The sequence below is a fragment of the Acipenser ruthenus genome, chromosome 11, assembly GCF_902713425.1.
Source record: "Acipenser ruthenus chromosome 11, fAciRut3.2 maternal haplotype, whole genome shotgun sequence".
Classification (NCBI taxonomy): domain Eukaryota; kingdom Metazoa; phylum Chordata; class Actinopteri; order Acipenseriformes; family Acipenseridae; genus Acipenser; species Acipenser ruthenus.
In genome coordinates this window covers 25,401,609-25,464,698 of record NC_081199.1, presented here as the reverse complement: position 1 = coordinate 25,464,698, position 63,090 = coordinate 25,401,609, and the positions used below count along the sequence as shown (strand labels likewise).

The 63,090-nt window shown below is 39.1% G+C and overlaps 1 protein-coding gene across 6 annotated transcripts; it reads left to right on the top strand.

The window, feature by feature from the left end:
- The first annotated feature begins 2,786 nt into the window (after nt 1-2,786).
- On the top strand, nt 2,787-20,688 carry LOC117427164 (autophagy-related protein 9A-like). 6 transcript variants are annotated; one of them, XM_034045574.3, is made up of 18 exons: nt 2,787-3,078; nt 3,449-3,527; nt 4,367-4,443; nt 4,616-4,766; nt 4,970-5,013; nt 5,931-5,995; nt 6,665-6,826; nt 7,012-7,153; nt 7,788-8,536; nt 9,933-10,086; nt 11,474-11,653; nt 14,514-14,753; nt 15,440-15,681; nt 17,459-17,576; nt 17,723-17,936; nt 18,518-18,657; nt 18,931-18,960; nt 19,112-20,688. In XM_034045574.3, the coding sequence occupies exons 4-17, from the start codon at nt 4,664-4,666 to the stop codon at nt 18,943-18,945; spliced, it is 2,568 nt and encodes an 855-aa protein (XP_033901465.1). In that variant the 5' UTR covers nt 2,787-3,078; nt 3,449-3,527; nt 4,367-4,443; nt 4,616-4,663; the 3' UTR covers nt 18,946-18,960; nt 19,112-20,688. The 6 variants fall into 6 exon arrangements, with proteins under 6 accessions (XP_033901465.1, XP_033901466.1, XP_058889483.1 ...); XM_034045575.3 differs by lacking the exon at nt 4,367-4,443 and adding an exon at nt 4,266-4,335; XM_034045572.3 differs by lacking the exon at nt 4,367-4,443 and having other exon boundaries at nt 2,790-3,078.
- The last annotated feature ends 42,402 nt before the right edge of the window (nt 20,689-63,090 follow it).

Genomic DNA, 63,090 nt, shown 5'->3' with positions numbered 1-63,090 from the left:
GCCATGGTGTTCAAAATAAGCAGGCAGCCAGTGCATTTCATCGGTTACTTTGATGGGTTTGCGCCTCACATTTTTTTCACAATGTATTTTCGTTATCATGTATTACTATTATCATTTAGATAAGATTTACAGTGATATAAAAAGCTAAAATATAGAGAATAATATGTCATATTGTGTTCCACTACATTTGTTTGTTAGTGTTTTTGTTCCAATAATAAAAAAAGACATACAGCTCTAGTCTGTTAACTCAGCAACTTAATCATAGATTGTTTTAAAAGCTGGTTGACATTAATTCAAATGTATGTATATGTGTGTGCTAAATTGACACGTGTTAAATGGATAGTGTTAGTAGTATATTTTTAAAGATTTTTTTTTTTTAAAAGCATATTGAATATATTTTCCTAATTCTTTCTTTTTTTAAGTTAGCAATTATTGGTATTACATGAACAAATGCAATACTGCAATACATTAACTTCCAAGAGAAATAGAAAATTGTTTAAAAAAACAAACAAAAAAACAACGATATATTATAGACTATTGATAAATAATATTCAAAATGTATTTTATTTTCTCAATTTCATAAAAGACAATTAGTGTCATGTCGTCTAGTAATATTACAACGATATCAGCACACGTTTACACTTCAATTTTCATATTTATGTATTTCAATTTAGGGGCAAATTTATCTATGTCGTTCTCTGTAGTATAGTATGCTAGTCACTTTTCACTGAACAGCAACAACAACAACAATATAAACGTCATAAATAACTCACCTGCATTGAGAGTCTGGGCTTGGACCAACACATCCTTTTTGGACTTCCGATATTTAATGAACCGATTCACTTTTCTTACAGATTGTACACGCTGCTGGAAGCGTTGGAGGAGGGTCCGACTCCGAAGTGCAGACCTCTGGACTGCAGTTTTTTTCTTGGAGATGGTGATGTTGATGCATGTTGTTTTTCATCCGCAAGTAAGCTCTCTGCTCGTTTGGGACACCTTTTCTCGCTTAATTCTAGCTGTCTCTTGGCAAACCGACGATAACACCGTGTAACAAATTATTATTTTTTTTTTTGGTTCCTGGGTAGTAAGTGTTATTTCCTAATTGCTTATGCCTCAAAAGTATAGAAAATGGCTATTATTCCCCACAAACTTTGCTTTTGTGACCAGGACAGTGATATTTTGAAATTTACCTATTTTCCAGAACATTCCAGATAGATTCAGTGCTGAGTAAACTTGGAGTAACTTCTAGAACTTTCCAGTAATATAAATAGTAGTATAAATACAGGGGCCTTAAGCCCACCAGTTCAGTTTAGTTCCAGCTGCCTAAGTGGATACATATCTGCATTTTTCTGAGATGGCATCAAGGTCATAGGAGACTTCAAAATGGTGGCATTCCTGATGGGTCTCCAAGGCGGTTTTACCAAGTTTCCCTGCTATCTTTGCCTTTGGGACAGCAGGGACACCAAGGCGCACTACCACAGGCGGGACTGGCCATAGCGGACCGAGTTGTCTGTGGGGAGGAACAACGTCAAGTGGGAGCCACTGGTGGACCCCCGGAAGGTGCTGATGCCACCACTGCACATCAAATTGGGCCTTATGAAACAATTTGTCAGAGCTCTAGATAAGGAGTCGGCAGCCTTCAAGTACCTTCAAAGCTTCTTCCCTAAGCTGTCTGAGGCAAAGGTCAAAGCCGGTGTCTTTGTCGGACCACAGATAAAGAAGATCCTGGAGTGCAATGAATTCCCCAAGAAGCTCACTAGTAAGGTGAAAGCGGCTTGGAACAGCTTTGTCGCAGTGGTTCGGGGCTTCCTGGGCAATCACAAGGCCGAAAACTATGTGGAGCTGGTTGAGACTCTGGTGAAGAACTACGGCACAATGGGCTGTAGGATGTCCCTCAAAGTCCATATCCTTGATGCTCATCTTGATAAATTCAAGGAGAACATGGGACCGTACTCGGAGGAGCAAGGCGAGCGCTTCCACCAGGATATACTGGACTTTGAACGCCGCTACCAAGGACAGTATAACGAAAACATGATGGGAGACTACATTTGGGGGCTGATTCGTGAAAGTGATTTACAGTATAATCATAAATCTCGAAAAACTACTCACTTCTAAATCTTTTGTAGTCATTTTTGTATTACTTTAGTATAAATACATGTTAATTTGGATTCATATGTTGTTTTTTTCTGACTTTATGTGAACGAAAAGACACAAATTCGCCTGTTTTCTCACTGGAAATAGGTAAATTTCAAAATATCACTGTCCTGGTCACAAAAGCAAAGTTTGTGGGGAATAATAGCCATTTTCTATACTTTTGAGGCATAAGCAATTAGGAAATAACACTTACTACCCAGGAACAAAAATTGTGTTACATAGTGTAACATGTAAGATGAATATCCTATGTCTGCGGGAATGTCAGTGAAGTCCATGGACTCGAACTGTATATTCACCATCTAATCTAAGCCATTTTTTAAAACAGTTTTGATAAGTTTCCCACCGGGTGGCTGTAAAATACTGTAATCCTTCTTTTGAAACAGATCTGTGATGCATACAGCACTGCAGATTTTTTTTTTATTTCTTTTTGACGATTTTGGTTCCGACATGGTGAATGTTGTGATCAATGACCGAGAACATGACACTTTTTGTTTACAGAATACTGCTCGCTGATTGGTCTACATGCACGTCTTACGCAATCAGACCTAATTTGCATACAGAAATCCCATCTACATTGCGCGAGTCGAGTCCTGAAGTTTTATCACGATAAAAAAAATACTGGCAGAATATACGAGTAGAACTTTTTATATAAACATGAACATTTTTAGACCCTCCCTCTATGGAGTCTGATTGGCAATCTTGAGCAACAATCCCCAAGAATCGCACTCTGATTGGTATTTCGGGCTGCCTGTCAGAACAGTGGCTGTCAGGGTCCTGAGGTATTATGAAATGAAACCAAAACTGACTGTCTGATTTGAAGAATAAAACAAACAAAAAATATAAACCAAAAGGATATTTTGTCTCGGTGGAATTACCAGACATACCAGTTCTCGTAAATACCCATGAAGTAAGGGGTTTGAAAACGTGAGTATTATCAAAAGGGCTTTTTTAAAATCACAATGTAATTCGTATTTGTTGATGCGTATTTTTTGTTGAAAACAGTGTAGTGTACAACGAAGTACATACTCCTCGATGGACTGTTGTATTGTATTATTTTTTTAATTAAAGATAGACAATGACAGGTTATGCTTAATATATTATAAGAACTGCGTTTAAAACCGATAATTGGATATAAAGCAACCAATAATACACTTTTACTAACTGAAAAATATGAACAATATTTAGATACTAGCATACTACTATAAGGTTATTATATTATTTATATACGCGATTAACGTGTACAATAATACGGTACAATCGTGTATTTTGGATACTTTTGTTTTCCTTCTTCCAGAAACGTTTGGAAATAGAAAGGACACGGGCTGGGCGACAGACGAGTACTGTACTGGGTGTGCAAGTTGACAGGAATGGAGGTGAGACGAGTCAAACCTGCCAAATTATCTATCGTTATATTACTGTAAGACTCGTCAGTGTGTGAACATGAAAAAAAAAAAAAAAAAAAAAAACACTCGTTTTCTTAGTTATGCTCTATAAATATGAGGGCCTTGGTGAGACCTTATGTCGAATTTGGCAGTCTGTATGGTATTGTATTTCCTTGTCCTTGGTAACAGGTGTTGTTTACGTGCTTCGCTAGCATTATAAAATATACAAATTCAATCCACAATTTAAAACAGACCACGAAATGTGCTTCGCATTTTATTCTACAACGTGTTTATCAAACGCATGTTCTTTACTACAGTTATTACTGTGGGTGGTTTACATATTCAGCCAATCGGAAGCTTGGGACTGAGTAACCGGGGCTTTACAATGTTTACCTTATTGGGTTATATGAAATTGTCGATTAGTACTGCAGCACTAGTGTTTGTGTTTGGTAGCAATCGAAATCTGAAAAATAGTTATTTTGTTCTCATCATCAGTTTTTCAAGAAAGAGTTAGCAGTGGTATTTTTCTTAGCCATAGCTGTCATTTTTGCTTTACATCAAATAATGGACATGTAGTTATATTCCTGTTTATTGGAAAAAACATGTTGGGCACAGTTCTGATAATTCACATTGTTGTCCCTGTAAATTGCATCACCTGGTAAATTTCATAAAGGTCCTTAGATTGTTTTTTTTTTTTTTCTGGGGATTCTTCACCTAATTACACTTTAGCGCCCCTGCTGGTCAGGTGCTGGACAAGGCCACCCTGGGACTAGCTAATGTGGACCACCTGTCTTACAAGGTTCAGTATCTTGGCAACATTTGTTTCTTAGGTTCGGCGCGGGTGAAAGGAGTCAATTGTCTTGACAGTAGGAACAAAGGTGAACTGATTGGAAAGTGGGTTGCATCAGTGAGTCAACATTTGAATTGGCCATTTCATATTGAGTAGAAAAAAGGTGGGGAAAATAACTGATAAAATAGATCAAAAGTTGGTTAGGAATATTTTTCTTGGATAAGCATTTTCTACTGCTGCAGAACATGTACATTGTCCCCTATGCCTGATTATGTCTTTCCTATCACAGGTACCTGAAGAGTCTTTTCTGACACCTGATGCAGAAGGATAGAGTAAAATGGCCCACTTTGACACTGAGTACCAGCGGCTGGAGGCATCTGACAATGACTCTCCACCAGGGGGAGATGACATGCTGGTCCATGTCCCGGAAGGTGCCAAGTGTAAGAAGTGTCTTTTAGTGTTACTGTAGGGCCATTCTATGAAACAGAATGTTACACTGGACTAGTCCTCAGTATCAAACGAATAGCAAGCCCAATGGTTTTTCATGATTAAACCCATCACCACAAAACATTTCAAAGAGATATTGTATTGCTGTTGCAGGGTTCTTGCTAATACTCTGTTTAAATTGTTTCTTTCCATACAGCTCAATGGCATCACATAGAAAACCTGGACCTCTTCTTCCAAAGAATATCCTTTTGGTCTTCCTGTTGCAGTGAGAAATGGGTGATGTGGTGATTGAAAAAATGTGCTAAGCTACTACGATGATCACATATTTCCATCACAACCATCTAAATAATGGGATATTTTATTATTCTCACCCTAAAACTCCTAAAGTTGCTTGATCATATATATTTTTTTAATGTTGTGTTGTGATCTTAAATGTTGTGTTGTGATTTTAAATTTGTGATGTGCACCTTTGCTGTTGATTGCCATTTTGTGAGGTAAAATATTTTCTGAGAAGTAATGTTTTTCTTTGTCTTAGGTTCTTAGTTAGCAAGGATTAGTGCTGAAGGGACATAATCAGGGAGCACTTTCAATATGAAGGTCAATTACTAATGTCAGCCTTTGAGGGGAACTCCAGTGTGGTTTCTTCTCATTTTTTTCTGATATGTGTATAGAGAGTCAGTTTCTTGTTCAGTAGTTTCATTCATACAGTACTACTGATTTACATACTTTCGAAACCACTCTTGAGAAATGACCCAGTAACTCACACTGGGTGAATTTTTGAAGGTGTTTTTTTAACTGCTCAAGGGTCAAGGAAAACAGTTTTTTTTTTATGGGGTTCAGATAATGAGGCATATGTAAGGAAATTCAGTCAGGGATTGGTCATTGCCCTTTTATATCTTGGCTGCCGAATACTGAGCATTATTTGTTGAGAGGCGACAGAATTTTAGGGCAGAGTAGATGTTTTTAAGTGCAGCCGATTGTCCACCAGAGGTTTAGTCCTTCTGGAATGTAGACACTGGAGTGGTGCCTCAATCCATGCAGTAAAACTGCCAAAAAACTAAAATGGCGTTTGGAAAAGGAAAATAGCACATAACTGGTAGATACTGTGAATGTGCAGAATGTTTTGTTCCTATTTTTCGTTAACTGTTATCGCCTACGTCTATAACCTGCACCAGAAAAATGGCTTCACCTGCATGCTTCTGGGGGAGATCTTTGAGCTTGTGTGAGTATCCATTTATTGAATTGTTTTATCTGTACTGAGTCAAGTATTTTTAGTAACACTTTTTTTTTCTCTCCAAGCTAAAGTCATGCATTGAAAGAGTCTCCGAAGTAAACTGCTGCCCCGAAGGCTGACCTAGGATCTGTTTAGAGAATGTGCAGAAAATGAAAAGTCGGAGGGAATACTATATGTGATTGTTAACCACCACTGTGCAATAACTAAAAGTGTGTTTGCCAAGGCAGATCACACCAATGTACGCTAACAGACGTATTAAATAACAGATTTGTTAATAGCCAGTGGGTCTTTTGGGGTGTTTTGGGAAATGATTTGTATAAAAATCTGTAACTGTGCCTGTTTTGTCCCTGACCATTATGAAGCTAATAGTGTTCAGGAGTGACACGGCTGGTTTCACATACCATGATCAGCACTAATCTTAGACTACTTAAGGTTGTCCAAAATTAGTTCTTATTGGGGGGGGTGTAAAACCAACTGAAAAAAACCTCAAACTAATGTGGTACACTGGGAGACACTGATTTATATTCTAAATACATAAAGGTAAGAAATACTTGTGGAAATACATGTATCATGTAACCAAATGTACCCCTTAATTTGTATGCTTTGTTTAAAGCTTAATTTTATTTACAAAAGCACATTTTCTTTTTATCTTTGTAGGCAATTGGTGTTTGTGGTAGCCTTTACTGTGTTCCTGGCGAACTGCGTTGACTATGACATTCTTTTTGCCAACAAGTTGGTGAACCACACCCAGCGTGGACACGAAACAATGAAAGTGACTCTTCCAGATGCATTCCTTCCGGCTGACGTCTGCAGTGCCAGGTAGTTTTCAGCTGTGATGTTTAATCTGTGCTTGTTTAAGGAATGCATGAGATGTGTGATGTTTGAAATTCGACAATCCATTACAATTGTCTAAATGAAACCGTAGTGCTTTAGTGTTTCAAGGCAATACAACAAATATATTGAGAGCTTTATTTGACTTCAGCCTGTTTTCATGTTTGTTCCAGAATCCGTGACAATGTCTTTGTCATTTTCATCATGATAATAGCTGGAGTGTTCTGGTTGCATCGCTTTATCAAATTCATCTATAACATTTGCTGCTATTGGGAGATCCGCTCCTTTTACATTAATGCACTGAGGATACCCATGGTAAGTGATGTGCACAAGTTTGTTCTAGTTTGGACTTTGACTGGATCTGAGATTATTCAGATTTAATGCTAATGCATTGGTTAAAATATGGAGATTCACAACTAAAAAGAACAATGTAAAAAGCAGGAGTGCTCAAAACAGAAATTCCTTAACTCCTCATGCCTTTCATCTTTGGGGGGTTAGAATCTACAACATTGACATGTATTTTATAGAAGCCCAGGACTTGATTGCAGGGGTGTTCAGGTAGAGGTGTGAGCACAGAGCTGTGAGGGGAAGTTGTAATGGTGCCTGCTGGCATCACACTGACTGAAACCACTGACATTGCCATCTCCTAAATTCACACTTTTCCCAAAAGCTAAATAACAATAATTTAAAATCATGTTATTTGAATAAATCATATTTAAGTCGTTAAATGTAACTTGACTTTTTTGTAACAGAGATTTTGATCTTAAATTGCGGGGGGGGGAAAAAAAAAACCTTACAATGTTCTGTACACCATTTTCTCTTTACATCTTTGTTAAACGGGGGCCATCAAACTTTAGAGCAACCCTGTAAAATTAAAATAAAATAAAATAAAAATGTTAATAAAATTAACATTGTAATGAAAGGTTGTTCTGTATGGTTCATGGTGCAGGCTGACCTGCCCTACTTCACATGGCAAGAGGTGCAGACGAGGATCATCGAGATCCAGAAGGAGCACCAGATGTGCATCCACAAGAAGGAGCTGAGCGAGCTGGACATCTACCACCGCATCCTGCGCTTCAAGAATTACATGGTGGCCATGGTCAACAAGTCCCTGCTGCCCATCCGCTACCACCACCCCCTGCTGGGTAATGCAGTCTTTTACACCCGGGGGCTCAAGTACAACTTTGAGCTCATCTTCTTCTGGGGGCCGGGCTCCCTCTTCGAGAACGAGTGGAGCTTGAAGCCCGAGTACAAGCGGGGCGGCAACCGGCTGGAGCTGGCGGGCAGGCTCAGCACTCGCATTCTGTGGATCGGGGTGGCCAACCTGCTGCTGTGCCCCATCATCCTGATCTGGCAGATCCTCTATGCCTTCTTCAGCTACACCGAGGTGATCAAGCGGGAGCCCGGCAGCCTGGGCGCGCGCTGCTGGTCGCTGTACGGCCGCTGCTACCTGCGCCACTTCAACGAGCTGGACCACGAGCTCATGTCACGCCTCAGCAAGGGCTACAAGGCCTCCTCCAAGTACATGAACTGCTTCATGTCCCCGCTGCTGACCGTGGTGGCCAAGAACGTGGCCTTCTTCGCGGGATCCATCCTGGCGGTGCTTATCTCCCTGACCATATATGATGAGGACGTGCTGGCTGTGGAGCATGTGCTGACCACTATCACCCTACTGGGGGTCTGCGTCACCGTCTGCAGGTGAGGCAGGGGGCAGTCGAGCAGGTCGCCACTGATTACCAAGGGAAATAGCCAGGGGCGGTTCTGCCATAAGGCTTGGGGGCGCTTAAACCATCCCACTTTTTTTTTTTTAAGCCCAAACTGATCTCATACACTATGTGTATGTCTATGGCTGTTTTTTTCCAGTAAGGATACTGTTTGTTTAATTATTCTAGGGTAGTGTAACTCCTTAGTGCTAAAAGACATACTGAAATTGTACCTTAAGTTTTTGGCAATATTAGTGGCCATTTACTGCAGAAATGTTCTGAAAACTGATTAAGAATGGATGCGATGTATAACAGTTTTGCCCAAAGCTTATGAGTATGTTTTATTGTTCTACATAGCCTACACCCAATTGCTTTTTAAATTAAGCTTTATCACTCAACACTCAAAATTAGGCATCAGGCAGATTATTATTTTTTTTTGTTAACTGGAAAGTTGAACAAAAGTTAATATGCAATTTTTCACAGTGAAAAATGTTATACAAATTTTAAACACAACAAATGTATTTTGTTCATTTAATTTTAGTTTAATAAGGTAATATAATGCATTTAATGTAATGCTGTCTTTTTTATTTCTTATTTGTACCCTGTGTGGCATAACTTGATTTAAAGTTATTTCTCATATAAAATACTCACAATAACACAGCACAATATACAGGATCAGCGACATTAGCAATGTATGTATTTATATTATTGCTCAGTCATGATAATGACTTCAGAGATCACAACTGCTACAGAAGCAAAAGTGAGGATGCTCTTGGTTGTCAGAGCTTTTAGCCCCAAAATGTTCTCCTTGGCTCCACTCCCCAGAGGCTAAGCCTCTGGGGAGTGGCTAATTTTAATCAAATAATCATCTTATTGTAAGATTTTATTAAATTTAATTTTAAAAAAATCTAAAGATTTTTTTTTTTTTTTAAATTTAAGTCAACTAATTAACAAAACTGAAAATGAACATTTAAAATACGTTTTTTAAAGGTTTGTAAGGTTTTGAATCCATGAAACACTTTTCAGTTTCAGCTGTTACTGCTAAAACACTTGTCATAAATTATTGTTAAGACTTGTATGAAACTAAATCAAGTAGACAAGTGTCAGCGCTCAAGTTAAATAATCTTGTTTTAAATAATTATTTGTTAGAATAACATTGTTATATTCAGTTATTAAAATAAGAAGTGGTGCTTGGTAAATACATCAGTGTGGATTTTCTTCCTTTCAAAAAATATAAATGAAAGACTATGGAGTAAACGCTTTGACAATATGGTTTTTCTTTTCCATCTCTGGACTAGCACTGGAACATTTGGCAAATGTGTGTGTTTTAAATAGGCATTTGGACAATAATTTTGCTGCTGAAGCCTATTCTATCTGTTTGTCCATTGCAGGTCTTTTATCCCAGACAAGCATATGGTGTTTTGCCCAGAGCAACTGCTGAAGGTGATCCTGGCCCATATCCACTACATGCCAGACCACTGGCAGGGGAACGCTCACCGCTACGAGACTCGGGACGAGTTCTCACAGCTCTTCCAGTACAAAGCAGTGAGTGAAGCCCTAAAACTGTACATGCTTACCTAAGCTTTCCCTTTAGATGCATGGAGCACCAAAAACTATACAGACAGTAAGAATCATTTGTATTTACAATTTATATAAAATAACTGAATAATCAATTATATTGAATAATATTAGCTGTGTAAATAATTGGGTATTTAGCTTTGCATTAAACAAAAAAATCTGAATACTTTTTGGTGCCACTGACATCATACATTTGTGACCTTACAAAAAGATCAGTAGATTTGTGAATGTTCAAATCTTGTTTGGCTTGCCTATGAATGCCAGTTTTTCGTTGTTTTACCAGATTTAAACTTTGAGAAAATGGGACTAAAATGTCAGTATTTATTTAAACACTTTTAATTACTTACTGATGTCTAAAGGTATAGACCACCAAACTAATTTCACATGTGACCTGAGCTAGATTTGAACCTAGGCTTCCTGGGATTAACCCTTTGCAGTCCATTTATTAAGTGTGTGTCAGGCGCGTCAGGTCCAATTTATTTTCACACGCGCAGTTAATTTTAGACGCGCTGTTTAAAAGTATTTTTTTTCCACAGTCAAACGGGTTTAAAAGGCCCTGCATATCAACAAAACACTCACTAGGCATCTCCAGCCCCGCCCCACCCTTTCGTTCGCTATAGCTTTCACACATGCTAAGAAATAAATAATAATAATAATAATAATAATAGTCGTACATACTGATCAATCATCTTCTGATCACTCGTTTTATCACCAAACGCCTCAATAATGCGATCCAAGTCATTATTTTATTACTATAACATCTCAAAAAAGCTCTGCAAATGTCCGTGATATTCTCTTGAGCGCTGATGCAGTATCAGCCAGCTTGTTTCCTTATGGCCACCGTTATCTGATGCCAGAGGTTAAGTATGACTATTCATGAGATTCGCCCTTTTTTTTTTCGGCTTGTCTCGGCTCCTGTCGCTCCCACTCGGCCATTGAATGGTTTCCTCGGCTTTTTCGAGTAATAGGAATGTTAGATTTCTTTAATTTCTTAAACATTTAAACTGAAGTATGAAACCCATATCAATGTTTAAACTTTGACATTGGGATTTTTTGTAACCAACCAAAAAAGTCAACATGAGAAGCCCTGCATTAGATCACATCTTTTTTATGATATACTACCACATTACTGTGTGCAAGATTACATGTGTGCAACATTTATGTCTTTCTGGAAATGATTATTAAATAAATAAACTTGCATCGTACACCTCCTACTGTATAAACACTACAGCTGACCTCTGTAGTTGACATGCACATTTTTGAGAATGGTTAAAGGTTAAGGGAAAATTCTTAGCATCTCTGCCATGTTCAGCCTGTAAACTGGTGTTGTCTGTGTCTGTTTGTTTGCCGGCAGGTGTTCATCCTGGAGGAGCTGCTGAGCCCAGTGATCACTCCCTTCATCCTCATCTTCTGTCTGCGCCACAAAGCCCTGGAGATCATTGACTTCTTCCGCAATTTTACTGTGGAAGTGGTGGGTGCTGGGGACACCTGCTCCTTCGCACAGATGGACGTCCGGCAGCATGGCCACCCCGCGGTGAGGAGACAGCACGCTAACTACACACGGGTGCATTGTGTACATTCACCTGATCAACTATACTCCTTTTAAAGTGTTTCGCCGGATCTAAATACTACAGTCATTGAAACGAGCTTAAGGGACTTTCACACATGGTTTGATTTTCATAGGCCAGGATGCACACTTTATATTAGTTATCTGAAATGTGGTAGTATTAAGATATGACACTGTTTAGATGAAGTGACTACACCCCAAAATGAGATTAGTCTGTCATTTATAACTATAATTTACAAACACACAGCAAGCAGTGGCCTGTCTGATTGTGGTCTTGCGTAAAATTGGCAAATTTCCACCTGGCCTGTCTTCTAACTACTAGCTTCTAGCTTCAGAAGTCTCAAAACACCTTATAGGGAATAAGTAGCAAACTTAATAAGTTCAATGATTTATTTTAGTATTTAGTTTAACGTTTAATATTATTATTATTATTATTATTTATTTCTTAGCAGACGCCCTTATCCAGGGCGACTTACAATCGCAAGCAAATACAAAATACATTCAAGTGTTACAATACAAGTACTACAATAAGAGCAAGAAATACAATAATTTTTTGTTCAAGTGTGACAAACCACAATTCAATAATACAGCAGATAATAGTGATAGTTACATCAGGATATGATTAAATAGTGATAGTTACATCAGGATGTGATTAAATACAAAGTACTACAGGTTAAACACTTGGCAGATTACAGTATTCTGAAGTACAGGATTAAATGCAGTAAAATAGGGGGCAGATAAGAGCAAAATAAAGCACATTTGAATGAAGGGTGATAGTGTCCCAGGATACAAACAGAGGAGTTCTACAGGTGCTCTTTGAAGAGGTGAGTCTTAAGGAGGCGCCGGAATGTGGTCAGGGACTGGGCAGTCCTGACATCTGTAGGAAGGTCATTTGCTCCGCAGTGGTGGAGAAGGAGCGGGCTCTGGAGGCAGGGGAGCGTAGCGGAGGTAGAGCCAGTCTTCTAGTGCAGGCGGAGCGGAGAGGTCGAGTGGGGGTGTAGGGAGAGATGAGGGTCTGGAGGTAGCTGGGTGCAGTCTGGTCAAGGCATCTGTAGGCAAGTACAAGAGTCTTGAACTGGATGCGAGCGGTGATCGGGAGCCAGTGGAGCGAGCGGAGTAGTGGAGTAGCGTGGGCGAAGCAAGGCAGAGAGAACACCAGGCGGGCAGCAGAGTTCTGGATGAGCTGGAGCGGACGGGTGGCGGACGCAGGGAGGCCAGCCAGGAGGGAGTTGCAGTAGTCTAGGCGGGAGAGTACCAGGGCCTGGACCAGGAGCTGGGTAGCATAGTTGGTGAGGAAGGGTCGGATTCTTCGGATGTTGCTCAGGAAGAATCGGCAAGTGCGTGCCAGAGTGGAGATGTGCTGGGAATAAGAGAGGCAGGGGTCCAGGGTGACTCCAAGGTTCTTAGCAGAGGAAGAGGGAGAGAGTGTGGTAGATTCCAGAGGAACAGAGATAGAGAGATCAGAGGAGGGTGAGGAAGAGTGAAAGAAAAGGAGGTCAGATTTAGAGAGGTTGAGTTTGAGGTGATGCGAGTGCATCCAGGAGGAAATAGCAGACAGACAGGTAGAGATACGGGAGGAGATGGTGGAGTCAGAGGTGGGGAAGGAGAGGAAAATCTGAGCATCATCAGCATAGAAATGGTATGAGAAACCATAGGATGCGATGAGGGGGCCCAGGGAGCGGGTGTAGAGAGAGAACAGGAGAGGACCCAAGACTGACCCTTGGGGGACTCCTGTTAAGAGAGGGTGAGGTGTGGAGGTTGCTCCACGCCAGGTTACCTGGTAAGTGCGGTTGGAGAGGTAGGAGGAGAACCAGGTCAGAGCAGTGCCAGAGATCCCCAGGTCAGCAAGAGATGATAGTAGAATAGAGTGATCAACAGTGTCAAAGGCAGCAGAGAGGTCGAGGAGAATTAGGACAGAGGAGAGAGAGGCAGCTCGGGCACACTTAAGTGAGTTGGTGACAGACAGGAGGGCGGTTTCAGTGGAGTGAGCAGAGTGGAAGCCAGATTGGAGAGGGTCAAGCAGAGAGTGGTTGGACAGGAAAGCAGAGAGCTGGCGGTGTACAGTCCGCTCGAGGGTTTTGGAGAGGAAGGGTAGGAGGTAGCTCTGGAGGGAGGTGGGGTCGAGGGTAGGTTTTTTGAGGAGGGGAGTGATGGAGGCTTTTTTGAAGGCAGAGGGAAAGATGCCAGAAAGTAGAGAGGTGTTGAGGAGTGAGGAGATGAAGGGGAGTAGAGCAGGAGCAGCAGCTTGAAAGAGGTGAGTGGGGAGGGGGTCCAAGGCACACGTGGTGGGTTTGTGACCCTGGAGCAGGGAGGAGAGGTCAGAGTCTGAGAGGGGCAAGAAGGTGGAGAAGGAGGGCGAGTTAGTAGGGGTTGCAGTGGGTGTAGGGGTTGGAGCAGGAGGGGGTGCGGGGGAGGGAGAGGTGTTAAAGAGTTTGCGGATATCTGAGATTTTAGAAGAGAAGAAGGAGGCAAAGTCGTCAGGGGAGATAGAGGAGGGAGGAGGAGGGGGGGAGGGTTTAGGAGGGAGGAGAAGGTAGAGAATAGTTTACGTGGGTTGTTAGTGGAGGCTTGGATTTCAGATTGGAAATAAGCACATTTAGCAGAGGAGAGAGTAGAGGAGAAGGAGGAGAGGAGAGTGCGGTAAAGGTCTAGGGCAGCAGGGAGTTTGGTTCTCTTCCATTTTAGTTATGGATAAATGGATATGGATAAATAATTAGTAAATCTCATTTATTTTTTTTACTGTACTAAGGGTTAAAGCAGAAACTAAGTGGTTAACCATTGCTGTGGTCCCAGCGGAAGCCCCTAATGTTGCTATGTTTCTTGACAGTGGATGTCAGCTGGGAAGACAGAGGCCTCGATTTACCAGCAGGCGGAGGATGGGAAGACAGAGCTGTCTCTGATGCACTTCGCCATCACCAACCCACGCTGGCAGCCTCCCCGCGAGAGCACACACTTCATCAGTCAGCTCAAGGGAAAGGTGCAGCGTGAGGCCACCAGCAGGCAGCAGGGGGCGCTGCCAGAGAACCACCTCTTCACATCCATCCAGTCCATCCAGTCGGAATCAGAGGTAACCAGGCTTACTGTGTGTCTATCGGTCTGTCGCCTGTCTCATATCTGTCCAGTTTGAGTTAATCAGACTCCTTGTCTGTCTAAATGACAGTCACCAAAATCAGAGAAAACCATCCTACCTGCCTATCTGCCTGCTTTGCCAGTAATCTAGTTTGTTGTAAGTATTATATTTGGCTTTGCTTAAAGTAAACAGGGCAGCAGTGTGGAGTAGTGGTTAGTGCTCTGGACTCTTGACCGGAGGGTCGTGAGTTCAATCCCCAGTGGGGGACACTGCTGCTGTACCCTTGAGCAAGGTACTTTACCTAGATTGCTCCAGTAAAAACCCAACTGTTTAAATGGGTAATTGTATGTAAAAATAATGTGATATCTTGCCACAATTGTAAGTCGCCCTGGATAAGGGCGTAAGTTTTTTCTTCTTTTCCTCTTTAAACAAAGGATTTATTGACCTTGTAAACATCACTAAATACCAACAAAAAAAATAGAGAGGTGTTCCTGAGATAGGATAGCGGTATTGATATCCACCATTGTTGTGATTAATAAAATAGACTCTACTATGGGTAAAAATGTAGTTTTATGGTACATAAAAAATGAAACCTATAACTTAGTTGACTTGTGTTTACAGTTCCCTTAATAGACATTTGGGTGAGATGTTTGACAAGAGGTGTCCTGTCCTGTGTTTTTCAGCCCCACAGTCTGATTGCTAACCTCCTGGTGGGGCCGCCCTCGATGGGCTCGTTCCAGTTCGGTCGGGAGGGCCACGCGGCTCCTCACATCTCCAGCGCCGGCGGCAGTGACGTGGCCTCAGCCCTGCGCTCCCTCTCTCCACTCAGCACCAGCCAGCACCTCCGCGGGAGCTACACCTCCACTCACCCGCCCCGCAGTGACGGCACAGAGCTGACAGGGGCCAGGTGCATGGCGGGCTCTGGGTAAGAGAGCTAGTCTTATGTGCGTCTGTGTGGGGGAGCAGCCTGCTTAGACCAAGGGCATGTGGGAACTGTGTCGGCTAGGGGATAAGAAAACGAACCTCTGTCTAACATAAACAGACCTGCATGAAACTGAATGAGTGGTGTGTGCATGTCCATGCTTTGTATTGATTTGTAATTACTGTTCAGTGAACAAAAAGAAAAAAGAACACTTGTATGCAACTCTATCAACACTTTGGAAATTGGCAAAAAGACAAGCATGATATATTTAAATATACTAGACCAGGACTGTTGTGTCGAGTGAAGTTATTTTTCATAGACTGTCGTTTTGAGTGGAGTGGTTTTTTCTAGACCTTTTCTAGGTCTGCAGTGTTGAAAGAGTTATTTAAATTAGCTTAACTTTTGTTAAAGGCAGAATATACATTTATAAATAACTACAGTACAATCGCCACCGCTTAGAACGGGCGCGTTTGTGTTACCGTGATTCACCTGCAGTAAGCGATGGACGGTATAAACTCCCATACAATGACCTGACGTTCAGAATGTCCCCCAATCATCAGTACAGTAATCAAAACAAACCAGCGTTTACACTAATAAAGATGTATTAAAACCTATGAATGTAATAAAAAGAAGTGCAAAAAAGTATTGCAAGTGCAGAAATGTACAGTACAGGTAGGCTACATTACTGCAAATTGTTTCCAGCGAAGAACTCTGGTACGCATCTGGACGATCTGTTTTTGCAAGTATGGACTCAATATCCGGACGCTGCTCCATATTAGCAGTGTTACAAGCGCAGCACGCATGCTTACGTCATTGGTGTCTGTTTCAGTCCTGGTTGCTATGGTGACACAGCTGAGAATTCTTCCTCTGACATCCCCTCTGGTGTTATCAGAGTTTCTGTTTCAATTTTATTTTCGTCAGCACTTTTCTCCTCAACTACAGAAACCCCAGCTTTTTTGAAGCAGCGTTGCATTGTTTGCTGACTGACAGACTTCCAAGCAAGCTTTAGCAAGCGCACAGTATCTAACAGAGACATTTTATTTACATTGAATTTCCGTGCTGATGCTCATCACTTTTCTCTTTCCAGCCATGCTTGCTGTTGCAGTCAGTGCTGCTTTTTCAAACTGTAAACCCTAATCTGCGTACAGTGATTAAATAGCCAAGGTACAGTAGAGGTGTAATCACTCAATAAAAAGGTGCAAACAGCCGATTGATCGATCTGTCAAGCTTTTACTACAGTAAAGTGCTGCCTTTTGTATTGAAATCTATGTGAATGGCAAGGTAACAAGGTGAAAACAACTGATTAGTAAGAGCGATACTACAGTGTAAGCAGTGCATTTGTTATTTAAATCTATGTGAATGGCACATAACGAGATCCAAACAGCTGAGTTTGCCCAAAATATACGACGTGCTTAACACGGTATAAACGATGTCTTTGTTATTGAAATCAATGGGAATGGCAAATGGCAAACGCTATTTGTCCGATATAAACGGCTGCCTGTAAGTGGTGGATACTGTAATTAAAATAAATTAATCTGTGGTTGTAAGTTTGAACAAACTGGCCCAATGTTTATTGATCTGACTGTACTATGTGAATGGCTGGAGCGTTGAGGGTTTGTCTGTCTCTGAGGAGCTCCTGATAAGTCAAACAATGTATTTATCTTCATTATGCAGTCAAGGGCTGGGGCTTTGGATAAAACTGATATGTAGACTTGGGCCAAGTGCTTTGTGAGTCCAGTCTGTTTTTACCTTGCTTTTATATCCTTCTTTATCGTTGCAGCACTGATGCCCGAACAGCCAGCTCTGGCAGCAGTGCGTGGGAAGGGCAGCTGTCCAGCATGGTGCTATCAGAGTACGCCTCCACTGAGATGAGCATCCACGCACTCTACATGCATGAGGTACAGAGGCAGCCGGGCTACCTAACACACATTATACGCTGGAAAATAACAGCACACATACTGATTGAACTATGGTTCATGCTTCTTTTACACTAAAAAAAATCACCATGAATACCACATGCAGCTGTGTATCTGTTTCTCTGCAGCTCCACAAGCAGCATTCCCAGACGGAGCCAGTCAGGCACACGTGGCACCGGCAGGAGAGTGACGATAGCAGCGAGAGTGCCCCCGAGGAGAGCGAGGTCCCCCACGGCCTGCCCCGCTCTGCCACCTTCCCCTCTGCCTCCACAAGACAGCACCCCTACCAGGAGCAGGCTGCGCTACACAGCTCCGGGCAGCGCCGACACGGGGGCACCACAGGTACAGGGATGGGGGGGCTTTATGCTTCCATTTTATGTTCCATCTCACAGAACACTTTTTAATGTGTGTAATTTAAATATTTAAACAAAACCAATATTATTATTATAAATGGGTTTGTATTATTTCGCATTTATTTCTTTATTTAGAATGCATTTTATACATGTCCTCGTGATCCACTTCGAATTACCTAAAGTAAAAATTTGCAGATCAGGAGTGAATAGGGGATGGGAAACTAAAATGAAAGCACTACTGCATTTTGACAGTACTTCAGTGGCAATTAACAGCATTTGGGGTTGGTTTTCTTTTAAAGACAGTGATGTAGTAATACTGTAGGAGCAGTGGGGTTAGCAATCTCTTACCTGAACTAAACTGGGATTCTACGATGCTGCCCTGAAGTTTGTTACAAAACCTTAATTGTAACTAACATCATAAACTAGAACTGCAGTTTTGATAATTGCATATTAGAAGTATTGCACAGTTTGTCTGCTAAATTAATTGTTCTTTAGACTGCCCTTTCAGATGAGATGCAGTGCGAAAAGTGTATATGTGACTGTTGTGTTCCTCCTTTTCTCCAAACGCAGTGAGTGGGGGTCCACGGGCCGCACCCAGGTTCTCACGCCTCCCCATGGGCGGCTGGGCAGAGGAGGTGCAGGTGATGCGACACCACGAAACTGTGCCTGAGGAAGGCACTGAAGAGGAACTCCCCCCGCAGATCCACAAGGTACAGTGAGTATGGCACACAGACACACACATTTGTATTATTGTAATGCTCTTACTCTCATTTTTAATAGATTGAACCAGTACAAAATGCACAAACCATAAAAAGTTAGTTTTGGCTCGGTTGTGTTGGTTGCTGATTTTCACATTAGCTATAAGGTCCCTTTGCTAAATTATAAAGTTTTCCAAGGTCAAGGCCCAAGCTCCTTATGGTTGGATAGCCAGATGGAGGAGTCTTGTTTCTATGTCTATGTTTATATTTTTACTTCTATCCTAGGAACCACACCTCTGATCTTGATGAAACTTGGTATGGCTGTTCCTAAAAACATTTTAATCTGCTTAAGATGTGGCTGATTGGTAAATGGTGAAACTACAAATGAGATATGGATCATGTTATGAGGTATGGATCATGGCTACCAGCTTATAACTGGCATTATTTATTATTTATTTTTCTGCAGTTGACGTAATGGACACGGACAGCCTTTCTCCAAGGAAGCTGCTGTTAGATATCAACACTCTTGAGCCCTCCTGCATCATATAAAAACATTTGCCCATCTTACAACTCACATAACCAAGGAACTGTATAGAGGTTGGGGTAAATACCCAGGAGCTCCAACTTGTGTTTTTTTTTTTTTTTTTTTTTTTAATTTGCTAAAAGGTGGAGCTGAAAACTTAGCCTTTTCCCAAAACAGGAGGCTGTGTGGTCCAGTGGTTAAAGAAAGGGGCTTGTAACCAGGAGGTCCCCGGTTCAAATCCCACCTCAGCCACTGACTCATTGTGTGACCCTGAGCAAGTCACTTAACCTCCTTGTGCTCTGTCTTTCGGGTGAGACGTAATTGTAAGTGACTCTGCAGCTGATGCATAGTTCACACACCCTAGTCTCTGTAAGTCGCCTTGGATAAAGGCGTCTGCTAAATAAACTAATAATAATAATATGTAATGAGATTAATCTATAAGAATTGGCCCCTCCCCCTTGTTGTCCATTAATGAGATGCACATTTTTCTGCCAGTGGCACCCCCAGCCAATGGAATGGATGGAATCACAGTACTGGTACTTGAAAGTGAGGTGGGTTTTGTTGGTAGTTGAGTATTCTGGCCAGAGGGTCCTCTACTTGGTTGTGTTTAGTGAGGGCATGAGTCTGGTTTGAGTCGTGAATGCTAAAGGAATGATCACAGCCATGAAAGAGTAGGTCAAATAACCAATATCATAGGAAAAATTAAATTTTCAATGATTTTCTTTTCTTTCAATTTCTTTTCTTTTCTAGAAACAGGCTGAATTTAGTAATGCGAGACCTGGTTTATTAAACTGGTCTCCTGATACAATCATTAAGAAAGATAGAAACACTTCAAAAAGACTAGTAAAATGTGTTACTTTTCTTTATAAAATGTTTTTACAATGAGTTTAAACTGACTCTGATGAAACTGTGCCAGTGGTTAACATTAACTGAGGTTATTTTGGGAGGCATGTGAGTTTGTTCCGTTATGCAATTTCTTTTTTTTTTTTTAACTGAATACATAATATATTGTTGATTTGAGATTAAGTTTTACATTTATTTATTTTCACAGACTATCTTACTTAAGGTAACATAAGTAGTCCAAGATTAGTGCTAACCTAGAAAACATATAATTGTTAACATTTTTAAGCATACCTTACTGTGCCCAATAACTTCACATGAGCAGTGACGTGGTTTATTTTTCCTGTAGTTACTCCCAAGATTACGCTTTGGCTGGCTAGTTGTCATGTCCAGTGTGTGTGCTTCTAGGCATGTGAAACTATGACTAATGCTGTGGGGTCTTGTGCAGCTCCTGAGCTCTTGTGAGCTCATCTCATCTGACTAGGAGGAGATGTGTTTTGACTCGTTGTTTGTGTGTATGAAGGTTGTTGAACATGTACTGTATATTTCTGTGTGCAAGAATTTGCATCATGTAGCATAAGCTCACAAATGAATGGCTGTATCTAGCAACCATATAACAGATATAAAGTGTGTATTATACATGTATAGCAATTGTTAATAAAAATGTTTAGCTCCCACAATTTAACAACAGATCATTGATAATTTTATATATATATAAAGATCATTGATAATTTGATAAATGTTTAGCTCCCACAATTTAACAATAGATCATTGATAACACCGTGTAACAAATTTTTATTTTTTATTTTTTGGTTCCTGGGTAGTAAGTGTTATTTCCTAATTGCTTATGCCTCAAAAGTATAGAAAATGGCTATTATTCCCCACAAACTTTGCTTTTGTGACCAGGACAGTGATATTTTGAAATTTACCTATTTTCCAGAACATTCCAGATAGATTCAGTGCTGAGTAAACTTGGAGTAACTTCTAGAACTTTCCAGTAATATAAATAGTAGTATAAATACAGGGGCCTTAAGCCCACCAGTTCAGTTTAGTTCCAGCTGCCTAAGTGGATACATATCTGCATTTTTCTGAGATGGCATCAATGTGACCAGTCTGTTCGAGGCAATCGGAATCGCCTGTAACCAGAATGAGTGGCGACTCTTCATTGACAGCTCATCCAGGAGCCTCAAAGCCGTGCTGCTCCATAATGGTAACAAGTACCCGTCTCTTCCCCTGGCTCACTCGGTGCACCTCAAAGAGGATTACAACAGCATCAAGACCTTGGCCTATCAAATTGGGCCTTATGAAACAATTTGTCAGAGCTCTAGATAAGGAGTCGGCAGCCTTCAAGTACCTTCAAGACTTCTTCCCTAAGCTGTCTGAGGCAAAGGTCAAAGCCGGTGTCTTCGTCGGACCACAGATAAAGAAGATCCTGGAGTGCAATGAATTCCCCAAGAAGCTCACTAGTAAGGAGAAAGCGGCTTGGAACAGCTTTGTCGCAGTGGTTCGGGGCTTCCTGGGCAATCACAAGGCCGAAAACTATGTGGAGCTGGTTGAGACTCTGGTGAAGAACTACGGCACAATGGGCTGTAGGATGTCCCTCAAAGTCCATATCCTTGATGCTCATCTTGATAAATTCAAGGAGAACATGGGAGCGTACTCGGAGGAGCAAGGCGAGCGCTTCCACCAGGATGTACTGGACTTTGAACGCCGCTACCAAGGACAGTATAACGAGAACATGATGGGAGACTACATTTGGGGGCTGATTCGTGAAAGTGATTTACAGTATAATCATAACTCTCGAAAAACAACTCACTTCTTTTGTAGTCATTTTTATATTACTTTAGTATAAATACATGTTAATTTGAATTCATATGTTGTTTTTTTCTGACTTTATGTGAACGAAAAGACACAAATTCGCCCGTTTTCTCATTGGAAATAGGTAAATTTCAAAATATCACTGTCTGGTCACAAAAGCAAAGTTTGTGGGGAATAATAGCCATTTTCTATACTTTTGAGGCATAAGCAATTAGGAAATAACACTTACTACCCAGGAACAAAAATGGTGTTACATAGTGTAATTTATATATATATATATATATATATATATATATATATATATATATATATAATGGCATCTTATTTTTAAAACAACATTAACAAATTGATTCTGTTGGTAAACAGTGTAGAGCAACTAAATCTTATAGTGTGGACATGTTAGGCAACAATGTCAGCCAAGAACCGTTGTCTTATTAATGCATGTGGTGATGGAAATGTAAAAGATGGTGAAAATTGGTTCATAGTAACATGGCAAATCATTTTAATAATAGGAGGATCAACTATTATATGGGGGGGATTTGTATTTTTGTATTAATTAATTCATAACCAAATCCATGTGATCATCTGGTCACACAAGGTTTTCAGCACTCGGTTTCAATCTCGGTTTATTCTCAAAACTAAAGCTATGTTGGGCAAGCAGTTCCCAACAGTTTAGCTATACCACCTTCACAAGAGTCAACCATGGTTTGGTTTTTGAAACAGTCTGAACAACTGTGTCTATTGAGACGAACCTTAGCAGTTACTTTGTCTGCTTCAACAGAAATGAGACACATCTATGAAATCATGTGATAGCAGACTGACATGAGAGAAGAGGGCAGCCAGACTGCAAGCTCAATGCACTGAAGTTAGTTACAATAAGGTTCTGTTAATAGCACATTCTTAGATCACGTGCTTCTCCGTTTGCAGTTTGAATTTGTGGTTTAATGTGACGGTAGTTTAACTTGTCAGTATAAAACCCAACAAAATCCCTTGTGTTCAAACACGTCTGCACTTTAAAAGAGAAACAAAATCAGTGAAAGGGATTTATTTTTTATTTTTTTTATTTAAAAGGAATGAGAATTGCCAGCATGCAATACATTTCATGTAGTCTTAAAATACGTATATTTTATTTCTCATTTTTTAAATTAGGCTCCTACCAATCCTAAAAAAACAACTAAATTCCCATAGTAATAACCACCAACATGCTTTTTACAACATGTATTAGCCTTTCAGGGATGCAGTGTAGTCCAGTGCTGATCTTATAGAAGGTCTTGTCATGTATAGTATGGTTCTGAATCACCTAGGGACATGACCAGATGTGTGATGCGTGTTTCAACAGTAATCATTTCCAGAATGGTTTCAGAATGGAGATCAAGCAGTGGAACACAGCTGAAGGGACAAGTGCTCCCAGAGGTATTGCACTGCGAGTCCTGAGCACCTTCCAAGCACCAGGAGGAAGAGAAGCCATTTGCCCACAAAACTGCATGCCAACGCCCCTCCACCTCCAGTCATGGACGTGTTATTAATATACATGTACTCTGATCTGACACTTAGCTGTCTTCATAATTGTAGTGCATGAATATCAAAATAAATGTTTATGAACATGTTTTGTTCTTTGTAAAGATTCAAGTTCTGTAAATTGCACATTTTGTACAAAAATGAATTTCATTATATTTACTGTATGTATGCAACAATTGTTGTTCATATAAAAAAAATAAAAAGAATGTGGTTTGTTTTATTCATGTTAATGTGTTATTTCATTACAAAAGACATTTTAAAGCCTATGTACAAATGCCTCAGTTACGTCGACGTATTGTACAGTAAGAGAAAGATTGGCCAGAGTACATTTTCATAATTACCTGACCAATCTTTGACAAACTGCATGGACATATATTGCAAAACACATACTGTAAATGTAGGTTAATGGTGACGGCTGTTTTATTTTGTGTATACAACTCCATAAAAAACAAACAAAAAAAACTTTCTGGCAACTACTGAAGCAAGTTGGTTTTAAGAAGCAAGTCTAAAGTGTTTTGACATTGTTGCTTTACATGGTTCAAATATTTGGAAAAAGTCCCCTTACACATTAAACTCGCTCTTAGCAGAGTTGAATAATGTCTACTAGATTCCTACTGGAACAAGAAGTTGTGTTTTTCACTCCTAGTCCTTATGGCCGTGCTTGTGACTTGTTACACCCGACACCCAGTTGACTCTGTTGTGGCTGGCTCTGTTGTAGTTGACTCTGTTGTGGCTGGCTCTGTTGTAGTTGACTCTGTTGTAGTTGACTCTGTTGTGGCTGGCTCTGTTGTTGTTGACTCTGTTGTGGCTGGCTCTTGTAAATCAATGCCATGGAATAAAATTAGATCAGTTATTGTCATATTAATCTATAGATTTAAATACATTGTTAATATATACAGTATGACAGCTCAATTGTATCCTTCATATGCCAGTTCTCCTTTATAAATCCAAGCAAATGAAAGTGTGTGTGTTTGCGTCTCTTTCTATTCATCTGTCTATACACACATACACTCTCATTTATTTTAATTTATATTATACATGATCTTCCCAGATTCTCCCCATTGGTGGCTGGTAACCAAAAGAAAATGTAGAGGCAGAAAAAGGCAGAGGGCTTCAACCTCCACTTCTCCATCAGGTGTTTTCACAGCCTTTTAAATATCCAGCCAGTGGACTCAGGAGTTAACTAACTGGATCATGTATTTTATTCATTTATGTATTTATTTGACAGTGACAACCTACAATTTTGAAAATCTGAAACTATATCAGTATTATCCTCTTTAATTATAATATCCAAATGACACTTGAATTTTGTTTGATAGAAAAGCACATTCCCATGGTTTTCTTCACATTCAATGTTTTCCTGTCACAGTTGCAATGACTGGAACCAGGGAGACACATTTTCCTTGTTGTAGAAAGCTTGGACACTCAGGATCCAGTGACTGACATTGTGGCTGTATTTGTGTTACAGCAGGTACATCTTGATCCCTACATCCTCACTTTGGTTTGCAGCTGCAGCTACTTTGGAAAGCTGTAGGTTTTCATGCAGGTCGACTTTTGTGGATCAACTAGAACACTAATTTTCTTAGAAAACAAACAGCTCACTCTTAATGTTTTTATTTCTGGTTTGAAATACAGAAGTTTATGAAATGAAAGTGCAAGTAGCCCTTCATAAGGTGAGTCTCTCCAGTATGGGAAAAGAAGCAAATATAGAACAAAACACAACAGTTTAAGTTAATGTAAATTTGTTAATAATGAAAACATAATGAACGTGTGACAAGGTAGCCAAGTGGTGACGTCAGGCCAGAAGCAGGAACTGAGATACACACAAAGGTGCACCGTTTATTTAAACAAAAAAGAAAAAAGGTTTAACAAAAACACACTTGCTCACAGAGCGAAACGAAACAGGCAAACTAAACAAATCCCGAACACTACAAAAATACTACAAAATATTTCAAACACAAAATAAAAAGCTACACAGGGGCGGAGGGGACCTCGTTCTAAAATAAACAAATACATTTGAATTCAGCAGGGCTTTGCCCTGCCCCTTTTACATGTGCAGGGCTTCCTACCTCCCTGCTACAGCACATAAAAAAAACTATTAAGTGCTGACACAGAAGTTTAATGATGGATTGCTGAGTTTTAATAGATGCTAAAGAAAGTGCTGCTGCATATTTATTTGCATGTGAACTAATGCAAACACTAATTTGACTGAAGATGGTGCTAGGAAGGTTATCACTACACTAATTTACATTAAACTCAAAACCTTTGCATGTTGCCTGCAATGGAATACATTCTCATTCAGGAACACATGGCTACTTTGCAGAAAAGGTTTGATGATGTTCACAGTCAAATCTGTATACATTTCAGCATTTCAGTTGGCCTCCTTATAAGCTTGTTTGACAGTATTTGGAAGTTACAGGACACAAACAATAATTCAGTTGTTTACCCTAAGTTTCGATGTCTCGTTTTATGAAATATATTGAGTCACAATTGTATAAATAAAACAAACCAACAAAGTTCCCTACGTCAACTACAGCCATCTGCTTTCTTGACTGTTATCCTGCCATCCATAATATTGGTAATTTTTTATACTAGTATTATTATTATTATTTAGTTCTTAGCAGGCGCCCTTATCCAGGGCGACTTACAGTTGTCACAAGATATCACATTATACAGATATCACATTATTTTTACATACAATTAACCATTAATACAGTTGGGTTTTTACTGGAGCAATCTAGGTAAAGTACCTTGCTCAAGGGTACAACAGCAGTGTCCCCCACTGGGGATTGAACCCACAACCCTCTGGTCAAGAGTCCAGAGCCCCTAACCACTACTCCACACTGCTGCCCCATATATAGTATACCTGAAACTTGCCTTTTACACACAAATTATAGACAGTATATGCAGGACTAAAAATATATACAGTGCCTTGCGAAAGTATTCGGCCCCCTTGAACTTTGCGACCTTTTGCCACATTTCAGGCTTCAAACATAAAGATATGAAACTGTAATTTTTTGTGAAGAATCAACAACAAGTGGGACACAATCATGAAGTGGAAAGAAATTTATTGGATATTTCAAACTTCTTTAACAAATGAAAAACTGAAAAATTGGGCGTGCAAAATTATTCAGCCCCTTTACTTTCAGTGCAGCAAACTCTCTCCAGAAGTTCAGTGAGGATCTCTGAATGATCCAATGTTGACCCAAATGACTAATGATGATAAATAGAATCCACCTGTGTGTAATCAAGTCTCCGTATAAATGCACCTGCACTGTGATAGTCTCAGAGGTCCGTTTAAAGTGCAGAGAGCATCATGAAGAACAAGGAACACACCAGGCAGGTCCGAGATACTGTTGTGGAGAAGTTTAAAGCCGGATTTGGATACAAAAAGATTTCCCAAGCTTTAAACATCCCAAGGAGCACTGTGCAAGCGATAATATTGAAATGGAAGGAGTATCAGACCACTGCAAATCTACCAAGACCTGGCCGTCCCTCTAAACTTTCAGCTCATACAAGGAGAAGACTGATCAGAGATGCAGCCAAGAGGCCCATGATCACTCTGGATGAACTGCAGAGATCTACAGCTGAGGTGGGAGACTCTGTCCATAGGACAACAATCAGTCGTATACTGCACAAATCTGGCCTTTATGGAAGAGTGGCAAGAAGAAAGCCATTTCTTAAAGATATCCATAAAAAGTGTCGTTTACAGTTTGCCACAAGCCACCTGGGAGACAAACCAAACATGTTGAAGAAGGTGCTCTGGTCAGATGAAACCAAAATCGAACTTTTTGGCAACAATGCAAAACGTTATGTTTGGCGTAAAAGCAACACAGCTCATCACCCTGAACACACCATCCCCACTGTCAAACATGGTGGTGGCAGCATCATGGTTTGGGCCTGCTTTTCTTCAGCAGGGACAGGGAAGATGGTTAAAATTGATGGGAAGATGGATGGAGCCAAATACAGGACCATTCTGGAAGAAAACCTGATGGAGTCTGCAAAAGACCTGAGACTGGGACGGAGATTTGTCTTCCAACAAGACAATAATCCAAAACATAAAGCAAAATCTACAATGGAATGGTTCACAAATAAACATATCCAGGTGTTAGAATGGCCAAGTCAAAGTCCAGACCTGAATCCAATCGAGAATCTGTGGAAAGAACTGAAAACTGCTGTTCACAAATGCTCTCCATCCAACCTCACTGAGCTCGAGCTGTTTTGCAAGGAGGAATGGGCAAAAATTTCAGTCTCTCGATGTGCAAAACTGATAGAGACATACCCCAAGCGACTTACAGCTGTAATCGCAGCAAAAGGTGGCGCTACAAAGTATTAACTTAAGGGGGCTGAATAATTTTGCACGCCCAATTTTTCAGTTTTTTATTTATTAAAAAAGTTTGAAATATCCAATAAATTTCGTTCCACTTCATGATTGTGTCCCACTTGTTGTTGATTCTTCACAAAAAATTACAGTTTCATATCTTTATGTTTGAAGCCTGAAATGTGGCAAAAGGTCGCAAAGTTCAAGGGGGCCGAATACTTTCAGAAGGCACTGTACATATATACTGTATATATATATATATATATATATATATATATATATATATATATATATATATATATATATAATTTCAGGCAAGAAATGACCCATCACTAAACTCCACAGAACAAAAGGGATAGTCCAATATTTTTTGCAGGATGGACTACATTGATGTTGGTTGTGGTAATTTTTCATGATATTGATAGCATGTTTTATCCAAGCAGACCCAGACTAGAACTAATGGGGTGACTCGTTGTACTTCTGCAGCAATAACCTTACATTTAATACAACTGCAAAAAAAATAAAAATAAAAAATGTAATATAAAGAAATAAAATGTTGCGAGTCTCCCCGTCTCTCCTCTTCCTGTGGCACAGCTCATGCCAAAGACTGCTGGCCTGGTTTGATTTCCATGGGAACACTGCTGGTTCGGCTGTATCTGTATGGTGTAGCTCTATTAGACAATCACGTATTTTCTGGTGTGAAGGCTTCTCTGTCTGAAGAGGTTTGTTCAAACTTGCCTCTTTAATTGTAGAACTATTTATATAGTCAATGTAGAAATACAGTTGTGCTTTTCGTAAATACATCCAAGCCACAAATATATATCGCACAAGCCACTGGTTAATTGAGTCAACAGCATATTGAAATACAAAATGACATTCCATTTGGTGTTGAAGCAATACAAAGCCTAATGCTTTGTATGATCAAAATGAAGATATATAAACAGCCATTCCCTTTGTGTATTGTGCATGACTCAATGAGTAGGGTTACACACAACCATATCAAAAAACCACAGTGTACTAGAAGTGAATATGTTGTCTACATGTTATTGTATAAGAGGTGCACCGTAATTTCATACAGTTTGGACAAGAGGACCGCAAAGCTGCTCAAAAACTGTGCAGAATTTGTCTCTTATAAATAGAGAGACCCTACACAAGATGTATTAACTTTTTTTTATAAATCCCATAAAAACAAAGATTGAACTCAGGAAAAAAGGTTTTAATTTTTATCATCATGCCATATGTTCTCTGATAACATCTGTAGGTTATTTCTTATGTCATTTACTATGTTACCAACCAGCATTAGCTTAGTGATGCTGAGTTCCTGTGGATTTGTATTACTGATGTCTCTCCTGTCTCTCCAGCAGGGGATAGAAAAACAAATTCACCATGTAAATGGTGTCTTAATTTGCAACCTCTTTTCATTGCAGTGGACCAGATTTAAACTGTGTGCTGGCAGTGGTAACTCAGCACTGGTGCTGGCTCTCCAGTATCTATCTATAAAATCCCAGTCTTGTTCCAGTTTTGTTTCCGAGTACATTCTTCTGTCGGGTATTAAGAGCTTCTCACACACAGTGCAAAGCAAACAGTGTTTCCTCACAGTGAATCCATTTGTACCTTACTGCTGACGTCCCTGATTGACAGCAGCTTGTCAGTGGGATCTCCGGCTTCAGGCAGCGGAGCGTCGTAGTCATAGCTCGCTGCCACCTGGAGGAATATGCTGTCTTGATCGGCACCTGGAAAATGAAGTACCATCTGATCACTTCCTGTGCCAATTTCACTCCGTCAATCTAAGCAACCAGACCATGCGACCTACAGCACAAGAAGTGTTTATATACAAAGAGGAAGCCATTTCATTTTTTTTTATTAGAGCAAAACTAAAAGAAACTGGATGCTGCCCAGGGGGCAGAGGCAAGCACACTTATTTTTAAAAAGTACAGAGCTTTTGTGTTTCAAATTAAGTTTAGGTTTAAACTTACCATTCCAATAGCCGAAGTTTGTGCCTCCTAGAAACGTATACCTGCAAAGAGTAGGCAAAAAAACATACCTTCCTTTATGTGGGTATAAACTAGAAGGGTGTTTGCCTATTACATCAATGTGCACTCACAAATGAATATGCTTGTAGATCTACTAATAGCCTGTAGGTTGATTTTTTGGGATGTTTTAGGGAAACCTTTTGTAAAATCTGTAACTGTCCGTGTTTCCCAAAAATTCCAGATCAAGGTTTTTGGAAGTTATAAGGGCCACAAGCTCTCGTAGAAACAAACACCCAAACAAGTATGTGGGCTGCGCTGCATATACATGCTAAGGTAGATCCCTCTTGGTTACCTTTCAAGTGCTCTTTTGGAATTTCTATTCTATGAATAGTTTGTTTAAGACAGGGGTGTGAATTCCTCGTCCTCGAGGCCTACAGTTCTCCTGATCTCTGTTCCACTTACTTAACTGAACCAATTTCACCTCCTCCAGGTCTTAATGAGTGATTTACTTAATTATTTAAAGATACTAATTAAACCTGTTGGACTACAGACTTTGAGAACTGGATTTGTTTGTGTCGTTTCCCCCTTGGTTCACAGAATAAAAAAAAAGGCGTACAGAGATTTGCTTCCTTCACAAATAAACTTTATTCACAGCTTTAAAAAAAAGGTCAGTGAAAAGGTCCGACCCACCACCACTTTGCTTTTTGCTTACAATTTATTTACACACTAAACTAAACAAAAAATCTACAGAAATAAGCAAAACTGTTGGGTTTCTGCAGCAGCCAAGCGGGTAGACCTCACCACATTCAAACTTCACTCCTCCAACAACACACTGCAGGTGATTATCATTGTTACCTTTTATTGTTATTACTGAAAATGAATGAACTGTTAATGTGACAATTATCAGTTCCCAGCCTATAAGAACAATACAACACCCTCAACTTTAAATACGCAGAACATACAGTAAAGAACGGAGTTAGAGGGCTGGTTAGCACATTGTGTCTAAATCAACAGAGCAGATTCAAGTATTACAATTCGTCAGGTGAAGCTAGTGTCCCTTCTACTACGTTTGGGGAATGTTTACAAATATGGACTGTCAACAAGGCCTGCTTCCTGATAAAATAGTGCACAGAACGTAAGGGGATACTTTATATCACATACGTCTTAATATTTAATTTATAAACTCTTTAATATCCTATTGTGTGTTTTCTCTAAATCATTAATTAGATCACTATTTACCAGGTTTACTATTACTGTCCTTGATCAACCACTGGGTCTGCTTCTGAAAGCTGAATTTCTGAAATTACAGTTGCACACCCTAGTGGCCATTTCAAAATCACCTCCCTTCACAAATGACCCGGTGTTTGAAATAAGACCTAAGTAGTAAGCCTTGCAAAAATGATCAGAAATACTAATTGAGAATGATAAAGAACACAAACAACAGGAAATTAATGTAACAAAATGACACCAAAGGGTTATAATTTCCTGTAAAATGTAACATTATTGAGTCTGTTGCAGGTCTTAATATGTTTTAATATGCCCACTTGAAGACCCCAGAAATGTACCCTACTTAGCTCAATCCAGACGACTGTCATGCTGATGCGCTGTGGAGACCGCACTGTGGTTGATCCCCGGAGCCAGCATTGCAGCTGTTGTGTGTGCTGATGTGCTAGGGAGGCAAAATGAGCTGATCCCTGGAGCCAGCATTACACTTTAGCCATCAACACAAGGCAGGAGGATATCTACAACATCAGATGGAAGGAAACGCAAATGGATGGAGATGCAGATGGATCACATAAGGAGGCTGTGTGGTCCAGTGGTTAAAGAAAAGGGCCTTGTAACCAGGAGGTCCCCGGTTCAAATCCCACCTCAGCCACTGACTCATTGTGTGACCCTGAGCAAGTCACTTCACCTCCTTGTGCTCCGTCTTTCGGGTGAGATGTAATTGTAAGTGACTCTGCAGCTGATGCATAGTTCACACACCCTAGTCTCTGTAAGTCACCTTGGATAAAGGCGTCTGCTAAATAAACTGTAATGCTACATCTTAGTTGGTGCTTATCTTGGCGAGAGCCGAGTTCAAATCAGCATGAAGTTTTAACATCTACTCTCATGTAATGGAAATCTTTTATATGTAAAAGAATGAAAAATGAAAATGAAACTGCATTCAGACCCACCATTCCCACTCAGCCCAGGCCTGAGGATGACCAGGAGGCCAGTTTGGTTGGCGATGTCCAGGAAGCTCTCCAGATCCCTGCTTCCACTGAAGTCACAGACTCCCTGCACTGGCTTGTGGTAGTTCCAGGGCACGTAGCTGCAACAGCATGGACAAGGTAGTTAATGGACAAATATAACAGTGGAGAAACCGGTGACTGTTTATACCCCGGGGGATTCTGCACAGGTGCTCTCCCTTAGGATTCAATTGATTTCCTTTGAGCTGAATGACATTGTTAATCAAGAGAATCTACTAATTTAAGAACAGTACAGTGAGACAGGGATTATGCAGTTCTGATGCGGACCTCCTAATTGTTTTTATACCATGTCATCTCATAATTATTATTTTTTTATTATTATTATTTGTTTATTTAGCAGACGCCTTTATCCAAGGCGACTTACAGGGACTAGGGTGTGTGAACTATGCATCAGCTGCAGAGTCACTTACAATTACGTCTCACCCGAAAGACAGAGCACAAGGAGGTTAAGTGACTTGTTCAGGGTCACACAATGAGTCAGTGGCTGAGCCAGGATTTGAACCGGGGACCTCCTGGTTATAAGCCCTTTTCTTTAACCACTGGAACACACAGCTTCCATCTCGTGATAACCAGATACTGGGATTGATATTATAACAAAAATGTACACTACCCTTCCACTTTATTTAGACCTGTCTCCCTGATTAGATTTGGTATGGCCCTAAATTATAGATGGAATAAAGAAAGCTTCAGACATCTTACATGGCCACCACAATCTCAATCCAATTGAGCATGTTTGGGATGAACTTGAACACCGCATTTTTCATCGTGATCCTCTGCCTACCTGTCTGCAACAGCTGTTTGACATATTAATGACTGAATAAATAAACATCCCTTGAGACACCTTCCTGCACCTTGTGGAGTTTATGCCACGTTGTGTAAAGGCTGTGATCAGGGCAAACAGTGGCCCAGCCCAATGTAAGGTAACATGTCCTAATTAAGTGGCAGTGAATAAAAAACATATAAGACATAATGTTAGCCTATTGTAACATATAGTATCATTGCATTACCGTAGTCCACAGTAATGATCCCACACATTGTGATCCCACACTAATTTATCATTGCTTGTTCAGGAACAATGCTTGACAATCGAATTAGAGCTGCATTAATTAATTACTCTGATTGAGCTCTCCCTAGCAAGCAGGTGCTGACACCTAAGTGAGGGCATCACAATGGTATGTTCCAATTCACACTGGTAATCTATTTAAGTACCATTTTGCGCACCACCACATCAGAACAGCTGGAAACGATGTTGTCTGCTCTTGGCTCTTGCAAGGATTAAAGGGCAGCGTTTAATGGAATAATTTACGCCCATTCCGGCACATGTAAATACATATAGTATTAGCCAACATCTACTACAGATGACAACTGATATTACAACAAGTACATAATAGGAATACAGTGTCGAAAAAATCAACATTTATTTAAAGTGTTGCTAGAGAAAATAACTCACCGAAACCACTGTACAACAAGAAGTCATGCTTTATTTTAAGGGCCGTTTTTTTTGGTTGTTTATTAACTGTTAACAAACAGCTAATAAAAATGTGAATGTACAATATTTATTTTCTGTTAACAGTTAATAATATATAATAGGCCAGCTAAAACTGCAAACACCAGAGCCTATGGATGATCAATCAAACACCAGAGCCCTATGGATGATCAATCAAACACCAGAGCCCTATGGATGATCAATACTCTGTCGATCATATGCTAGAAATCGGTTTGTTACTGATTGTTACTGTAGTAATTTTTTGCAAATTAAATCCAGTTTTTATTAACCCTAACCCTAACCTTAAGCTAAAAATTAACAATGTTTGTTAACAGTTCATGAACTAAAAAAAAACAGCACTTAAAATAAATCGTGACCCAACAAGAATACAACTTAACACAGAAATGTAACAACGTTTAAGTGCCATGGAACTTTGAACTTCTCACGTGCCCAGGCAGCGATGAGCTCATGAATGGGAATGGGAGTCGTCAAGAAATGTTACTGTGGATACCAGTACCTGAGGTGTGCTTGAAAATGAAGCAGACGGTAAAAAAATGACTGTAATGCTTAATACAACAAGCACAGACGCAGTATTAATGCAAACATACAGATAAGAAAAGATAGTTGTACAAGTCAAGTTGTATGAGTCATGCGTGTCTTATATTACACAATTTAAAGGTTAATTAAAAGTGTTGGAGTTATAATAATTTATTACAACAAATGTCCAATGTCCAAAAAGCTACTCACTAGCATAAAGATAACATACAGACAGACCAGGGTAGGAATCCACTATAGGGGGTAATACATTTAAAACAGATTTAGTCATGACACATGCACTTATCCATGTCATCCAGCAGAGGGCAATGAAATGTTATGAAGTAGTGTGCGTTGCAGGGCTGTATGTGTACATTTTCCCAGAGTTGCAATGCCAGTTATTTTGTTTCATGAGAACTCATTAGCAGCATTCATTTTCACCAAAGAATGGCTGGTGCACTAGCTATGCAATGCAAACACTTAACATGTTATTTAACACATTAGGTCTGAAGGACCGTTTCTACATAAATTCACATCTGGGGTAGGACTAAACACTAAAATTACTTTGATGAGTCAGTAGATGGGTGACACCTTCTGGCTCCAATCGTTAACATATTTTTTAAAGAGGGGATAATTATCTATTCATAGATTCCAGGGTATTTAGTAAGTAAGGGGTCTGAGTGAGGAAAACTGGGCAATACAATCCCCACCCCTAGTCTTGCTGTAAATAATTTGTTGTTTCCAAACTTTTGAACACTACTGTACGTTCTGAGTTTGACTTCAGCATCATTTGGCTCAGCGACAGGCTCCAGTTGCTGTATCACAGGCTGATAGGATTTGGAATCCCAGTGAATAGCAGAGAGATTGAAGGTGTGGTATAATCTAAATAATCTATACAGTGCTTTCCTTATCTCAAATTCCATAGACCAGCTCCAAATATTCCAAACCAGTAATTAAGTCTCTTGTATTTTGCATTCTTAGCCTGTTTTAAAAATAACATGCTGGTTGCAATACCAGACAAGCCATTGAGAGGAAGGATAATCTGTTTCTGAGAATAACATTTTTGCTGTGTCTTAAAGAGCCAATTCCCTTTTCTGTATATAGGCATCAATGACTGGGGGTGGCTGTAATGTTTTAAGAATTATACCAAAGTGTTACAGACTAGTACACCCTTACAAGAAATATATGAAGTTACCTTTGCTGTGTCCCATGTTCTAAACATATTGCAGACTCCTGACATTTTTAATCCCATATCATGAGTCAACTGGGGAATAATCAGATGGGGAATTCATTTCTCTACATTTACTCAGGTGCGTTCACCAAGAGAAAAGGATGTTTTCTTCTAAACAGCACAGTGTATCCAGAGCACACTCCCTCCTGCATCACAGTGTATCCAGAGCATGCTCTCTCCTGCATGACAGTGTATCCAGAGCACGCTCCCTCCTGCATCACAGTGTATCCAGAGCACGCTCCCTCCTGCATGACAGTGTATCCAGAGCATGCTCTCTCCTGCATGACAGTGTATCCAGAGCACGCTCCCTCCTGCATCACAGTGTATCCAGAGCACGCTCCCTCCTGCATCACAGTGTATCCAGAGCACGTTCCCTCCTGCATCACAGTGTATCCAGAGCATGCTCTCTCCTGCATCACAGTGTATCCAGAGCACGCTCCCTCCTGCATCACAGTGTATCCAGAGCATGCTCCCTCCTGCATCACAGTGTATCCAGAGCACGCTCCCTCCTGCATCACAGTGTATCCAGAGCATGCTCCCTCCTGCATCACAGTGTATCCAGAGCACGGTCCCTCCTGCATCACAGTGTATCCAGAGCACGCTCCCTCCTGCATCACAGTGTATCCAAAGCACACTCCCTCCTGCATCACAGTGTATCCAGAGCATGCTCCCTCCTGCATCACAGTGTATCCAGAGCACGCTCCCTCCTGCATCACAGTGTATCCAGAGCATGCTCTCTCCTGCATGACAGTGTATCCAGAGCACGCTCCCTCCTGCATCACAGTGTATCCAGAGCATGCTCCCTCCTGCATGACAGTGTATCCAGAGCACGCTCCCTCCTGCATCACAGTGTATCCAGAGCATGCTCTCTCCTGCAATACACCGCTCATTTCAATCAGATCACCAGCTTTGTTGCAGGAGGGAGCATGCTCTGGATACAAGCTAAGATTTAGAAGAATAATATTTTTTCTCCTGGTGAATGTTCCCAATAAAAGTTGCAAGAAAGTAATTCCCCAGTGGATTCACTGTGTGAATAACAATATCAAAATTGGTTTAATGAAAAGTATATTGCTGTGATACAGACAACAGGTAAAGTAATGGGATTTTTGTAAAGAATAAGTACATTTTCATGTACTGTCCCCTTGCATTGTTATGATCATTTTCTCATATACTGTGTTTTCGTAGGTGTCTTCACCTACGTTTAGGAGCTGCTCTTGCGTTCTGGTTACCTGCTATAGATATACAGTATGTAACCTTGGCTAGATCAGCCTGTCTTTAAAGAAGGAAGAGCTGCAGTCTTGGCAATTATGACTGGAACTGTGTTGCAGCTTTTATATTTTTAAGCAACAGATAACTTCTGAGCGGATACAATCTGAGGTGGAGTCGTCCTTAACATTGAGCACTCACTGTGGAACACAGCTGCATTCTATGGTTCTCTCAGTTAAATTCCATTACCAGTATTATCCAGTGAAAATTGAATCATTAGGTACACAACTGACTTCTATGGTTATCTCAGTCATCTTTGGTTAATGGTGTTATCCAATGAAAAATATGTGGCTAAGTTTGTTCCCCCATATTGAGTGAACAATACATACTTCATAAACTATTAAACTATTGAACCTTTTCCACTTATTACAACCCATTCTATTACAGATGACCTGGTCTTGTTCTCCCAGATGGTTTTTATTCACACAATTTCTAATTACATTATTTATTTATTTATTTATTTATTTGTTGTATTTATTTATTGCATTTATATAGTGCTTTTTGTAAAAAGTATCGCAACGCACTATACAGTACATAGCAGAAAAAAAGAACAAACCACAATACATTTGTATAGCATGTCACACATACAGCCACCACAATCAGACCATTTAACCATTATTTATTTCTTAGCAGACGTCCTTATCCAGGGCGACTTACAATTGTTACAAGATATCACATTATTTTATTAAAATTAATATTTTGATCTTGTTTAAAGTAAGCTAAATTTCCTGTCCTTATTATATGCAAACTGTGTTTATTGTAGGACCTTAAACAAACAAATAAACAAACAAACAAAAAACTGCTGGTGCACTTCATCATTGTCACAATGAACTATGAATTTATATACACTTTTCCAGCCGACAATTTCTTCAGAGAAGAAAACACACAGCTCATCTTTTTTTGTTTTTAGTTGGTATCATTTAAGGAACTGTGATTCAAATCCCCTTAAAAATAGTGCAGAACTGAGCAACAACTTATTTCAAAGAAGCAAACGTTTTTTGGGGGGGGAGGTTCCTGTAAACATTTGAACAAGACAAAGCTTTGTTTTATCAGCAGCTTATCGCATGCAATCTCATTTACTTGAACAGATGCCATATTGAACAACGACTGTTGTAAAACTTTCATACTAAAAGTATAGAATGATTTTTATCCATTTAAAAATGCAGGGTATTTTTTAAAAAGAGGATATCCCTTTTCATTATATATATATATATATATGCTTTGAAATGCCACCAAGATGTGATGCCTGAAACAGAAACTGATATTCAACTAATTCAAAACTAACTGAACAATACGTTAGTTAAGATTATTTTTAAGACCTGTACCAAGTTGCTCTTTAAGGAAAAGTGTAAGAATCTTGACCTGTGTCAATTCCATTTTATGCCACCAAATGATTCCGCTTCCATTAAGGATACTGTGTGGAGTCAAGCTATCCTGCAATAATATATACTGTATATAATATATGTTTTATAAAATGAGACACAGCTCATGATGTAAAGGATGTGGGTATCAATTCACATCCTGTTTTTTTTCTAATATTAGCAGACAGACTGAACAAACACAATGATTTAAGATCTATTTGTGAGATCTCAAAGCACAAGTGACAGTAAACAAAATTCAGATTTCATCTTTTCATCTTTAGATACTGAACTAAAAAAAGCAAACAAACAAACAAACAAACACTGGGTTATCAGCAGTGACCTTTCCCAATCATTAAGCAGAAATATTAAGAGACAACAAACTGATGTAATAGAATCTTCATTTTGAGACAATTTGGTAAACAGCAATGGTTAACAGCAATAAAATCGTCTAAGTGAACAAATTAATATTCATTTTAACATGAAAGTTAATGTGAATTTTAGATTCAATCAAAAAGGGGCAGTATCACTAGGTAAAAAGAAAGGACCAACAATGAATCCAAAACAAACATACCACTTCTAATTATATGCAAATAAATATATACTCTCACATAGTAAAATCGTAAAAGTAATATTAATGCAAACTAGCCAAAAGAAATAAAGTTCATGAAATCAGTGAAATGTGCTTAAAACTATGCTATTGCACAAGAGAATCCAACCATTATTTCATAAACCTATAATAGCAGCATTCAGTATTTACCCACTTTATGGGTGACACATATGAAAAGGGACGCTTCCACACACAGCCTGGGAGGGAATAATTTAGTTCTCCCCTAGTCTGACCCTTAATTTATCAGCTGTGCTGTAATAGCACAAGACCAGCAACTAATTACTCAATTAGACAAGTTTAATATAACTGTGTTAACTGCATCCCACCATGTTACAGTGGTCTTAATATTGGGTAGGACTACGTAGCTCCCAGGGCAGGGGTGAAATTCTCAACAAAAAAGTGCAGGTACTCATATGCACAGCTGGGTGTAAACATTTAAAAAATTGAAACAATTTGAGTGGGAATGAATACTTTAAAAATGTATACATGTTGGTACACGATACATTTCTAAAGACAAAATAAGCCTTAAAAAATAACTGATCAATTATAACCAATTCACCATAAACAAAGAAGCTGAAAATACTGAAAGCTTTGTCCCCTCTTCTTGTATCACTCAGTCATGTACTGTAATATAACACTTAAGTTAAACCTCAAATGACAAGCATTAAGAAATATTACACTATGCAGTAACTGCTGTGGAGATGGAGTTTTGTTTCAAGATAACCTAAAAAAGGGATTTTGTTATATATAAAAAATGTATTAAAAACAACTGTGCTATGAAAGAATGATACAAAAGGTCTAAGTTAAACAATGCATAAGTCCTGGTACCCAGTACACGCATCAAAATAAGTCCCAGTACAGAGTACCGGCAGAATTTCACCCCTGTCCCAGGGAATTGTTCAGTGGGAAACAGAAGTGTCTTGTCCAGTGTTGAAGATGTCTGTGATCTGGCCAAGTGTAGCACGTTTCTTATCACATCACGTTGGATATGTCATCATTAGCCCTGTGAAGAGCTCAGTTACATCTGCCTTCCCATGCTGTTGTACTGAATAGCTGCACATAGTCAAGCGGATCACATGACAGGTCAAGTGACCATATACATTTGTTTACATTCCGGACTAGAGGATTTTGGAAGTTAAATATTTAGATAGCAACTTCAAACTTTTCAATTACCATACTTCCTCTGGGAGACCGTTTTTTCTTCCTGAGTGTCACATAATGCAATACGCATTATGTTGAGCTGCATCACTACGCAGGACGCAACGTGCTCTCGGGGCGGGGCTAGTGTTGATAAGAGCGTTAATAAATGTGAAGTATTGTTTCAAAGTTAAACCTGTCTGAGTCATGTATTCCCAGAGCAATGTTCTTACCTTACAGGAACTACAAAGACTGTGAAAACCCAACGAGACCAAACGAACTGAAACAGCAGCCTAATGAATGAAGTAAGTCTCGTTCAACTGTGGGGCCACGAACATGACACTGAGGTCAATCGCATCACCATTGTGAACTGATCACTGTGAGCTAGGTTCTACTTAACATGTAAACACTGTAGTGGCTTATTTTATCTAGAACATGGGGTGCAACATTAGAAAGCTCTGCATTATTATCTATACAAATATGAGCGAACTTGATGGACTGAACAAAATATATGGCAAATAGTTTTCGCGACTAATCCTGGAGACAGAAAAGGCTTCTAAGGGGGGTAATAATATACTTTGAAAAACACTGTTAATAATTCATTAGAATATTATTGTAAGCTATTTACTCAGACAGGACACTTTGACATGACTACATGTCCAGACTTTATTTCCACTGGGGTGATGCTCATTTATCCTGCCTCAACATTAGGAGGATGTGTCTGTTTCACTTTCTGTGCAACAGACACAGTATTAGGACCCCACTTGACACATTTCAGAAAACAAATTCAGAAACAACACTTGCGTTGGTGTCGACTAATACTTAGGTGTGTCTATACGTGTCCGATAGAGACCTATGTGCAGCTGCCAGCATAGAAAGCGAGGGAAACACATAGGTGGGGTCCTAATACATGTTGCACAGGAAGTGAACGGACAGGAAACAGACCTCTTCAAACGATAGCAAAATAGGTTTCACTGAGTCAATGTGAAAATAATGTATGAGATTGACAGCAAAATTAAAAAGGAATGTTTTTGTGGTAATGTGAAGTTAGAAACTGTTTTTAAAGACTTGCATATTTTGCCTGTTTGATGAAAGAATATCTAGAAAAAATACAGTACATCCCAATAGATTTTATTTATCTTCACTGGCCACCATTCTCTTCTTGACTTGGATTTGCTCACACAACCATGGCATCCACAGCGAAGAAAACATGATTAAACATTCAGGTAACATTAGGTAACCTAAAATGACATGTTCTTTTTTGTTTTTTGACGGTCCCCTAACAATTTTATGACATTTGCAATCATTCTGAGTAGTTCTCATTGTAACTACTCCTACTTTATATTTTGTTTTTAATTTTGTAATAATAAGTCGCTGAGATACTTTGACTATGAGTTTGTGAGCCACTTTTCAGTTCTAGTTGCTTGCAAAACAAAAGGAAACTTCATCGAAAGTGGCAGCTCACAAGATGCCTTTGCCCTTCCCTCTATAAAAACACATACAGAGGCTGATCTAGCCCATGTTACATATATCTATGCCAGAACTAGAACAGAAGAGCTGGTGAAAGCACCTCAACATAGACCTATTCAAGAATAAAAAAAACATACTGTACTTGAGCAACTGCAATAAAAACCTCTCAGAATGATTGTAAACATCATAAAAAGCAAAGGGGGCAGTGAAATTCGAAGCTACATTCTCTTTTATTATTCATTAACACTACCACAAAGAGCTGGGTGTAGTTATTCCCCATCGTAATAGAATTCAGGGTCACAGAGGAGTGTAGAACTGAAACATGACAAGATGTTTTCATTTCGTCTTCTACAGTATACTAGGCTCTCAGCTCCAACGGCTGCACTATGTGAGTCTCTCACTTAGCTTTTTATGCATTTATTTTTAAATAAAAGTACAAAGATGTCACTTGAACATTTGCTAAATATATAGCAGAACAATATTTTTTACCAAGCAACACATTATTGTGAACATTTTTTTAATATATTTAGAAATAAAAGAGTCAGGCTTTATCGAATGTATTAAAAAGTGGGTTATGGAAGATATTGAATTGATAATGCATTGCTTCCAGACTCAGACATGTCATGTCTTGTTCATTTGGAGCGAGACTCACTCATTTTAGGCGTCGATTTTAGCAGTCTCATTCCCAAAAGAATTACAATGCATTTTAATGGAGTAATCCCAAATCTCACTGCTCATTTTTTCAAATCTCACTCATTTGGATGTTCTGACCTTGGCATCTCTGCCGAACGCTTCTATTAAATGCAGTCATCATATTTTAAATCAGTCATATTTGTTTCTAAAGAATATGAAAAGCTAGCAGCCAGTACAAACTTCTGCCGATTTATGTGAATTTTAGAGGGACAGCAAGCAGTGTAGATTCAAACTGTGAAGGGAACCTTGGATGTAATCTTCAACTTCAAGACCAGTGTATATGACTGGTGTATTATTGTATTAGGTAATAGTCCTTGACTAAGCTTGGTCTGATTACAGGATATTGCAAATGAATCCTTATCGGAAGGTTTTGGAAGTTTCAACCATGAGTAATGCTAGAGGAAACATTTCCTCCAAGCTTTCTGTTTCTTAATGAGCTGTGTAAAGGAACTGTGTTCATTCTTGAGCAAATATAAACGAAACATAAATCATACTGGAAAATATTGTTATTATTTATATCCCCTTCAGTCACTGTGTGCGTAAGTATATCATATTAAGTTTCCTATCTATGTATCTATTTTATAATGCGTATATGTTTTTTTTCAAACTTTTGGCAGGGCAACTTCTCAAACTGCATGGACTTCACACAAACTGTTTTAAAAGTTCTAAAAATTAAAATACAAAACTGTGACCGCAGGGGATATAGACCGAGTAGGTGGGACTGGCAAAGTTGAAAGGACACATTGTCATCTTGAAATATTTGTTTTGAGTTGATTCTCACTAGTTTTGAAACAATGTTCAGAACTAGTAAGGCAAACCTTTTCTAAGAACACAGAGGTGAGATAATGACAGCTTTGGTTACGGCTGATGCAATACAGTTCACAAGGCAATACAAATAATCTATAAAAGCCCTGCATGTCTAAATGAGCTCTCCCAGCATGACTGACACAGAGCAGCCGAAGCCAGGGGGTGCAGTGAAAGGTCACTGTGCTGTACACTGCCTGCCATTACCCCAGACACACGGCCTGGCTTGTTCGTGGGGCTATGCCGCTGACCTGATTGTCATCAATAGAATAGGACATTATCAAGGAATGGTGTCAGAGTAGGTATGGGACAGTAGGGATCCCATACTAACTATCAGGTTTTTATCAACCTTAGAGTGATTATAATCTTCTCAAATCATTTTTAAAGCACACTTTTTTAAAGCATCATTTTTAAAACACGCTTTAATTTACAAATGGCCCCTCTTTGTACTAAATAGTAAGGGAAGATAGAAGTGACAGAGTTGGAGAGACATGAAGGTGTGAAGGCCCACCTGTATCTCATGCTTGTATTTTTACAATAATCTACAGAACCACTTTTTCCAAATGCAATGTTAATAAAATATAGGACCACGCTGGCAATGAAACGACTGTGTTGAGGGACAAGAGGGTAGAACCCTCTTGTGATGTCACCTAGATCCTTCTGCTTTCCCATATTCCTCAGTACAGATGAACACAACTCCCACACAGCTTTTATAGGTCATGTGACCACATACATTTCCATACATTGCAGACTAGAGGTTTTTATCTTGCTGGGACCCCCTTATACAAGAAGACATGGGGGTTCTATAAAACTGAACATCACAAATTAATGCAAAGCACTCCATGTAGATGGACAGTTTCCTCAGATGTCTTGATGGCTGGATGATGACATCGCCATCTTCTTAATGAATCCCTCAGGTCTGATACCCTGGAATCCTGTCAAATCACTGAGCGGTGCAGAGAGAGCATCTTTCATTTCCTATAATACAGGCCAGAACTATCAGCACATTGCAGAGTGAGATTACCAGCTACTATTTCATAACGCTAAACATATTAACTGAGCTTGAGCTCTTCTGCAAAGATGATTAGATTATTGTTTTGTAATCTTGCGTATGTGTGTCTTCAAAAATAGAGCTTCTTGCTCACATGCATTCAAATGAGACTTTTATTATACCAAGCTAGGATGGGGCCTTAGTCGGATGGGCCACCGTTAGTCCTGATCACAGCCTTGACACGATGTGGCAGGGACTCCACAAGGTGCTGGAAGCTGTCTTGATGGTTGTTAATCTATTCAGTCATTAATATTTCATGCAAGTGCTACAGAGATGTAGCTAGAGGCTGTCTCTTCTGGCCACCACTGTCCCTTCATTTGCTCATATGCCCCGATGAACTGAGCAGCCTACCAGCATGATTGGTATACTGTTTGCAACTGTGCTGCTTCCACAGCTTTATTGTTGCTGCAAATCACATGATCAACCTAATTTAGATCTCTAAGTTACATCTCATAGCATTGCCCTTCTACTACTTGCATTGCCCCTTAGTACAGAACCATAACACAAGTGCCAATGCTATATACTGTGCTGTACAGCTATGGCCAAATGTTTTGCATCACCTAGAATTTTAGGACTGAGACATAATTAAAAAAAAAAAAAACACACAAAAAAAATAATATGAACATAACTTAGATATTTTTTTTAACATCATGTAAGCAAAGAAACTACACAATTATATCACAATAGTCTAATAGTAGGACAGTATTTCATGTTAAATTTCAAAATGTCACATTTTTGTTAAGTATATGGATAACTACAAAGCAGTATGTAATTCAATATGTTAACATAACATTATCCAGCAGGTTTCATTCGACTTTATGAAGCAAAATGAGTTAATTATATAGGATTATGCAAATCTTTTGGCCATTGCTGTATATATAAACATCAACCAGGAGTACAATCTCAGTTACACTCTGGAATGAAGTTCAACTTCATCTTAAGTTTAAAAAGAAGGTCTTGATGACAAGCCGTATTTTAGGCAAATATTGTTGCCAAGGGACACCCTAGCAACAGGTGTCCTTTTCTATAAACAGTCCCAGCTGCCTTTCACTTTGATGACAGATCTACCTCACAGTAAATATTTACTGCTGCAGACAGATGACCAAATAAAAAAAGAAAAAAAAAAGAAAACATCTGATCTTTATGGTGTTGACTTTGCCACACTGGCCATCTTTGCCTTCCCATCTGTCACAGCAAGGTAGTGTGGGGTGCAGCCCAATGATTTTATAAAGATGGTTCTTATAAGTGGACTCATTCTTACCGGAATGCTTTACCCAACTCACTCACCAGCACTATGTATTCCGCTGTGTATATTATAACAGAAAATAAAGAAACAAAGATGAAACTTTCCTTAATGGCATGGTTTTCAAAAATATTAAGAAATGTGTTTTTTGGGGGAGTGGGATGCAAGTGCTACAGTGTATGTGTGTTTTCTGTAAAACAAGAAAACAAAAACATTCATGGTTGCTGGTTTGTGCCTCTGCCCTGTTACACAGATATGTAGTAGAACTGAAGGATCAGACCTCAGTATTCATGCTACCCGAGCAAGAACTAGCTTACCCAAACAACAGTCACCTTCTCTTGCTTTCACAAATGCGTGGCTTATAATATTCCAGGGGAGGCTGTGTGGTCCAGTGGTTAAAGAAAAGGGTTGGTAACCAGGAGGTCCCCAGTTCAAATCCCACCTCAGCCACTGACTCATTGTGTGACCCTGAGCAAGTCACTTAACCTCCTTGTGCTCTGTCTTTTGGGTGAGATGTAATTGTAAGTGACTCTGCAGCTGATGCATAGTTCACACACCCTAGTCTCTGTAAGTCGCCTTGGATAAAGGCGTCTGCTAAATAAACAAATATAATATATTCTGTGTGGAATAATTGATCAATAATGCTAAAAAATGCCCATATAGTTTCAGTCCCTTGAAATTCAGATAGAAAGAAGAAACCCCTTCACAGATACAGATTTTCCTTTTTAAATCGGCCTTTACCTAACACACTAGAGTCTGTACTGTCACTTTCTGATATAATCATTATGCTTCTCTCAGCTGACTTACAAGCACTGGAGCATTACAAAAAAAGGGCTAACAATAGAAGATTTATGACCTGACTGCCATATACGTGTATTAAATATAATTAAATTTGTCTGTCATCTTCTGCAGTCGTTTTGAAAAGAAAGGGTTGATTACATTCAGGTCTATCAAAGCACTCAAGGATGGAACTTGATTCTCGACACTAATTCTATTGCATCACTAGCCCCATCGCTCATCTGGCTGTTAAGCCTGCTTAAACTATAGCACTCTGATACGTACACTGGAGTTCTTTGTTATAGACACTCAAATAAATAAACGTATAAGATGTACAGTGCTCCTCCTTAGTTCACTACATGACTTACACATCAAAAAAAGTGAAATATTGAAAACAGTGAATGACTGTAACCATGATTTAACCAAATTCATGAATTATTGATTTTTGAAATATCAATGATGTATTATAAAAATCATTTTTTTGTCATATAATGAACTCATTAGTTTTTTATGAAAACATTATGTTAAAATAAATATATAAATATATATATATATATATATATATATATATATATATATATATATATATATATTTTTTTTTTTTTTAAATAAAAAGCATTTACAGGGGCAGCTATAATATACATACTGTATGGGGTCCTCACACTTTATTTACAGTAACAATAATTGCTTATAAATGCACACAATATACAAATTTGATGATTTTTTATGAATTAGAGGTGATTTCAAGATTTCCAGAACTCTGAGTGACAGTTGAAATTCAAATTCACCAAAATTCCAGAACCTTCAATACTGATAACTAGACCATTTACTAGGTCAATTACATCAGAATATTACATGACAACTGGAGTCTGTCTGACATTTACAGTCACTGGGATTCAAACCCAACAAAACATGGTACAGTTTGGATAAACAAACGCCATAAAGAAACCATTGGTCCAATGACACTGATGAGGCACTTAACTAACTTTTTTAAAATTAAATTCCAAGACATAACAAAGGAAAGACCATAACAATTGCCACAGTAGAAGTTACGAACACCAGACTTACAAACTGACTGGTCAACCGAACACCCCACTTTTAGCCAGAAGTATGGAATCAGTCAACCGTGAGTATGCAACCAGATAGGCATTCCTATAAGCAGCATCCTGGTCATGAAGACGGCAAAATTACTGTACAAGCAAATGTGTCCAGACAAAGGCGAGGCAGTATGGGCTATTGTGGAAGGTTATTTTTTTAATACAAAGGAGGATGGATGACTGAGCAAGCTTCATGCATTCATTTTGTTTAAAATAAAATAAAAACAGGCACTACATTAACCCCTGTTTACCTGGACGTTTAAGTCTGTGTTTTCGCTACAGTTACAATTTCAATGGTAAGTTAAATGTAGCTATTTTCCATGTATTTTATAGCCTTTCAAACCATAACAATGAGTATTGCATTACTGTGCTATATCCTTGTATTATTCACCAGATTGAGGGTGCAGATAGCAGGTGTGCACATTTATTAAAATCTCATTTTCAGAATTACGGGCATTTCAGACTTATGAACAACTTCCATTCCCAAGGTGTTCGTAACTCTGAAGTTCTACTGTAATAGATGTTACTACAGTGTGACTCAGTACTCAGAAGACATTTTGTCCTAATACACTTGATGCACCCTGTAGTTTAAGTATCAATAAAATAACTGTAACACATTACAGTTCAGTCATTTTCTAGTACCGAGGAATTTAAAACAATTTCACTTCAATACTGCAGTTTTGGGCGGATATGTTTTCTTCTTATAAGTTTGTTTCCTGCCTGGTGAGAAATGTTGTCTTTCATTAAAATCTGTTTGACGCAGCTCAAAACAGTGAGCCTTGTAGACATTCTTCTGCTACTTGTATCTGTAGGAGAATACATTAAAAAAAGTTATACAGATACAATTGAACAGAAAAACACATTTATAATTCACAACCTTATTATTTTTGAGATCCATACCTTTAAAAGGAAAGTTAATTATATATTTCTTTATTGTCTATTGGGAAACTGTCACCTGTCTGGAAACAATAGAAACAGGGTCTAATTGAGTATTTAGCATAATTTACATGGAATATCCAACTGGAAAACTAAATGCAATTATGAAGGACTGTATATCCCTGTAGGGGTTTCTGATAATCCAGGCCCTAGGGCATTCAGCAACATAAGAAGGATAATTTTACATTTCCATAATAAACCTGACATATAGCAGAAGGTAATACAATACAACAGTCCAATTACACTCACAAGCATGTGGTTTTAAAGCCAATATTTGCAGAGAATACATCTTAATAATGGTACATTACCATTGGCTACTATTGACCTCTGTCTTCTGGTTAGCAACTGTAACAATGCCCAGCTGGTTGGGAGTTGGTCGGAGCTGGTTGTGTGGGTGTTCAGCTGGCTATGTTGACTGAATATATGGCAATGCTAGCTGGCTCAGCAGTACACTGAAAGGCCCTTCACTGTAAAATTCTTCTTGAAATGGATTTATCAATAATAATGCACAGGAAAATGAAAAAAGGAACCCAGTGCAATGACTGCATGTCATCGTGATAAGAGAAGGCATAGTTTAGAAAAGTAAAAAGTGACATGCACACATAAAAGTCTAAATTATATAAAATCTGGTAGCTTGCTGGTTTTAAACCGGCCATTGTAATTCAAGGGCTGGTCATGCTGGTCAAACAAGAATAGTCAATGTGAAGTTTTCTGTAAAATTATAACAGTATTATTATTCTATACCTTTACATTAATCTAATTACTGTGCATATTTGCTATGGTTTTATGTACCAGCTGGATAACCAGAAAGAAACCAGCAGACTTGCAATTTCCAACTCTTTCTCTATCACCAGCAGTTAGCAAGAACAAACACATTGGGAGGTTTCTTTCTAGTTCTGTAACAACAGAAGTTTGTTTTTCCTTTGACAAACAACTAGTGCAAGCTTTGCACCTGAGTCAATTTGTGATGTACCGGGCCCATTGTAAAACATGTCCTTGCATTGAGTTTATGACATGGTTGTTCATCAGTGTAGTGCTTTGAGATTAAACCTTCATTTCCAGAAGATCTTGGTGTGGTTTCTTAGGTTACTTTGGCTAAGAACTGTAGCATGTTCCAGAAGCCCGTGCCATGGGGCGTTTGATGTCAGGCTAATGACTCATGCAAAGGAAGGAAGGTCTGAGCTGCCCAGCGGCTGTGCAGAGTGCCAGGATGCTGGTGGATTGAGCTTGTTCTGTTATCTCTACAAGGATGAATCTCTGACCTTGTGACCTTGAGGTTAGAACACTATCCATCCATTAATACGCCTTCAGGGAAGTGACCACAGCTAATAACTCCATGCAGAAAAACAACTCTAAGTTAATATGTTGTGTGTAAAGTGTCTCTTATTGTAGCAGAGATGTCATGATGTAGAAGATAAGTCATGATGTACTGTAGAATAGATGTTATAAGACACCCTACACCAGGGGTGTCAAACTCAATTTTACCAAGGGCCATATCTTAATTTAACGTTTGATTTGCGGGCCACAAAATGCACACCTTTTACATATACACATGCATTTTAATAGGTGATATAGAAAATGCATGTTTATATTCACAGTTTTCAATACATACACATGTATTTTATATATGACTTATTAATTTTAAACACATGTTATCTATCTTACCTATTTGCTGCCCTGCTGAAGCGATCTTTAGCACAGAGTGTAGATGCTTGCCATTCAGGCGAGATCTTTGAGCGGATTTATTAATCTTCATCAGTGAAAATAGCTGTTCACAGAAGTATGTACTGCCTAACATTGACATGACACGTACAGCCCGAATGCGGAGCTGTGGGAATGTGGCTGCAAGGAACGGGTAAAACTGCTCAGCCGAGACAGAATCAAACTTAGCCTTCAGTGCACTATTGCACTGCAATTCAATAAGTTTCATCTGGATGTCTTCTGGTGCAGTTTCCACATCTACACCAAATGGGTTTGAAAAAAGCAGGAACTGGAACTGCTACTTGTGAAAATCTGAAAAGTGGCGCTCAAATTCCACACACAACAAACGCACTACCAGTTAAAGTAAAATCCGTCATTGAATCACATACAGCTTGGCATGTTGGGAAATGGGAAAGGTTTCCTTGCTGCATGTGTTTTTCCCACAAATGTAACTTTAGCTGAAACGCCTTACCACTGTCATACATTTCAGTTATGACTTGTTTTTCAGTCTTGCAGTTTCACATTTAAATTGTTGAGCTGTTCGGTTATATCACAGAGAAGTCCCAAATCACACAACCACTTTGCAGCTGAAAGCTCGCTAATTTCTTTCCCTTTATTGTGCATGAAAATTTCTATTTCTTGACACAATTCAAAGAACCTTGTAAGTACTGCCAGCGAACTTCGGTGTGGTACGGCAATTCACAATATTGAGTCACAACCGTGACTATTATGTGATCCATTTTCAGCACCTTCCCACACAGCGCTTCCTGGTGTAGAATACAGGGGTACATTGTAAGTGTCGTTGGACAATTCACCTCCTGTAGTTTATTGTGCACCAAAGGAACAAGAACATTTTTTTCACCACACATAGATAACTGAGCAGTATCAGTAAAATGTGTGCTCTCATCAACAGCAAGAGAAAAGGCTACGAAATCGCTTGCTTTTTCAGTGAGCTGATCTTGAAGATTGGTAGCCAGGTCATGCACTCTTTCAGCCACGGTATTTCTTGAAAGACTGACATTGGAAAACACACACCTTTTCTCAGGACAGACTATTTCTGTGACTTTAAGCATGCGGTCTTTTACAAAAGCACCCTCAGAAAAAGGCTTTGGCAACTTTGCGATTAGCTCTGACACAAGGTAACTTGCCTTTACTGCTGCATCACTTTCACTTTTTGCCTTTTTAAACATGTTCTGCTGTAAATCAAGGCCACCTTTTCTTTGCCTTCAAACTCGCCATATTTTTCTTTGTTTGGTTTCATAGTGACGCCTTAAATCGAATTCTTACATCACAATACTTCTCTTACATACCAAGGAAATGGGTTATTCTTGTGGCTCTACAAATAAATAATCAGACTCCCACCTTTCCTAAAACAATCTGTCTTCCTCATCAATCTTTCTTTTCTTGGACATTTTGAAAGTTGTATTACCGTTTTTGATAGTCAGTACAGTGTCTAACGGAAAACACGCCTTTAGCACCAAGCACGAGATATGATTGGCTGTCTCTCGCTGTCTTCTGTTTCTTTGGCTCTGAGCTTCCCGCTACTTTTCTGATGGCTGATGGGATTTTGAGTTCTTACGTGTAATAACTCAATAGACTCAAACTGGGCCAGGCCAAATTACACTGTAATGAATGAACTTTACAGGGGCCTGGATAAAGTACCTGCGAGGGCCATATTCGGCCCGCGGGCCTTGAGTTTGATACCCCTGCCCTACACACAACATACTAGCTTACTATAAATCACACAAACAAAGGTCGTACGCAGCAAAAGTTAGTAAACGTGAAAAAAGTGTTGTGGAATTGTAGAATCCTCATGCGTATTATTTTCAGCTTTTGCCCAGAATACTTTGCATGCAGTGGGCATTGGTGTTAATTAAGTTCTCAGTATTACTGCTCTGAAAAAACTAGTGAAGGATGGTCAGGAAATATTGTTATGCCATAAAATGGCAATTAATACAACAACAAACTCAGGGAGGATCTCCTTTTCAGCCGACAATGGGGTAAGAAAACTAGCAATACAACACAATACATGAGAGGATTCAATCACTGCTCTGTTGAAGAGGACCTGAAGCAATTAGATATATTTGAAAAAGAACTGGACATATGATTTTGATTTCTGATCCCTCAAACTGGACAACTTCTGTAATTCCTCCAAGGCATTATGGGCAACTGCGAAAAGGTCTTATGAGCAGAATGACATCTGTGATTGTGTGATTTCTTATAGGTGATTTCTAATTAAAAATATCTTTTTAACAGATAATACACAGAAAATTTACCATTGAAAAATATAATTGGCATACCACAGCAGTACCCTAAAGCAATTGCAACACAATGGATTTGGAACACTTATTGAAGTTTGATAACACACTGATGCTGATACGGGTTTGTGGTACTGCAATGGATGGCGAGTGGGCTATTCTAATGCAATTGTGATACCATTGATGTGTCATAATCAAAAGGCGTTACCAACCGATCAGCAGCCCTTGTGCTACCATTGCTAAGTACCAACCCATTAAACTGAAGCACCACTGCATTGGTAAGGTTAAGAACGTTGTGAAGGCTTTATTGTGAAACTAGTTGCATTACTTATTAATAGACTAGCTCTCATCTCATTTTGGGTGTTCTTCATTTTTTAAATCATTATCTCAACCTTCGTGGGAGTTAAAGAGGCTAACTTAACCTTGAACGTCATTAGGTTTTTAACCACAGAGGATTTGGGAATCCCTTACATTTTTATGGAGTGTGATCAAGTTGAATGTGATCCAGATTCCCACTGTCAAACTGCCATGCTGTATTTTTTAATAAGGCTTTTAATCATGGCTCCTGCTACACTTAGGGATTACCCTTTCCTCTCTGACAGCACCATATAGTTGATCTCTGGGATTAGATTTGCAAGTGAAATCAATTCTCCAGCTAGGGATAGTCTTATGCTGGAGCACTTAGGGTTTTATTCTTTTACTACTGAATAATCGCAAAAGACATGGAAAAAGACCTCTAGTCAGAATGTTCGTCATTGAATTTATTGTCATTATTTTAGTATTTTTAAATTTAGCACAATTGAATATTTAATAATGACTGTATGGATGATAAAGACTAAAGGCATTAATAAAAGCAATGTTTGAAAAAATGATACAGTCTTCTTAGTTATTCTGAATACATACACGAATGTTGATGGAGTAACGTAGAGTAGTTATTCCATGAAAGACCCTGGCCCTACACATCACTGAAATAGCCCTAACAGTCTATGAACATTCAAGGAATATTCTGTTTATTTAACATGTTCCCTTCTCTTTCTTTTCCATACATTTGTTGGCCTTTGAGAGAGAATATAAAAAATCAAATAACAAAAGCTCATACAGTGTCAGTGTCCGAGAGAAAGGAAAAGGGAATCATTTTTAAATCACAAATCTCCACCATAGTCTACAGATCTGTACACAAGCTTGGGGTGGCTACCGATAGAGCTGAAACCGAAATTGGTCTTGTTCATTACTCTAACAGGCTTCTGTTTGGCTTCGTTGAGCTAAAACAGACCTAACACATGACGTTTATACAATCTCCACTCCAGCAGTAGTAGCCAGAGGATGCCAGGGTGTTTAGCTCTGAGATTAACCAGCAAGCCTCAAGGAGCTGAAACTAACTTACTGTAAACTGGTAATGGAGTACAAAGAAGGCTAAACTTTATTTAAATGTGGTTACAAAAGGGAGGAAGTGAGGTTGGAGAATTTTTTTGTGGCTTAAGGGATCAATGGTTATGAGAAAGAGCAGTGTGGCTTGTGTGAGCATTATTCTGGTATGAGAAAGGTTGTGCCTCAGTAATAAAAATAATATGTGATTAGCGAGTATAATTGTGTGTGTAGGAGTAGGGCAGTGACCATGAGTAACTTCATCAAAACGAGTGTGAAAAGTATTGTGGGGCATTAGTATTAATTATCTGGTTGGACGATTCAGAAAAGAAGTTTGTATTGAAGCGATCAAGCCATACTTACACCAAGGGAGGCTTATAACCACTAAGCTACAAACTTAAACCTACTACACTGCACACTGAAGCCTAGCACTCTAACCACTGAGACCATATCAGATGGGACCACATCGTTATGGTTAATTTTTGATTTAGACTAATACACACACATTGGCCAGCAGTTAGCCTTAACTCCATGAGAGCTTCATGAATGGCTAATACAACCAGCCCTCAATAATATGAATGAACATAAAACTAGATATCAATACAAATTAGGTGGTTTTCCATTTGGATAGCATATTGGTACTAGACAGTCTCCTAAACTTTGTTCCAAATCCATTGTTTTGCTAATTGGTAATGCTGTGGTTTACTAAGAGTTCTGCAGCGTAATACTCTAGCATTACAATGGAGGATCAAAATGGTATTCTTCAAAACCTTTCTGTAAGAACACCTTTTACACTGCAGCCCATTAAAATGAACCCTACCCCCCATTTGACTGGAGTCTGTCTTCTGTGAGGCAATTGCGTTGAATATGTATTCCTGGGGTCTCACTGCAGAAGAAAAATGTATGCAGTTGGGATTTAAACTGAAACACTTTACTTTGGTTAAATTATTCATTATGTATGAAAGAGCGTTCATCATATTAATGCATCCATTGCATTATTACACTGATATGTTTTTTAAGCAGTCGCTGACTCCAGTTTTTTTCTTTCATTTCTGCTCCCATCAGACCTCAGAAGAATCCAATCTGCTTTACAAACCATATCTGATCCTCAGGAGACTCGTGTAGGGGCAGACAAGTTGGAAGAATTGGGGCTTGTTAAATCCTAGCTATTCTAACTCATTTGCATGGGGGCACATCTAATTTTCCAGGGTTGCATGTGTATCAGTGATTCTTTTAAGCTTTTAAAATGATTACCATTAGTTTATGATGAGATTCTGTCAAATCCAGATTAGTAGTGCCTGGTTACCAAGAATATTTATATGTGGTCAGCATCAGTAAACATGAGACAAGGATGTTTGTACAATATTCAGGGTAGGGAGCAGTTTAAATGACCTAGGCAGCGTGTAACAAGACAGCAGGATAAAGTCTGGAAGGATGTAGTAAATAGACACCAGTGATGCTTAAGTGTAAAATTGAACATGATTGAGGGACAATGGCACATTAAGACTATATAAAGCACTTTATCCTTTTGTCTTCTAAAAATGTCAACCATTTCAACAGTGTTCATAAGACACATGTCCACCAACCTGAGCGTGAGAACAAAATCTAAATGAACACCTACAAAATCGGTAGGGTTGGGCATTCGGGTTTGTGCACACACTACCAATTCCCATTGCTTTTATAGAAATATTTTGCAGTAGTAACAGTAGCATTGCTTTCCCTAATTGCAGGAAAACATTCTTGGACCTCAGTTATAAACACATGGCAAAGCCCCAGCTGTTGACACTTCCTGTACTGAGTGCTGATATCTGCATTCTATTTAATTCCTGCAGCATGATGAGAGTGCCGTTGCACGCAGTTTCGAATCATTGTGTCAGTCACAGAAAGCTGCAGTCTTAGGTTCACAGAGGAGGTAGCACTGTAAATTACCCACAACATAGACAGGATATGGGTCTGTTTTTAGGCTGCATCTGGGTGTACTGATGAAAGCATCTGGTCTTGCCAAAAACTATTGTGCTGATGTTAAGAATGTGGGTAAAGGTTTCAGAAGAGAAACAAAACATCTTGGCTGTAAAATGAAGTGTGAGTGGGAGAGTATTTGTTACGAGCAGTCATGCTGCAGTGCAGATATCAATTACAGATTATGGAATCAACCTGACACTGCAACAATATCTCTTGTTTTGATAGCTTTCATAGATAAATGGGCACAATTCATTTTAATTGTCTTCTAGCCATAAAATACCTCAAGATTAATGTTCCAGAACCTCTAAATATACAAAAGCAGTCTACATATTTAAGTTGTTGTACTTCATGTACTTGAACTTTCCCTTGTCGTCTTATTCTTTCATCAGTATGAATTGTTGCCGGGGGCAGTGTTGCATGGGGACAGACTAAATGTTACACCGCTGTACCTGCTGAATTTAAAGAGAGCCCTTTATTTCATAATCATACCAAGCTGCGCTTGAATGTTCCTTGTCAAGTCCATCCCAAGTAGTGGGATGCTGGGTAACTGGAGCTGGGATTCAAAAAATAGAGAATAGGATTAAAAAAAACACATGTTGATCCTTTTTACCGAGTGAGTTGTCGACTGTCGTTTCGCCTGACTGTCAGTTCTCCCCCCCCCCCCCCCCCCCGACTTGGCAGTGACTCTTAGTCTGTGTATCTATTTGAGCATCGACTCCCCCACAACTGGAAGTCTAGGTTTACATGGTGAGGTTTTGTCTGCAGTTGTTTACACTGCCAGCTTGCTGTGTGCCCCTACTGTTACCCACCAGGGCTTCATATCACTGAGCGTGCAGAGCTATGCACACTTGCACAATACCCTTGGGATTCTGCTTTGTGAAATATACTGGAAATATATTTGATTACATTTATCAAATACAGTTTGTAGGTAGAATAAATGTATGTTTTATCTGTGTGTGTCTTCCAGATTGTGTTGCTATTCTGAATTTCACAGTTGTTTATAATACATTGCACGCAGCACACACTGGTGTAAATAAACTTTTGCGGCAACTACTGTGCAGGGGCCAAAAAGCTGCAGTAAAATAAGGAATTGGACTTGAAAAATGGTTACATGTATAAAATAACTGATATCTCGGTATTATTCCTCTGAATATTGCTATGACATGAATTGGGCCTCGACTCAACAACAAAGGCTCTTGTATTTTCAGATGACACAAGGTTTAAAACCGGCGAACCACACATAGCAAAACAATAATAATAATAATTTCCACTTTGATTTCCGACTTCTCAAACTGACTTGTGTATATTTCACGGCCGCTGCAAAGCAAGTTGGGTAACTGAAAAATATCTGTTTTTACTCAAAAAGATGCAAAAAAAGAACAGCATTTTGTGGGTAATAAGAGTCAGATAAAATCCTACTTCACCACTTTTTATTATTTTGTTCATTTTTAATCCCTTGCAAGACTCACATACAAGCTGACCGATGTGTATACAAATGAATAACTTCATCATGTACTTCATATTGAACAAAAAAAAACTGTTCTATATTTATTTTACATTATACACTGTATATGACCTGCTAACTGCACAGAAAAGACACGCAACAGGCAATCATACCTTTTTTCTAAAGTGAGGGAAACAGTATTATTACTCCTGAATTTTATAGAAAACTATCAGTAACTGATTTGTCGTTGTGATAAAATGTGGCACCTTCTCATAAAAACTAAAACTCTTGCTGCAAAGGACACTTGCACAATACCAAGTAATTTCACCAGACCAGAAGGTGCAGTGAATCTGTAATTTCAGTGCACACCTACCTATGTGTTCGAGTTTGACACATGTATTTTATTACATACCTTTTGTAAAAGTACCCAGACCTATCGTATGTTTAATTGTTTCAGTGTTTAATTGTTTCATTGTTACTTTATTACTTTACATTATACAAATATGTGGTCTTGGATCTTATTGTTTTTAATTAGAATTTACATACTACATATTTGTCCCAATTCCAATATACTTTATCCTGGGTACAAAAGTCATCCCGTGCATTACAAAAAACACCCGTTTATGTAGTTCCTGAGTACAATCTTTGTTTCTTTGATTGATATTACATTAGTCATTACCTTGTGTGTACGGTGTCTCACGGTTTGGGTAAGAGGACCGTGTAGCAAAGCTGAGTCTTTTTTTTTAATGATACAAAACTATTAAGAAACAGGTGCAGCTAGGAGCAAATACATGAACATTAAGAGTAATTACACTATACAATACATTGACCCCCTTCAAATACATAGCCTTGCATCTTAGTATGTCTACAGTAAAGGTTGTTATTAAGAAACTATAGAAACCATTTTAGTTTTGGTGTGATGATTGAGAGGTTCATCTTTTGAAAAAGGCCTTTTGTTTTCCAGGCATTTTAAAGAAGGAATAGATGCAAATGACAGGCCAGACATGGGGTAAAAAATAATACAACAAATAAAAATGCTCTGGAGGTTCCTCCCTCGTTAATCTTTGTAGATGACTCTCTGGTTCTCAATAAAGATTCACTGTGGCATCGCCGTGCTGCATTGATCGATGGTCCCTGCATCTCTGGAGTTAATTAGGCTGCACAGTAACGCCACGCTACCCTGCTAATGATACTGGGTATTGCTATGGAATAACATTATGTGGCCTGACATCCCCAGGCTATCTGGATCTGCTGACATAACTATGCATCTTCTGAAGCAGGAAAGATAGCAAGTGATTCAAGAGCAGAAACGTCCTTTCGGTCTCCTTACAGGAAATACACAGCAGGTTCAGTACTGTACATCTCCCCATGGTTCACACATTCTAACACCTGTGACAGAGATCGAATGGTGCTTGGTGTAAGATCTCCCTGTCGACCTGTGAGGGCACTGTGTAACGGGAACAGAGTACCCTTAACTAAATGGCACAACAATTTATTCCGTTGGGTAGAAGTTGGTAATTTAGGAAAGGGGCGCAGCTGTGGTATCCAAACTCAATGATCCAGACGGTAAACGGTGTGGCATCCGAGGATTGGAGGAGCTAGGGGTCATTAGCGAGGATATAAATAGGGGACTTAGCGTACGTGATCTGTTCCTTGGTAAATTGTTAGTGTTGAAAACCTACAAGGAGTCTGTGTGCTGTATTGTGAACCGTGAGTTTTGTCTTGTGTTAACTGTCGTCTGTGTTTAACAGACCATTTGCACGATCTGGAGCTGTAGCGAAAACCAGCATAAACCCGGACGTCACTTTCACCCCTGCATTTCACGGAGAACTGTATTACACCACTTGCACGTATTCACTATCACTAAGAACTGTGTTGTGTTTTGTGTTTAGTGTTGATGTGTAAAACTGGACTTTTTGGTTACGGGTCAAACCCGGGGAATTACAAATACCAAGTGATACACGACGCTGTATCACTCCATCATTATAATTTACAGGTGTTTGCCGATAAGGCTCTGGACATTGTATAATAAATCAATAAACACCTTTGCACCTGGAAATCATTGTCTGTCTGTTTTGTATCTGCTCTGCACTGCACTCACCTGTATTTAACCACTGGGCTGTGTGGTCCAGTGGTTAAAGAAAAGGGCTTGTAACCAGGAGGTCCCGCTTCAAATCCCACTTACTCAGCTACAGACTCATTGCGTGACCCTGAGCAAGTCACTTAACCTCCTTGTGCTCCGTCTTTCGGGTGAGACGTAATTGTAAGTGACTCTGCAGCTGATGCATAGTTCACACACCCTAGTCTCTGTAAGTCGCCTTGGATAAAGGCATCTACTAAATAAACTAATAGTAATAAGAGTATTCACTTATCACTTTGCCACAACACCTTATAGGTTAATTGGAACTTGCTGGTAATAGGCTTGTAGATTAACCAATTAATGTATCAGGCACTTGTACTATAGATTTCCTGCCTGAAACTTTGCAAGCTTTATATTACTAGATACAATTTCCGCCTAACTCATTTTTCACATTTTCTTTTTCTGGGGAGAAACTGCTGGAAGCTACATCAGCATTCTTAAAGTACATATAATAACGCTAACACAATTATAGCAGTACATCCTCCCTAATACAGTATATATAGACATCACCTCAGAGTTCCCGCTTGATTTTTTTTTTAATGGTATTTTTTTCACAGTCATGTGATAAAAAAAAAAAAATTGTTGTAGGCCATTAAATACACCTTTATCATGATGCACTCGTCGTTTATGTAGGAAGATGCGAGACCTACAAAGGGATGACAATCTGTATTAGTAGTTTATTGGACTTTGAATGACCCTCGTTATATTGTGTTATAGTGCCAGTTTGGCATTTTCCCATACTTAATGGTACAATGAAGAAGTATATATATATATATATATATATACTTATATTTTTTTAATAAATACTAGCTTACAGCTTCTGCGTTACTTGTTATCCTGGTATTCAAGTCAGCAAAACTGGGCCTTCAAACATTGGGAGCACCATAAAGATACAGTACGTAGGATTACATTTTCAAAGCATTACCTCAGTCTTCAATTAACTTCTATTTCTAAAAAGGATAACATTTGATTATCAAAAAGAAAAAAAAAACAAAGAAATGAGAGCTCAAGAGATCTTGAATTTTATTATTTTGCTGTTCTTGTATCAAAAAGTAGTTTTGAAAATATGTCCCTATGTTAAGCAGACAACATTGTTGGCTAATGCCCTCGTCAGTGTGCTGTAAAGCTACGTAAGTATGGATAAAAATGTATAAATAAGGTAAAACGTCAATTTTAAATCCAAGAAAGCCTGATGTTATTGATCATTGGATACATATTGAAAAATGTATTTGTTTTTGTTTGTAATGCTTTTTTTCTTTATTTGCACTTTTCTTGGGCTTTCATGCGTTTCATAAGCACATCAAAAATGGGGAGAAATACAAAATCACTGTGCATATGTACCACTTTTATACAGGGTAGTTTTACTTGCAATAAGCAAGGTATTTTGTTAAAAATTATGAAATAAAGATGAGAACTTTCATGTTACTTTCTGAGTTGTATTACCTCCGCAGTTCAGGTCAGTGTGGGAGTCGTGTGTCCTTTAAAACCCTTGTTCTCATGGCCAGCCCTGTGAAAGGGCCTCCAGCGGCCTCCAGTGAAGCCTCTATAAACAAACACTCTCCTCTCTGATTTCACGCATTCTTATGTCCCATAAAAGACCAGAGTGCAGCGGAGGAAACTCAGAGCAACACACAAACACGCCCATATGAAAATAATTATATTGAGGATATATCAGTTATATATCAAAATGGTAAATATTAATATATAGTTAAAAAAGAATACTTAAGTAGTACAGCTAATATGATGTCATTTCTATCTGATACAAAGCAGAAATTTAGGGTTACCATGTGGCTCCAGATTAACCGGACGCTTTGAGACAGAACGGGATTTCAAACTTGCCCCTAAATTGAAATAAATGAAGGTGTACATGAACCATCCTGAGCTACAGTTAATAATGGTGCTTAAATACCCGCATGCGTGTATAATAATTGTATTATACTAAGAATAAATTGCAGCCAGTCGCTATTTTTTTCTGTTTGTTAAAATTCAATCGCCCATATTATTCTGCAAATACAATCACATCATCATCTCGTTGCTCTATCGATAGATTAGCTATTCGTTCATTAAGATCTGATCAGAAGCAGCTGATCAGTGTGACTTGTTTGCTGCGCCCAAGCAATTCCAGCAAAACAGGATTAATCTCAGCAAAGGTGGATCTTATTTATACGTGAATTACTTTCACTTTAGGTGGAATTTTGAAATCCCGGTCTGTCTCAAAGTGTCCGGTTAATCTGGAGCCATATGGTAACTCTAAGAAATTGATTTATTTTGGGTAAGCCCATACATTGTAGGTTATTTCAGCTGTTTTGTTTGTTAGGTTTTTAAACAAATACAACAAAATGATACCATGCCCCATTAAACACACATACACACACAAATACAGATGCAAGGCAGGTTAACCAAACCCCATATCACATTGACCTCAATTATGACGCAGGTCATAGTGTGGCACAGTTTGTCATTTGTTTTAGTTAGCCACACTCAGTAACACGGTACTGTGTTTTGTGGTTATAGATGGGGTGGGATGACCAGGCCTGGCCTTCAAGGAGCTACGTGCTGAGGGATATACTCTGGATCATCTTGAATATTTTGCCTGCTGTGAAGGCAGTTAAATCAGTCAATGTAATGGATTGCAGTTATGCTTGTTACAGATACAGCTTTCACAGTCCTACAAGAGCCAACCAGCAGCTCCTCCAAACGAGTGACATAATGGACTACACTGCATGTTGAACTGTGATCATGTTACAGGCAGTGTAATGTGATGCACTGAAGTTATGGATCCTGTCCCCTGTCGGTGAGATGAGATGAGTTTAAAAGCTTTAAAACCAGGATTGGAGATGAGCACAGCTTTTTTGCATTGTGGTTAAGACGCTCCTGTGTGGTCTGCGGGGTCCCAGCCTCCACCCTGTTACAATCGCAATGACGAAACTTTGAAACTACTGTCCTAGTTTTGCTTCCAAATATGTATTAACAGTTTGCAAGATGGGTGTTGCTTTCAAACACTAGGATCTGGCACAGCACATAAGGAATGGCAATGTAGTATAATATTGGTAATTGGTAATATTTAAAGAATAATTAGCTTTGTGATTAATAAACTGTTACCCGTACAGTAAAATTACGTTATTACCAGGACAACATTGAGTGTTTCTGTGTGATTCACTTTATTTTGTGTGTATATGCAGTATGTATACAAAGCAGATCGCAATCAAGCAGGACAGTCACTGCTGTGATTTACCCAGGCTAATTTACAGTAAGGTATCAAAGATTTTTTTTTTTTAATGAGAATGCATGTTTGCTATAACATGTGCATCATTTAAAACTGTACAAGATCATTCAAATTAACACCATTTTGCCTTTGGTATAGGTAGTTACTAAATAAGGGTGTTTCACCTCCATTGTGTGTAAAACCAAAGAGACAGAAGACATGCTGCTGGAAATAGAGAATGATATCTGAATAAGTATTTCTATATCCTTTTTTTCTTTTTTTAGCGACAAATTATTAATTTTATTTATTTTACTCCAATTTGGAATGTCCAATTATGTTTTTTCTCCTCACCGCAGCAAGTCCCTACACATCACTGACGTTCTGAGGGCGTGTGAACGTCCTCCGATCTCACAAGCCTAAAGCCAGAATCGCTTTTACGCTGAGCAATCCACAGCAGAGGTGGGCGGACTACCGATCCCAGAGTACAGAGATCAGTCCTGCTTTTTATCCACTCTGAATGTGCTTGGCGTCTGGCCAGTAGGGTTTGCTGTTGCGCGTTGTGGAGAAGGAATCCCTGCCGGTTTCCCATCCCTCACCCCGGGAGCGTCAGAGCCAATGTGACGTCCTCTTCAGAGTCCCCAGCAAAGTTCGGCCTCGGACGTGAACTGGCGCTGTCCAAGCTGTATGACTCATCCTGCACTCCCAGCGGCAGAGCTTTAACTGGATGAGCCACTCAAGGACCCCATGTATTTCTAGATCTTAAACACAATGTGTATCATGTGTATGATGAAGACACAGAGCAGGTTGATGGTTTCAGAGAAAGTTAGATGTGTAGACATGCTAGAATGCCCCTTTAAAAGATAACCTGGGTGAATTTGCACAGTGGTTTTGCAGTTTCTTATAATTTGTCTATACTATATGGGCAGCAGTGTGGAGTAATGGTTAGGGCTCTGGACTCTTGACCAGAGGGTTGTGGGTTCAATCCCCAGTGGGGGACACTGCTGCGGTACTTTACCTAGATTGCTCCAGTAAAAACCCAACTGTATAAATGGGTAATTGTATGTAAAAATAATGTGATATCTGTATAATGCGAAATAATGTATAATGTGATATCTTGTAACAATTGTAAGTCGCCCTGGATAAGGGCGTCTGCTAAGAAATAAATAATAATAATAATAACTATAATATGGATTTGCTGTAAAATGGTTAACCTTGTTTTACACCAACCTTAGCAGTGACTTACCATGCCCGTGTTTTATCATACTTTCACTATCATTTCAATGCTTTGCTACACTTTTCAAAGCTTTTATCTTCTGGGCAGTAAGTCAGACAGGACAGATGTGACAAACAGATAGACTGTACACACGGACAGACACAGTGATAGCTGGCAGTAGGTTATAACTGATTACCGATTCATTATGCCTGGTAAAACCAG

What these genes read in the sequence shown, in the direction of transcription:
- LOC117427164 (XM_059033500.1), top strand. Translation starts at nt 4,664, where the DNA reads ATGGCCCACTTTGACACTGAGTACCAGCGGCTGGAGGCATCTGACAAT. An exon ending in ATGCACTGAGGATACCCATG is followed by an intron (nt 7,154 to 7,787) that starts GTAAGTGATGTG and finishes TTCATGGTGCAG; the next exon opens with GCTGACCTGCCCTACTTCAC. An exon ending in AGGTGCATGGCGGGCTCTGG is followed by an intron (nt 15,682 to 17,458) that starts GTAAGAGAGCTA and finishes TTATCGTTGCAG; the next exon opens with CACTGATGCCCGAACAGCCA.